The sequence below is a fragment of the Coffea eugenioides genome, chromosome 2 (genome assembly GCF_003713205.1).
Source record: "Coffea eugenioides isolate CCC68of chromosome 2, Ceug_1.0, whole genome shotgun sequence".
NCBI classification, from domain to species: domain Eukaryota; kingdom Viridiplantae; phylum Streptophyta; class Magnoliopsida; order Gentianales; family Rubiaceae; genus Coffea; species Coffea eugenioides.
In genome coordinates, this window is record NC_040036.1 from 67,213,119 (window position 1) to 67,284,788 (window position 71,670).

Sequence of the window (71,670 nt, forward strand, 5' to 3'; positions counted from 1 at the left end):
AGTTGTCCAAAAAATTAAAGAAAACGACCTTACATAGTTTATGTCATCGTTGAAGTGAACATAACATAGTTGTCACAATTTTGTTATGCTAACAACTAAAGAGATGGATGGTATTCTAGATTTGTAGTTGCCTATTTTCATGCATGGCACATAGAATACAAAGTCACAGAAAAAAGAGTCTTTAAGGATATTTCACTCTTTGGTTTCTTACATGATTTAGAAGTAAGAAATCGTTGAGGAAAAACCCTCCATAATTATCTGATTAATATATTTGTTTAACTCTAGATCAGGGCTACAAGCAGATTGAGTCAACTCGCAAATTGGCTCAACAAATGACTCAACTTCGTTGGACATTCATCGAGCTAGAGTTGGTACCAAAAAACTCAATAAGATGCTCGAGTTAAATTTGAATCCAAAAATACTAGACTCAAAGGCTCGTCGACATACTAATAATTAATATTTTATTTTATTTTAGCTCAATTTGGCACAAACTCAGTCTTAATCCAGTTGGAACGTAATTCGAATTTAAACTTGATGTCATTTTAGGTATCCAATCGAGTCCGAACTAAAATTCAAGCACCATATATTCGAGTCGACTGGGTCAAAAATTGACTCAACTGAGTCGACTCAACTCATTTAGAATCCTGCTCTACAGTCGACCAAAACCTAACTGATTTGACTTAACTCGTTTAAAACCCTCCTCTACATTTTTAAATAAAAGACCATGAATGTGAGAGAGTAATGTACATATAATCTAAGACAGGAAACAAATATTCTTAATCACTTGGCTGTATCTGATTTTTAAATGCACCTATAGTAATTTGTAGCTGGTCAAGGATCTTAATTAACTGGGATTGCTGCAGATTCTGAGTATTTTGAGGCCCGGCAGAGGCAGACCACCATTACCCCGTCCCACCACCACTTGCAGGCCACCACCAACCACTGCCGGCATTAGGAATCCAAATGGTGTAGTGTGCATTCCTTGACCTAATATTAAATGCAACTTCCCAACTCTCAAGAACCGTTTTCCTTTATTAGTCTAAACCTTGCCCTGTACTTCCTTCAAATAATTAAATTCTTGCAAGGATATGCCAAATTAAATAGTAGCAAACATTTGCCCTTTATTTGCTCCCATTAGTTTCCCCACATTAAATTTTACCCTTCACTTTTCATGAAAATCAAAACCCATTTTATAAGGTTAAAAAAAAAAACCCAATTTGTTTTCTTTTTTCTCGTAATCTAATGTCCGAATAGCTTTCGAATGCTCAAATGCAAAACTTTACGATCAATCAAAAACCAATTGACCTTTCCAAAGGCAACCCTAAACCTTACTATCAATCCAAAACCATATATCCTTAATAAGTATTTTTCAACTGCCAATTTTCAACAGATAATTCTCAAAAATCTAGGTTACACAAAATTATACCCAACTACCCCTATATATATATTGAAAAATATTATTTGCACTATCAGGATTTGTTTTATTATATAATCTAATAAATAAGAACTATATTATTAAAATAATAGTGAGAGGTCCCCACGAGATTGGTCCAGTAGTAGCAGCGGTTCTTTGGGACACAAATGATCTTGGAATCGAAACTGTTCTCCGGAACATCCTATGATTCACCCTGGAAAACGTTGTGTGGGGCCGCGGCGTTTCCCTTCGATTTGGTGTACCGACTCGGATCCAAAGAGCTTGGGTCAAGACATGTTTCGAGTTAAAAAAAAAATAGTGACAACGTGATAAAGATTTTCCCCTGTATTTTTTGCCCTAGATTTTGTCTTCCATATTTTATATTTCATAGTATTTTCTTTTACCCCAGTAATTTTTTGTTGCATAATTAACACTTAGACCATCATGATCAATAATTAACATGAGTTTCAAACTTGAAAATTCTTTCTTCAAATAGGCAATGTGGAAATCAGTTTCTGTTAACCAACACTTTTTTATGACTAGACTGCTTTACTTAGGTGCTAGATTACATGTGACCATGTCAGGTAAAGCAAAAATAGGGAAAAAAAAGTTAAAAAACAAACAGAGAGAAACAGTAGTGAAAGAGATGAACAAAAACAAAAACCAAAAAAAAGACAGACAAGACTAGATTCTTTTTCCTCCTGCTTTCTTCTGAGTAAATAATGATGTTCGAAATCCAGCCTTTCCACCACTACCATGGTGTCATCTTGCTCTTTTCCTTGGCCTTCGCCACCTCATCTTCTCCATTCTTCTCATAATTTATTGACCAGACCTGTTATTTTTTATATGGGGTTTTCAGCTTCTTTGGTACAGGAGAGCCAGTGACAGTGAAATGAGTATGAGGAGTCTCACTTTTTGTCTCCTTCTCTAGTCTCCCTTTCTAAATTCTTTATCTTTTTACTGTCTACATTCCCCAATTTTGTCTCTTGATTTAGAGGGACCCTCCTCATCCTTTTATTTTATACTTAGTACTAGGACTTCCTTTTTTTTCCTCTCCACTGTGGATTCATGGGTTTTTCTGTGCAGCAGAATGCATCTGAACTGCTCCCAGCCCAGATCAAATCTGGCCTTCTCTGGTAGATTTGAACTGTTTTCTCAAATGGGTTCTCGCTATTTTCTCTGATTAACTAAGGTATGTAACTGAATATACTTTCTTGGCTTCAGATGATGTTGTCTAGTTATGAGTTTAGACTTAAATTTTGTGTCCTGTTTTTACAATTTGTAGAAGTCATCCAAGAACTGCTTTGGATAAACAAGGGGGAGGAGAAGGGGACATTATTAAGCAGATAAGAAGTGAAGTTTCTTGTTTTGGGTGTATAAGCTATGAAGGATTTTCCTTCTTGTTTTGGGGAAAATGGGGTTCAAGTTGCAGATTTTTCATCGTCATCTTCATCAACTGCTAATAAAGCTGCTCAGAATTTAGTAACTTCTGTTTATCAATGTCGATTGCGCGGTAAATCTTGCTCAATAACTGTTACTTGGAGTAAAAATTTGATGGGTCAAGGCCTTAGTGTTGGGATTGATGATAACACGAATCAGAGTCTTTGTAAGGTTGATATCAAACCGTGGTTGTTCTCTAAGAAGAAAGGGTCGAAGAGCTTAGAAGCAAGTTCTAGTAAACTTGATGTGTATTGGGACCTTTCTTCAGCTAAATTTGGATCCGGGCCTGAGCCGTTGGAGGGCTTCTATTTGGGGATTGTTTGTGAGAGACAAATTATTTTACTGCTAGGAGACATGAGAAAAGAAGCTTTGAAGAAAACAGGTGCCACCCCTGCTTCATCTGGTTCTGTTCTGATTGCAAAGAGAGAGCACATTTTTGGTAGAAAAATGTTTGGGACTAAGGCTCAGTTTTGTGACAATGGCCCTGTACATGATCTCATGATTGAATGTGATACGACTGGCATCAGCGATCCATGCCTTGTTATCCGGGTGGATACTAAGCCATTATTGCAGGTGAAGCGACTGACTTGGAAATTTCGAGGGAATCATACCATTTTGGTTGATGGGATTGGAATTGAAGTATTTTGGGATGTTCATAACTGGCTCTTTGCTACGTCACTTGGAAATGCAGTTTTCATGTTCAAGACTTGTGCGCCACCTGAGAAGTTATGGGCTAGCCAACCTCTCTGTGATCCACAGACATTACATTGGTCATGGTCACAGAGATTCCGAGATACTCAGTCACATAATCTTGGTTTCTCTTTGATATTGTATGCTTGGAAGAATGAATAGAAGATTTTGCATTCTTGGTTTGGTTGAGTGCTAACAAGACCCTCGCTGAGCTGTGATTTTATTGACTATGAGCTTATATTATACTTGATTATATTTCTCCATTTGTTTAATAGCTTATTTAGTACATTAAGAAGTTCAAGAAAAAAATGAGAAAAGAGATAGACAACGTTCTTGTCATTCCTTGTAAATTCTTAAAATTGAAATGTCTGTCATTTGATCTTTATTTCTTTGGGAAATTTCAGTGCAAAAGTTAGCTCCCAGGATGCTTGTACAAAAACTTTTTTTGTTTGGAGCATGGTGTTGTCTCTTTTTATTGCGCCATGTATTGATGAGCTATGTCTCTCTGGCTCTTTGCAGTTTCAACTTACCTGTAATCATATTAGATATAGGTGTTAGCCATTTGTGAATTATAGTGGATCTTTTTTCTTTATGATAACCAAAAGAGACGTTTGCTTGAATTCTTTACCTGTAATGATACAGGAAGGTTGAGTTTGAAGCTTGAAAAGCTAGTTGGGTCAAGATTTGATGTATTTGCATTGTCCATGTAAAACTTGGTCCAGCAAATTATTGCTTCATTTTCTCTGAGGGACATACTGCACTACGTATATTGGAGGAGCGAAAAGATGTTTTCTAGAGTTGGTATGAATTCAACCCTCTTACTTCCACATATTTTAACAATTTAGGGCAAATGTAGCCTTAAATCCTCAGTGTCAATGTTGCTTGGAGATTTCAAGGCTTGGCAGCACATAGACCTTTTTGAAAGTCTACTATTTTGGGATTTACTGCTATTGCGACATGGCCAGTCTTAAATCCTCAGTGTCTGATTTCCTTATGCATGAATAAAGCTTACTTATATTTTTTTATGTGGGGTAACACTATTTAAAAGCTAAGAGTGTATGCTTTTGGAGAGGAAAAGCAAAGCTGACCTATGTTTATACAAGCTTATTGTTTGCAGTTCACATGATCTTATTACGAGTGCCTTTTTACTGCTTGCTTTTTCTATTTCTCTGGGAAGCATAAGAGAATCTGTAGGAAGATCAAAGCTTGGCCAGAAATTGATGCAGATGCTGCTATAGCAGTTTTTACCTTTATATTTTATTCTCTTCCTTTGCACCAATGCTAATTTTATTTAAAAAGAAAAAGCACTGAGGTGTTTGCCTGTAGTGTAATTATGGCATATATTTCTCAAAATGCATATTTTTTCCTCATTTGTCAGTACTGTAGATATTTTTTAAATCACTAGGTACTTTTATGCAATCACACCTGTGGGAGGAAGATGGAAGGATAGGTTCTTTTTGAGCTTATTTAGCTTTGGCTTTGCAGGGCTTGGAAATGGATTCAGTATTATGTACTCTATGGAATTATTTGGTTTTAGGAAGCCGAATGAGAATTAGAGACGTTATCGTGTCAAATCAAGTAACATTCTTTCAGGATCTGTAGAAGAGAATGTCTGCCTTGGGCCAATTAAGTAACACATTTTAAGGATCTGTACAAGAGAATGCCTGCCTTTGGGCAATTATATGGTTCAGTACCCTTTGTCTGTCTTGGGGCATCATATTGCTCTATGTAATTGACACATTTAGACTTACAGTATCATTCAACTTTTGACTATTTCTTCAGAGGTTTTGGCCTTTTCATTTATCTGGAAACTAAATTTGGAGTTTGTGAAAAGTGTCCTGCAAGGTGAATAATCAGAAACTGAATGAATTATCTAATTTCTGTTCCGTGCTGTTACGTGAAGAAAACGCACTTCTTGATGTGAATTTCATGTATTAACTTGTTACCTTCAAGGCAGGGCTTTTATATGTTTTAAAGAAATTGCCTCTGATCATTTCAAGAGTTACATCCATAACAAAGGGATTGTTATAATTAACTGAGTTTGCATGTTATCATGGATTATTTGGTTGATTCCTATGTATATGATTTGTTATTAGCTCCTTTTCTTCTATTCAGAATTGCATCCACGCATACCCTGAGAGCTAGTTAGGTAAGAAGCCTCCATGCCTGAATACATAAAGCAGTCTGGCTTGAGGTTAAACAGGAGAAACTGCTTAAGGCTTGAACTGTTATTCAGTTTGCTTCGTGGAAATTTAGTTCTGAAGAATCTTAATCCATGAAAAATAGAACTTATTAGTCTTCTTTCTCAAGGTATGTGTCCCTAGATTCATTTGGATTTACAAAGCTTTCTTCCTAAATGGTCAAGGAGAGGAACTACTAAAGGTTTCAGATGTTCTGTTTGTTATACTCAGTTTAGATCATTGAGAATTTTCAAAGCTGAAAATGAAATTCAGTTTATTTCTCAAAAAATTAGACCTTGTATGTGCTATAATTGTCCCTGCGAAAGTTACATTTTGTGGCTGTTTATATGTTGCATACTGTATCCTTAATTAAATTGTGTATAGAAGGGTAGACTCTGAGAGATTAATTTTAGGAGACTGCAGTGTATATTTGATGTGACAGTCTCTTTTATTAGAGTCAAATGGAGTCATACTTTGTCCTCCATATCTGGATATTCTTTTGCGTGAAGGTTTACGTGTGGATTAGTAGGAAGAAGGCATTCGTGGAAAGAATTGGCAAACTTTATTAATCTATGATCTGATAAGTTTCAGTATATGAGTACGTAAATAAGATAAGATCTTTTTGAAACGCTTTATGAAAAAGGTAATCACTGCATATCGTACTTTCCTTTAATGACAAAAAAGTGTTTTCTGTCCGGTTCTTTTGTTACAAGGTATATCTAATAGTTGCTGTTAACATTCCATTTCATTACTTTGATTCGTTTATTACATTTTGTGCCTTTGCAAAAAAGTTGATTAGACTCGTATATTGACTAGACTTCAACAGATCAAAGGTGATTGTAAAGTTCTGCAATTGTTTAAATCTAACAAAAGGGTATGATGATCATGGAGCTTGGTATAGCTTTTCTAATAGGTGAGACAACGCTCGCCAGTTAACAATCAACACCTTATTGGTCTTGCTCACATGCCACTTCTGGACTCTTAGATTTAGTAAAAGGAGGTACTTAGCTTTTGACAGGGGGAGTGTTTGGAAAGCAGTATTATATTTTTACAATTGGAGTTTATCTCTATTGATGTCAAAGTATTGATATGTTAATGTTCATTGGCATTTCATACATATAGTCATATTCATACGTACAGTGCAGTCCTGAGGAAGTTCGATGCTCCATTGATGCCTGTTGAGTCAATCGAGAACCACAACCAAGGTGAAAAACTTGGTATTTATATTCAAAATTTCCTTCATTCATGCACTCTGCCTGTCAATTCACATCTTCTCCCCAACCTTAGATATACAGACGCGTCTAGAAAGGTAAGAAGGCTGTCAGGGTTTGCATAATGTCCCATCATATCTTTTAAAAGTGCTGTGGTCGATTTTGATTTCAGTGTCGAAGCCTTGTCTTATTCATCTAGGGATATGTTTTATCCAATAAATGGACAGAATGGTGCTGTTCTAGATTACTGCTAATCTCACTTGCCTCAACTGGTAAATCATGAACTTTGCAATAATGCAGATTTTGTAAGCTCATTTGCTTCCTTCTAATACTATAGTAGCCGTCATCTTTAAGCACGTACTTTTGTCCATTGATCATTGTGCTTTCTAGGGTTATTCAATTGTTGTCCCTGTGTTGCTGCAGCAGAGAGCTTGAAGATTGTCTTGTCATTGCACTAGGATGCTTCATGCTGGTATAAAGCTTTCATCCTTCATTTTGCATTTTCTGAGTAATGTTTGTGACATTGCCTCATCTTTCAACCATCCTGAGAATTTGAGCGTGCAATTATCATTGACCCGATACGACTGTATAGCTGGATATGGGGTTGTTATCTTGCATACCATTAACATGCTAGCATTAACTATTGCAACAGAAGTTAGTCTTGAAAATTCCCTGGCATTAGCAAGGAGATAAATTGCCTGGTGAACGTGCCAAGTCGGCAAGTTCCAGCAGAATTTTGCCGGGTCAAGGGCTTTTGCGGTTGCAGGTGGAGAGAGTAATTTGCAAACCCTGATCAGGCCACGGTTGATGTTTGTCTAGATCTAGAGCAGAATGCAAATTTCAGGATTTCTTGTTTTTTCAACAAAAGCCAGGCCAAATCAACTGCACCCCATTAGTTTTACGTAGATTGGCAATAACAGACTGATTGTAGAGTGTCTGTATGCAAGCAGCATATTCAGATTACAGGACAAAATCATCAAGAAATCATGGCACATAGCTAACTTTGATACTCCAAAAACTTCTTGTGGATTCATGTAATGTTGCAAGGACTAATCACAGCACATAGCTAAGTTTTGTTCTGTGTCTGCCAGTCTTCTATTCTTTATCTGTTCATGTTGCACTTGTTGACCAACAGAAACAGAAATGAGGAAGGGTATTTGTATATCATATTACTAGGGGTCGCTTCCCACGCAAGGCGTGGGAACTTTAGACCTGTTAGCAAGGTTCCTTACCATGGAAAAGTAGTATATATTAGTAAGGTGTCACTGAGTTTAAGCAATTCCTGATTTTCACTTTTCTGTTTGATGAGCAGAGGAGAACTGGTCTGAGTTTTTTATATAATTGATTACTGCTTGAAATTGTCATTGTACTGAGAAGTAATGAAGACAAAACAAACTTGATTAAATATATAGAGAATTATGCATGGGTGAGGGAAGGGAAAATGTTGAAAGAGAAAAAGAAGCGAAAATAAGAAACAGATAATAATAGCAATGCGGAAGTTGTATACACAATCTATAAGCGCAATAAGTGTCTTACAATGAATGAGCATGAGCAATTGCTTTCACTGCATGATGTTTTAGGCTCTGATATTAAGTGTGAGCAAAAATCAATAGAATGAGTTTCCTGTCATAAAAGTAAAAGAATAACGTCCATGCTGCTATAAAAAAAAAAAAAAAAGCAATAACTGACACGCTAGTTCAGGCTTGTGTCGTGAACTATGTGTTACACATGAGCTCAAAATGCTTAGTCCATTCAAAGAGCTCCAGTTCTGATTTCCTTTCTGCAGCACCATGAATCTACCAATTACAAAATTGTCCGTGAGCAAAGCTTGTAACTACTAAAAAAAATCCAACATAAAGCATTGTCAACGAAAACAATTTTTTTATTCTATAATAAAGAGATCATGCATCTATTGTGACTAACTGTGAAATGAAAATGATGCATTTCTCAATCTTCATTACACAAGGAGGAAAGTTTTAGTCAAAGTAACAGCAGGGGAGTTGGTATGTGGAGAAGGTGAGAGTATAATAGCATAGAGGTAGTAATAGATGGGAAAACACTGAATATCCATTATGTTGATGTAATCTAAAATGGATGCAGCAGAAGAAATAAGAGTCTGTATACTTCTGATGTAGAGAAGAAAATGAAACAAGAAGATTAATACTTATGAGTTATTGTACAGCATTAATGAGATTTTATGCTCAGGTTAAATCAGTGAATAGTGGCATCCAACATTCCTAATGCTCAAATTGCAAGCATCTTGCTCATAGTGTCCTGATGCTTATCCAGAATAAAATTTTCCAATTGCCGTCTATTAAATAAGGGGAAAAAAATCAGGGAATCACTGTTAAATGAGGCAAAAAACTACCTGAATGCATCAACAGGGGAATCGCTGGCACATCTGATGTCAAAGGCTCCAGCAATGATATGGCCTCGCTCAGACCAGTACCAGCACATGATATGCCAAACATAAGAACTGGACTATGATGAACATGTGGATTATATGATTCAGAGAGCAGGGAGACGATTTGAGGAGTCTACATTTTAAGATTAGCAACTCAATTAGATGGATTGTTCAATATGTGCATTTTCATCGATCCTTGTAGAAGGTTAGAAAAAATTAAGAGCGAATACATCATATGAAAAGTTGTTTGGAGAAGTAAAGCCTTGTTGTCAAATTCTTATAGCCTAGAACATAAACCATATGCAAGTGCCAAACCTGAACGTAAGAGAAACTAACCCAGTGCCAAAACTGCAGTGTGCCTAACATTGTCACTCAATTCTGATGCAGCAAAATGCAGCAGCTGTCAAATGGCCTTGTTGTTTGCAGTTCTACTGTAAGCCAATGCAAATGCATACATTTATCCATAACGTAGTATGGGGTCTTGATTCCAAGTTATCTGCTCAATCAGTGTATCAGTTGCTTCTTCTGTTCCATAAACTGTCAAGAGCTATCCCCAATGCCAAATCGTTAGAAATGTCCAACTGACTTTTGATTTCTCTTTTTCACAAAAAGAGAGAATTCATTTAGCTTTTAATTTTAGAAATAGATTATAGACATTAAGCAGAGATGTCCGAGTAAAGGACATTCTTTAAGGTAGGTACTATGTTGAATAACTTGTAGGAGACAATTTTTAAAAAAGGAGGAAAAGTGCAAAGATAAAAATAGGTACTTTTTTACTTAACACAACAAGGCAAATACCTCAGCATTAGCGCTTGTTAGACTATCACACAGGAACTGATTTATGCCTTCCCTATAGTAGACAATGCTTGTGTTTCTCGTAGTGCTGTTGCGCTAAACTTAACCTAATTTGTAGCCCGGGTGAGCCAGTTCTGAGAGTTTAAACAAATACAAAATGTTAGATAGAAATGACTACGTTTATCATTATGCAACATATAAAATGATGAGCAAAGCAGGTGCACAGTAAGGTGCTGACGGTTCTGACAGCATGCATAATGCTATTAGCGTATATAGTTGCATTATGACAAATATTATTTCTCATCTCAACAGATTGCTTTATTGTGTTGAGAATTAGGACATGCAATGTAATATGCAAAAAACCAACAATTAGTCAAATACTTCAAAGAAATCTAGTAAACTGAGAAACTATCTTGGGAAGAGAAGAAAAGAAAATAGGGAAAATGCCTTAGTTATAATAACTATATAAGAATTGCAATGTCAACTGTATGGAAGTCTCTCCAGACAGTATTCCTTTTATTTTTCATAACCTCTCAGCATAAACATCTTCCTTGAGACTGGAAAGTTGGTCCTTCATTTTCAAAAGAAAAGCTTGGTGTTCATTCTCTACAAGGTTAAATGCTATTTGAAATCCCAATAAAGCATCATTATTGCTTTCTGTTCTTAAGAGTTTCTCAAATACAGCTGCAATGTCCTCTGGTCTATCCAAAAAACATGAGAAGCTGACATATGCTTAAATAATGGGGTGATGGCAGTTTTTGGAATACTCTAACAAGAAGACGTTGTATCTGCATTAAAGTAGTTGAGGGTCAGAATTTCTCAAATTTTGACATCTAATATATTTGGACTAATGTTCTCTAGAATTAGTAATAAGGTTAACAAGAATGAATTAGAATTATGAACAAGGTTAACAAGAATGAATTAGATAGATATAACCACGTCACACTAATATTTTCTAGAGCTGACAAAACTGTGAGAGACCTGATTACAATAGTATAGGGTTACTTAAATGTTGTCACTTCTTATAACTGCTTCCTCAATCTTATCCAATCTTTGGTATTTTATGGCTATTCTCACAGCTTATTGATGCTTTCTGTTAGTTATAAACATACAGGGAGGTCCAAAAATGAGATAATGAGAAAAAGTTTAAATCTATAGTGTAATCTAGCATTTCAGAAGTTTACATACTTATCAAGCATCCTTTCAACAATGGATTTTGATCTTGAATCTATCTTTGCTGCTTTATTTGACTCAGCAGCCTTGGTCTTGAGGTCAGGACATTCGTCTATAGCTTTAGCTGAGACACAAAAGCATATAATAGAAAAATAAGTAAGACGTGCATGCCATGGTTAAAAAGAAATGCATAGTTAAGTTATGTAGTACCAATGCCACTTTATAGTCAAAATTTAGTATTTATCTAACCATGATTTATTTGAAGGCAGAATTCAAGAATAACATCCTACCTAGAATACTTCGGACATAATATGAATCTTCTGATGACAAATTTACACAAATGATAGCTCTTAGAAATTAAGATTGAGAGCCTTAGTTATGAGTTGGTTTTCCTTTAGATCCTTGAAACTTTCAATTTTCTACCAGTCTGCCATGCTGGATCTATTTCTTTCTGATAAGGAGGTTAAAGAATGGAAATGAAACATTGGTTTCCATATTTTGTATGATACCAGTCTCTCATGAGGGACTTGTTACGTTTACCAAAAGTCATTCCCAAGGTTACCTAGATTCTGAGCAGTTCCAGAACGAGGAACAATTGGGGATCATAGAATTCTACGCAATCTAAATGCAGAAGGCTGGGCGTAAGGTTCTTTGGGGTACTTAGAAGGGACAAAGTTCAATACTCATGAAATGGTTCTCTAGATCATATCAGAAAAATCGCTTTTTATGCAATTTTCTAGATAAACTATTCAAACATCAACATTTAGATAAATAATTATGTGAAATTGTCTGATAAGACACTAAAAAAAAAGAGCATGTATTCTAGGAGCATAACTTGACTCCAACTTTCGAACTCCAAAAGTGGAATTCCAAATCGTCAATAATACTTATTAGAATTGCACTTATCGAATTCAAAGTTCATCAAGACTCGAGCAATTAATGGTAACACAGTAGTAAAACCTAGATGTGATTCCTACATTTCTTTTATTCCATTCCTATTTATTTTTAAGTCAGATTTGGTCTTCAAACTCGTTAAGAAACACTGCATCATTTTTTATATCATGGCTATCATAAAAGAAGGTAAAACAAAACTTAAACAAATAGATTTGGACTTGTCTCAACTTTTGAGACAACATAATGATTTGGAGCAAGGAAACATATTAGTTATTGATTATGTGCTTAAGTTTCTTGAGCTGTTTGTTCAACATTCAGTTGTTCCAAGTCCTCGAAAAATAATTAATACATAAAAGCTGGTCTGTAGTATGAAATTATGAAGCAGTTGCAGGAAAAGAAGTTTTTATCAACTAAAGGATGCTTTTTGAGCAAAGATGTCAAGGTAAATCAGTACTTGAGTTATGGGAGGTTGGAAATGAAGAAATTCAAGTGATAAAAAGAGCACTTAATGGACTCAGCTGAAGCTTTCCTATATTCTGAACTTGCAGAGACATAAAACATGAAACTTTCCCATGAGAGAAATTATACAAGTGCAAAAGACCATATAAAATGAAAGCTATATCCTCTAACCTCCTTGATTGGTCCAGAAAGGAGAGCTAAAGTTTCGGAATCTTCCTTGGTCTCCATCAATAGAGCTGCAAGCTTTGCCTCAGTGCGCTAACGAAGGAAAGTTCACTTCTCATCACGTGTCTATTGCACAATTTCCTTGCATAGGGCAATCTGAACATCAGATGCGGCAGGTATTTTGGCCACCGTATCAAGAATTCCACAGATAATTTTTGCAGCTTTTGCTTTGGGGATCAAGGAAAAGAAGGGCCGAAGTTGGATCAAAAGGTTCTTAAGTTCCTTTGTCTTATTTTGTAGAGAAGGATGTCCAACTTACCAGACAAAAGATGTATGAAGACGCTTACAATTTTGTCGAAAGAATTAAAGGCTAAGCTGCATCTCCACACAATCAGTGCCCAAGCCAGTGGACCCTGCAGTTATGTGAGGAGTCAAGACATAAAGAAGCAAATCTTAATGCCATTTAGATGAAAACAAGGCATCTCCAGATTGATTGCTTACCTCTGCAAAAGAGAAGCAAATCATGAAAAACTTCTCATTTCTACGAAAACAAAGAAGCATGACCAAGAATAGTGTGTTGGCGTAGTAGCAGAAGTCCTGAATGGCAAAAGAAGTACATAGTGACACAAGAGAAAGTACATTTTGTAGGAGATGAAGTCTACACTGAAACAGAAAAATTCACAGATAACATGTACCATCAGAATTCCAACTAAACATAGAGTGATTTTGTCTAATTAAGACTCTAGAACCTCTTCGACAAAACATCTAAATAACCGAGATACACAAAACAAAAAATATTCGTATAGTTAAATGGGCCAAAACAAGAAGTTGCAAAACAGGAAGAGCTTACCAAGAGATAATAATGCCATTTCTTGTATCGATAATAAATGCACCGTAGAGGAACAAATATGATAGAGAGCAAACAATATGCATAAGGGACATCTTGAGGCCCTGCGCCACAATAGAAAAGAACCACAAAAACAAATTAGCAAATGACAATCCACAAGGCCTAACTAATTATTCGAGGGATAAAGATAACTGAATTATCAAATCTCAAGAATGTAATACTCACTGGCACCCAACAGAAAGCAGAATGTTCCAAACCCAAGAACACTCAACAAATAAGTCACCTATCAACCCAAAAAGCTCCCAATCAGTGCAACCTAAAATCGACATCCCAGGTCACCAAACCATAAGCAAAGATGCTAGTAAAAGTAAATAAACAATGAATCCCGGAAACAAATATGAGCTACAAAGTTGTTCTTTTAATAGCTACTGAGACCATCTGACAAACATATGGTGGGTTTTGGTCGGTCAGTTACTTGATTACCTTGTTGATGAATCTTTCGTGCTCTTCAGCCCGTTTGGCAAAGATCTGTTTATTATGAATCATATGGTGGGTATGTTGCTCACGTGTCAGTGATTGCCCTGTATTCTCCAGATGAGGCAAATGTTTGTCTGTCCTGTATACACTTTTAGTTCATCAAACCCGCATGTGGGCATTTGCATCAAGAATTCAAAGAAAACAGCTTGTGTTAAGTGAAGCAGCGGTAGCTGGCCGGGAAAACATAAAAGCAGATATGGAGTCAAATAAAGAACAATTTCCATAACAAAAGTAGAAGGCTATCGTGAAAACACAGAGAAAAGGGGATGAAATGCAAAGAAGAGTAATGACTGACAGAACTCAGAGGGAAAACGGTCTCCAAGAATGGGTAAAAAGTTAAAAAGGCTAAATTACGTAAAAAGGCATAGTTGGATGGAAACCCATCCATATAATTAGAATCTAGAGGGCTAGAAAAGTAATAAAGAGCTATTCTATCAAATCCTCCCATCACATCTATCAAATGTTCAAAACACTCTCCAACCAATATTACGATCTCCACATTCTACTAAACCTCCGGGTAAGACTTGTAATAAGGGCAAAAAAGACATATTGTCTAAACAAATGCACCAAGCAGTTGTACCAGCTGCAAGAAAAAGAATAAGCAAGAGGTTGAAACGACAAAATTGGCCCCAGAAGAGCAGATGAAATTGTAATGATCAGGAACCACCAAACGCCTTCTTAAAAATGTAATTAAACAAGAAAAAATTAGCTGGCTGATAGAAATCAACGTCACATCTCATTAATGCTTCTTGTAAATGGTGTAAAACAGCCAATGTTCCACTGACATCGGCTAAGCCTTGCAATAAGCAACAAGCAGTTCCAATAGCAGTTCCAACAAGCAACAGGAACCTCCAAACGTCTTCTTATAAGAGAGCTGATGAAATTGCAATGAACAGGAACCCAAAACGTCTTCTACAACATTCGGCTAAGGCTGCCCAAAACGTGTTCTACAACATTCGGCTAAAGCTTGCTGCAGATGAAAAGCTAGAAGACAAAAATGCCCCTGAAGTGAGCAGATGAAATTTTAAGTACAAAAATGCCCAATGAACAGGACCCAAAACGTGTTCTTCACTTGAAAGCGGCACCACTGTAGAACATTTCTAATGCATATGCTTCTTATGTATATGTAAGGACAATTCTAATGACCTCCAAATTATTATGTTTACCATAATTCTTGATTTTTTTTCATGATTGTTAGGTCTATGACCTTAAATGATGAAAACATCATTTAATTCAATAATTCAGTTGAATTTATTTTTGATCTTTCCCAAAAGTGTAATTTTAATTTTAATTCAGATTCAGAAGTTTAATTGGAGTTTAATTCTCCATCTTTTAATTCAGAATTGGAGTTTAATTGGAGTTTTAATTCTCCATTCTTAATTTAACTCCATCTTTTGATTGGAGTTGAATTTTAATTTTAATTCAGAAATCTAATATTTCTATATCTATGAGTTGCGATTATTATGTCTACAATAATTCTTCATTTTTTTTTTGATGATTATTAGGTCTATCATCATATAATTCAATAATTTAGTTGAAGTTTATTTTTAATTTTTTCCAAAGTTTAATTTAATTTTCATTCAACAGTTTAATTGGAGTTTAATTCTTTAAAAAAATTAATATTTTTAATTGAATAATTTGGGAACATCCATTATCATTTAATTTAACTCAAGTTAATTTCAAGAGGAGATATATTTTTTTCTTCCCAATCCACACAACTATACATACAATCAATGTGGGGTCCACGGTCCACAAGCAAGAAAGCAAAAATCTCCAACGTATATAATATGTGAAACGGGAAGCAGCCTGATGGTCCTGAACCACAATGAGAAGCAGGATGTTGCAGTGGAATGTTAAAGTGGGCTCCACAGTCCTAAAGCAGTAAACCAAGAGTGCAACGTACAAAGCACAACCATCACAAAGTGCACTCCAACGTACAACATCCTCAAGCATGGACTTCACGGACAAAAATGCCCCTGAAGTGAGCAGATGAAATTTTATGGACAAAAATGCCCAATGAACAGGAATAAAAACGTCTTCTTATAAGATATAAAGATTATAAGATATATATATATATATATATATATATATATAAAGATACAAAGCTTTGCTTTTCTTCTCTCCATTTCCTCTTGCATCACCTTCTTGCTGTCTCTTTTCTATTAAACCATTAAAAAGAAGACAATAAAAAAAAAATACTGAAGAGGAAAATAATTTTCCTTGAAAGTACGGCGAGGGCATTATAGTCATTTCATACAACCAAAGGTGGCAAAGTGTACTCTGGCAAACCTAGAGGGGAGTTATTTACAGTTATCACAATTCTGAGGGTGGTTTATCCAATTATTTGTCACTCTTACTGGGAAGCACAGGCGGAAACACAGTGCCCCTTCCTGCAATCCCAAGAATTCCAAAAATCTCAGTTTGCCCCTCCAAGGACTATAAAATTGTTGTGTGGATTATGAATTTTTGTATTAAAATAGGTTTTGATTGAATACTTGCCCTAAATTTGAAAATATGGCATGCAGCAGACCTGAAATTTTTATTTACAAATATAGATTTTCACCTTAAACAACTATTTTGTTATTGAGTATGTGGGACTTCAACCTTAAGAAAAAAACATTTTTGCCACACATTGGATGTTTGGCCCCCAATTGGAAAACCTAGTCACGTTGTTCCTGGGAAGCACCCTAGTTCCCTATTCAGATCAAGCAGCCTATATGAAGCTATGGGACCTAAATTTTCCAGCTTTGTTTTGTTTGGATAGAGTATTAATCTGTTTGGATAGAGTATTAATTGAAATATTATTTGTTATAATTACAGTAGCATTTTTTTGTGATGTGATGTACGTGAGATAAAAAAATGATGAAAAAAAATATAAAAAATAAATTAAAAAATGTGTTTATAATACAAGAAAAATATTATTTAATTATTTTAGGTATCAAACACTTAAGAATTCCATCAATAGGTACTTTTGTACTTGACTCTTGCTAGACCAATTTTGTGACCAGACATCTTTATTCGCCATGTCTGCCATTAAATGGAAGCACAAGTTTTCAGGTCGTGCAATGAGTGAACCTTTCTATTTCCTTTTTTTTCTTCTTGTTACGGTGTCATCTCTAAACAAATGTAGCCAACTAAAATATTTGTTTCAAAGGGTTAATCTAATTAAGAAAGACCCTAGGTGTTACTCTTTTGAAAAAGTGAAGTTAAATCAGAAAAACATTGACAAACGAAGGACAATAATGATGATGATAATTGGGTTCAGTCTTCGTTGGTTATCCGTGATTCTATTGGATCATCTCCTTTAAATATGTTAGAGTAAGAGTAGGAGCAAGTGTACATGATGATAATTGACAAAAAAAAAATAAAATCGAAGGACAATAATGGACGTGAGTTTGTGATATTTAAATGTAAATCAAGTGTAATAGCCGGTGCGGTGCTCATTGAATAGTAACTAGAAACATCCAATTTTTATGCTTCTTGGAGAAAAATTCCCAATAAGCCAGAAAAATCCATTTTTTTATGCCTTTTCAAGAAAAATCCAATTCTTAGACCTCTTCAATTATATCTTTGGAAGAGTGCTTAGGCTTGATAAAAATGAACTCATAAATAAAGTTGATAAACTAATAAACTCCATGCAATGTAGAGCAATTTTACTTTATATATATATATATATATATAAAGAATTAATCAAAAATACAACTAACTCAAACAAAACAAGAAACTCATACAATGGTAGGAAGAAAAACTCGTATACATCGGGGGAAGTAGCAATCTTCATAATGGGATTAGGACCTCACAAATTCCAGTTCAAATCAGTTTACCCCTAAGATGTAAATAAAGTAAAGGTATGGTGTAAACGAATCTTAACATAATATAAATAAGCAGGAATTTGTGAAAGAAAATGATCATTCTGCTCTCAACTGGTCTGAACTGAACAGGAACTTGTGAGGCTCGTGATCCTTCGTCGCGACCCTCCCGAGTTGGGGTACACAGCTAAGCTGGATTAATTTATTCTTTTGAGTTCTTTCGAACTTGAACTCCGACCATTTCTGTAGTTGTACAAAATGTGGTAAGCTCAATGCCTCAATCACATGCACATGTGATGCTGATTGACAGCTCTTTTATCCTCAATCCAATGATTGCTTTGCATCTTGAGTTGCCACTGCCTAATCTCTTTTCATGACTATCCGCAATTCTAGCCATCAATTTTTAACTACAACTAGCAATTTCTCTTAATTAATTATAGAGGATGAAATAAATCTGCCCCCTCAAACTAAAAAACACGGTTTAATAAGTAGGTTTAAGCCTGTTTCATCATATTTTCAATGCAACCCTTTTTTTTTTTTCTTTTGGTTTTGACAAAAACAAAAAAAGAGACTGTTTTTAGCGCTCGCCTTAGAAGCTAGTTTAGCAATTGTTCGTGAATTAAATGATGTATCATTTTCTTTTTGGAGTATATCATTTAATTGTTACAAAAAAAGAAAGTCAGTCTTGATTTATCGATCTAACATACAAGGGGCGTGCATCCAACTGGAAATTAAGTCGAGAAAGTATATAAACGTAAAGGAGATTTTTATTTTTATTTTGTTAAATATTTGGGGAAGTTGTGAAGGGTAAAATAGAGGGGATATGCAAATGAGATAATTAATGTGAATATATGCATTTAAATGATAAATTACGTGTAAATTAGGTGCACAGTTGGGTCCATATTACAAGAATCCTATTCATAGAACACCGTTGTCCAAATGCTATGACTGAAATTTGCCATCATACACGAATCTTAAAATGATCAATTGTAAGGACATTGATTAAAGAAAAGGTTTAGACACAATAGAGCCTTAAACATGCTTTATAATACTTCCATTTTGTAATATGGCTGAAATTCTCGTCAAGATTTTGTTGGTATATGTTCCGTTTTATAATACTCCTCCGACCCACTTTGATAATTTTGGTTTTTTTCTCGTATAGTTAAAAAAAATTAGTTTATTTTGTTGGAAAAATAAAATCTAGTCTAATGTTTTTCTAAAATATCCTTACATTAATGTTAGGAGTATCACTAATCACTACACCTTTACATAAATTACAACAGTTATAATAATTGTATATTGCACCATTCAAAACATATATCAAAGCAATTATTAGTGAAAAAGTTAACTAGTATATTAAATGATGTAGACTATACTTAGTATATTAAATTTGGGTATTTTAGAGAAGTTAAAAGTCAATTATATTTTTCAATTGGAAGGTGAACTATAATTTGAGATGGATTAAAAAAGAAAACAAGACTATCAAAATGAGATGAAGCGAATAGATAAAATCTCCGCAAAGAAATTTTTTTTTTGGTACTTGTACTAGTACATTAGTACTCCTTTCATTGCATCAAAAGAACAAAGAAATCAAACAGTTGCGCAAGGGAATCAATGTACTTTTCATAATTAGGCGCATAAAAGCGCTGATTTCTCCGCAATCATTGTTGAAAACGCGCTTTCCTTCTTGCGCGTTAGACAAAATATTCTTAGCCAAGTAGATGAAAATAGATACTATTTATTTAAGAATTATGTTTGAGCCACTTTTGTCAATAAATTAGCAAAGATTTCATGAGAAGAAAAAGCAAATTGGAGGCAGCTCAATCTATGATACGATAGATTGTCTAAAACCCTCCATCTGAGTATGTGAAATTCAACTTTAATCCCATTTGGAGCATTTCTCTTTATTTTTTTTTCTTATAGTAAGGGAATGATGGGATTTAAGAAATGAAAACATGAAAGGTGGAAATTGAACTGAAGACCTTTAGTTCTTGGAGGCTGAAGGCCCTCAACCTTGTTTGTATTGTAAATTATTTGAGATATTTTTACTGTAACACTTTTTGTGATGTGATGTATGTGAGATAAAAAGGTAATTTGGAAGATAAAAAGGTGTGTTGGAAATTGTAATGATGATGTAAGCAAATAATCCTCTATCCAAACAAACCTAATTAATCTCGGCTCATCGGAGTATTTTGTCTCTCACAATAACATTTAATACAAGTTAACAACAAACAACTTTTGATTGAGGGAAAATTTGCTAGAAAGGGCATGCTACAATGCAAAATTAATCGATAAAATGCAGTTTTTACCTATTAACATTTTGTGTACTAGTATACAGCATATTGTGCACACAAAATACTATATTGTCATGGCTTACAAAAATTAATAGGTGAAAATTTTGTCATCGTCATTAATTATGCTTTGAAGCACTCATTTTCAGTAATTTTACCTTAATTATCTGTTGAATTTAAGGTAGTATTCAAGATAAAATGCTCTATAGAGATATACAAGGGATCCTCTATCACGAACCATTACACAATCCCATATCCCAATATCTTATTATTGATTCTCATTAGAAAACATTAAACCATTATTTGTTCTTTTTAGTTTTTTTTTTTTTTACATTTTCTTTAGTAAAAATCATGGTATATTTTTTCTGCACTTTTTCTTTTTTTGAATACAGAAAGTAAAAACCAAGATGCAGATAATTGTTACTTTTTTTTTTTTTAACGGCAACGATAACATTTTTATAACTTAATCTACAGGGAGGGGAGCATAAAGAGGCTGTGTATATGAGATTTTTTTTTTAATGGTAACGATAACATATCTATAACCTAATCTACAGGGAGAGGGGAGTCTAAAGAGGATGTGTATAAGGGTTTTTTTTTTTAAATGACAATGATAAAATTTCTATAATTTAATCTACAGGGAGGGGAGTTTAAAGAGATTGTGTATAAGGGGCTAGTAGAGGCCAAAGAAGCTGTGTATATGGGGGGGGGGTTTAAATACAACCTAAAGAGATTGTGCATAAGGGTTTTTTTTGAAACAACAACAACAACATTTTTATAATCTAATCCATAGGGAGGGGAGTCTAAAGAGACTGTATATAAGAAGCTAGTAGAGTCTAAAGAGACTGTGTATCAGAGTTTTTTTTTTTTTTTTTTAATGGCAACGACAATATTTCTATAACCTAATCTATAGGGAGGGGAGTATAAAGAGATTGTGTATAAGGTTTTTTTTTTTTTTAAACCTAATCTACAGGGAAGGAAGGTTAAAGAGACTGTGTATAAGGGATTGGTAAGTATAAGAACCTATAGCTATAGGTCAAAGAGGTGCTCTTGCATCTTAGGTTTTTTTTTTTTAACGGCAACAATAGCATTTCTATTATATAACCTAATCTTTTTTTTTTTTTTAAAGGCAACGATAGCATTTCTATTCTATAACCTAATCTACAGGGAGGAGAGTCTAAAGAGATTACGTATAAAGAGTTAGTAAATATAAAAATCTGACTAAATCAAAGGGATTCCTTTCTAATGGTACAATTGTTTTTTTGTGGTTAGACAATTGTTACTTGTTGGGACAGCAATTTAATGATAGCAACTATACTCTAATTTCCATATTCTGGACGGGACAAAAAGTGTTCTCTCATCTTGCTGTTTCCAGATGGGCTGCCAGGCTGTATGATGCCGAAGAAACTGTTTGGCATTCCATCAAAATTCATCAATGCTTTCTTACCCATGTGAGGCCCATCAGATTTTGGGGAATTTTGGGCCCACAATTTTCTCTCTTTGTCGAAAGTAACCCAGCACAAGACGGCACCGTTTCCCCATTTGCTTGACCGCCGTATTGGAAAACAGCATCATTTTTAATAAATAGCTTTGAACATTTTGTGAGGCTTATTAGTGTTGATAAATGTTTGTTCACATATAATCTTGGACATAATTTATTTATTAGAGATTTATGTTTGACAAAAGTTTTAAAATAATTAACTTTAACTGAATGAGTTTTTGGATAGAACTCGACCAATGGACCTATGTTAATTTTTGCTAATAGTTCAAAATAAATTTGATCAAAATGCATGAGTTGGCTTAATGTGTGGGATTCTGCTCGCATTGCTATGTTGTTGCCGACTCTATATTTCTGATGAATTTTAGAAATATAATAGACGCTATAGTTTTAAAAGTTATGGACGTATAAAACTTTCTTGATCGTTATTTATGTCGTTTGGGATATTAATTATTATAAAAGTGTCTAAATATCATGGCAAAAAAATCGGAGCAGATTTTAAATTTTCATAAAAGTGTCTAAATATCAAGGTAAAAATATCTAAAATATAAGATTGAAGAATAAAAAGATAGGACAATGATCCATTTGGAATAAAATAGCTGCTAATGAAAGCCAAACTATATGTTTAGACTTGTAATTAATCTCCTTTTTTTTTTTTTTTTTGATTTGAGGGACTTGTAGTTAATCTTGATTCTTGACTCTTGTTATCTTATCCCAAGATCAAAGTCAAAAAGAAATCACTCCTAAAAACAAGAACAAAGCATTCAAACAGTTGACTGTAAAGGGATAAACTTGTCAATAGAATCCATATAAAGAAAGCCTGCTGCTGCTGTAAACTGCACTTTTCTTGTTTCTTCAGTGTCATTTCACAGTTCAAAATCTAACAGAAAAACAGACAAAAACACCCAAACAAACACTCACATTGGTACCCAAAACAGAAATACAGAGAAAAAAAAAGCATTGCATTTTGTCAGTTTTGTACATTTCTTGTTAAATTTGAAGTGTGAGTTTGTAATTGCAACTGAAGCTGCTGCAGTATTGTTGTTCTTGTGATTGTGGATTTGTCCCACAGAAAGATTAACTAATGGGGGTCTCAAGCGATTCAGTGGCCGTTGATATTGATAATTTGGCACCTCCTGCAGGGAAGGTAACCAACTTAACATCCTGAACTGAATCATCCCTCCAACCCCTTAATTTCGTCTTGTTCTTTAATGCGCGTAAATGGGTTCTTTTCTGTTTTCTTGAATATTGACTTGTAGTTAGAGTTTTATGTTATTGCAGAATCTTGAAAAGATAATTGATGGGTTTTGGAATAATTTCTGCTTTGGTACTTTAACATTGCAGGAAGTTTGTGTAAAAACTAGCAAAGGTTTAATCTCAGTTTTCATCTGTGGGGATCAACAAAAGCCTGCTTTAGTAACGTACCCAGATGTTGCTCTCAATTGTATGTAGCATTTCTTGAATATGTTTCTATGTTGATATCATGAGTTTATCTTTCTTGCATTTTCTTTTTGGCTTCTTTTTGGGGTAAAAATGAGTTTCTTGTAAAAAGCTACAATGACATCTTGTTTTGTCCTAGATTTTGCGCTTTGATAGGTAGTGATTTTTGTAGTTTGGTAGCTGATTTTTAATTCATTGAAACGTAATGTCTGCATAAGACTAGTCTACAGCCTCATCAGCCTCTGTTCAAAAGTTGTTCCTGACCTTTTTGGATTTTTCAGTTGATTTCTCATTGCCAGTCCTGCATTTCATATTGGAAGGGAGGAACTGGGATACCCCCTTTGTGAAATTTTAATTAAAGTCATTAATCATGTAAAATTAAAGCTGCTTATTGCTTTTCCTGCATTTTAGGCCCTTACCAGTAAATGCTGATAACCGAAGCTCCAATTCCAGTATGCTCCAACCCTACAAAATAGGCGAGTGTGCTACCATTGGTGCAAATTGAATGGAATTGGAATAAGAATTTTCCCTACTACATTTTTGTAGGAGTGTGAATTTACTTGAATTTGGGATAATGACTACTTGGTTAGATATTCATAGAAAGTATATTAGTGGTGTCTATTAGTCTTTACTACCTATTCTAATTTATAATTTGTAAAAAGATGTTCTTAAATTACTTGTGGCAACTTTTTTCAGTTATGTCTTGTTTTCGGGGTCTCTTCTTTTGCCAAGAAGCTGCTTCTATGTTGCTTCACAATTTCTGCATCTACCACATAGACGCCCCCGGGCACGAGGTCAGTAACATTTCAATTTTACTCCGGAATGAAACCTCTTCTGTTCTTGCTAATTGTTGTTATGAATACGTTTATATGAGTTCCTAGTGGCACAGTTATTCATTCGCACTTCGAAATGGTTTTCAGTGTGACTAATGCATTCTTGCATTTTTTTAAGAGCTTGTGCAGTTAGGAGCAGATGCGATTTCTGTAAATGTGCCTTTGCTTAGTGTACATGACCTTGCAGACCAGGTTGCAGAGGTGGTTGATTTCTTTGGGTATGTTACCCATTGCCCGTTCTTTTAAGATGTTATAGATTTAACCTCAATGGCAGCTCATGGAGGAAAAAAGATTTCTTGTGTTGCATTACTGGATCAGTGTAAATTAATAGGAGCTGCTTGTCCACCTGCTACCACACACCAATTGTTGCATCTTAAGTAATTCTAAACCTGCAATATGCAGATTGGAGAAAGTCTTCTGCATGGGAGTGACTGCTGGTGCATACATTTTGACACTCTTTGCAGTAAGTTTGCATGCTAGCTTCTCTCTTTTGTGCAGTACAGCTTACTCTTGATGCTGAAGCATTATAACTGACAGATGAAATATGAAGAACGGGTAGCTGCTTTGATTCTTGTCTCCCCATTATGCAGAGAACCGTCATGGACTGAGTGGATATATAATAAGGTACTTAAAATTTTAACATCAAGAATATGATAGTAATGAGACAAGAGAGTTCTATGTGGTAGCAGCACTTTATAGCTGATTAAAAAATTGAACAAAAAAGGAAAAATGTAAACATTTTTTTTTGTAGGCACCAGAATAAGTCAAAACCTTTTGCACAGGTATTCAATCAATTGTGCATCTTGAGATCTAACAAGACATTGAAGATAAGAAGAAAAGTATTGAAGGAACGGCAAAATGACACTAACATGACTTCATAATCAGCACTAAGTGCATTGTGTGAAGGAATTCATTTTCTTCTCTTCATATATCATACTCTATGTAAAATTTCAGTTATCACCTTTATAGATCGTTCACTTTGGCAGTTCTAACTGCAACTAATTAGCAGATCGCCAGTATTCCGATTTGAAAGTAGCAACCTGATCTGTCATCGGATTTTCATCCCTAGAACTAGACTGAGGAGCATTTATCTTTGGATCACTTGCTGCTTAATAAATGATGCAGTGATAAACCTACTCATGCAGATTTTGTTGAACTTGTTATACTTCTACGGAATGTGTGGTCTACTAAAGGAGTGTCTTCTGCTGCGCTACTTCAGTAAGGTATCCTTGTCACCATAGTTTATTAAGTCACATGCATTGATCTCAGTCACCAGAATATCTGTACATGTTCTCCAGGAACTAAGACGTGGCATGCATGGAGCAGAGTCAGATACAATATATTATTGCCGAAGGGTAAGGAAATCTCAACTCTGACCTAGAGTTTTAATGATTTCTTTTCTAGATGATGAATAACATAATCTCTAGGTCTTTAAAAAATCAGAAAGTAAGTTACCAGATTGTAATGTGCAGCTGTTTTATATATCCATTGTATTTATCAGGGAAGAACTATGATTTTGCAGTTGGGATAGTGAAGCGTGTGGAATCATGCATTGGAGAGGAAATCTGTCATTTTGAAAATAATATTTGGTCTGTTGTGTGGGAGAAGGGTGAGGGAAGGATATATTGGCCTAAGCTAGTTTTTATGAGGGTTTATTATGACATCGGAGCTGTTCTCCAAAACTCTTGGAGGTCCTTATGTCTGCCTTCAGAATATATGCCTTTAGGATGGTAGGGAGATAAGTTGCAGCATAAAGTAAGTTTTTAAGTCTGGTAATAACCTCAAGTAGAATGTTGACAATTCGAAAGAGTGTGAATTCCTTTTCCATCAGTTATGAACATCTGATGGCCCTTTTGCTCATTGAAATGTTGAGTTGTCTGAGGCAAGAAAAGTACACCCTTCCTACATGCAACTGTGTTTTACATTGATATGCAGGTTGAGCCAGCACAGATTTATTTTGTGGATGTGTGTGCATTTCATCAGGTTATAGGTACTTGAACAACTCTATATTTGATGTAAACCACAGGACCATGTTAGTCTAGTTTAGTCAAGTGTCCAAGGGTTATGATAGGAAAACCAAGTGCAGTAGGATGCTGAAGTGCAATGATTGAGAATGTGTCTTCTTTATAGCTTGTTCTCAAGGTCTAGTATGAAACATCTCTCTGATGCAGGGATTGAACAGATTAATTGGCTGAGAGGGCTTCGGGAAATGAGGTGCAACTAACCTTGTTCTGCCAATACATGATACCAAGGCGCAAGAATAATGGATGTAACTCTTAAGCTGCTGAACAGAGATGAACTGTAACCCCAATGTCATAAAGTTTAGTCTATTCATGTGAAGGGTATTAAAAATTTTACTCGTATTAACTTCCTTGAGACATGCAAAAGAAAAGTAATTACTTTATCAATTCCTTTGATTTTGTATATTATGCTCAACCAAGTTTTAGTCAACCGCTGATCAGTAGATTTAGGTGAGCAGCTTAGCACATAAAATCTTCAAAGTGAGCAACTTAGCACATAAAATCTTCAATCTTAATCATTCTCACAAAAACACAGGGACTTGTGGGAAAGTCACAGAGAAGAATCTCAGGTTGTTCTCCAATATGTTTTCATATTGCTCAGTACTCAGTGTAATATTATACTCATATAATTCAGAAGCGTATCATCTCCGAGCCTTACTAAATTCATGAGATTGACCATGAAAAGGAAATATTATAGATTTGACTGCCATCAAGGAGTAGAAAATCAGAAAATACATGAAATATCATGCAGAATCCAGATCTAAGTCAACTGATCGCCAAACATACTATTGATGACCTGTTCTGCACTTTTCCTTATTTTTTTTAATGAGCTTATTTTACTTTCTGAATTTCATTCTGGTTTCATTCTGAAATTTGAAAAGTTCTCCTTTATCTACTATCTGCAGTTACTGGATGAAAGGCAAAGTTCAAACGTCTTGCGGTTTCTTCGAGCAATTAACGAGTAAGGCTCTCATTTTACTATTCTTTGCATCATCCAATTGAAAAAGAAAAAAAAAACCCTGAAATTTTAAACTTTCTAGAATGGCCTAACTCATGTCTCTGTCATTAGGATTCACCTTTTATTACCGCCTTTTTTGTTACCATACTGACTGTTTATCGTGGGAGAACATTTATTTTTATCATCACCTATAATGAGACTATCATGGTGTTTCATGGTTGTTTATGTATGATGATGTAAAGTGCACCATTTTGTGTCGATGGAAGCAGATGATTTCACTTAAAAGGAGATGACCTCTATTATGATAGTCAAAATTGGAGCTTATTTCCAACTCCTGTATTTATTAAGTTCTTTAGAGAGGATGATAAGCGTATTTTACAAAAGCTCTTAAATTATTCGGCTCATGGATTTAGTGTGTGGAAGTTCTATGGTGCATTTTAACTTAGTGTGACTTTCAGTACTGTATGTTGCATGTACTGTAGAAGGTTTTATTAGATGTCAAAGTTAGTCGCATATGTCAAGAGTGTTGAACTGCAAGCTAACATTTCCTTTCAAATTTTGGCTGGGATTGGCAGGAGGCATGACTTAACAGAAGGCTTACAGAAGCTGAAATGCAAGACCCTTATTTTTGTTGGTGAGAGGAGCCCATTCCATGCTGATTCTATACATATGAATACCATGATGAACAAGAACACTTGTGCCCTTGTTGAGGTAACGCGACATCATTTCCACATTCTTGAATTTTCATTGTGGTAAAATATGTTGCAGAATGGATCTTTCCATGCTTATTTGAAATGGTTGTAACTGTTTTCCAATTATCCCTGGTATGCATCAAGCAAAGCTAGGGATATGAAGAAGCCACTTGCCAGTGTTGATGCTTAACCCGAAAAATGGTAAACTTATATAATTTGGTATTTCCACCGAAAAGTCTATGAAATTGTTAATTAAGAAGGAACATGAAAGAGTAGTTGGAGGGATAAGAGCAGCTACATGGACATTATGGTTGCAAGGACGTTTGTGGGCTTCACAACAGATAAAAGTTAGAAAGAAAAGCAAACAAATAGTGGTGCATTTATTATTTCTTTCCGTGGTTGAAAGGTTAAAGATGAAAATCTTGAGAACAATATCCATGTTTGGTACCAGTGGAGTTGCACCACATAAAACCATGCAGTACATTTGAGTAGCAGATTCTGAAAAAATAGCTTATGTTGAAAAAATATCTTATGCTGCTTGAAAAAATAAATTTGAATACCCAATTTCCATGGAACCCTGATCCAATAATGAAGTTGTCAAAATCAATCTGTGTATGGAGTAGAGGGTTAAGAAGGATAGGAATTGGCATAAGTCATTTTGAGACTTGTCATGTGTTTTTTATGTTGTGATGCATGGCACAAAATTTCTACTTTAATTCCCCTATTCAGTTGTAGTTCAATTTCACATTAACTACTTGGTTCTGCATTAAGAAGTTGTCTTTATTCTCTATATATTTGTTATGATTGCTAACCATCTAGTAGTACTATTCCTTTTGTCACTATAAAGCTGAAGTCTCACTTAGAGCAATTAAGTTAACAAAAAATGCATACGCATTAAAAACATCAATCTGCACGCAAGCTCTCATGGCTGTAGTTGGTCTTGGAATTGGAAAATTTTCAGCCTGCCAATGCAGACAAGGAAGATTAACTTGTACTCCTCCTTCCTTCCTATTTGGTTTTCTTGTTCTAACTTCTCTCTCCTGTTTCTTTCTCATGAAGTTCTAATACTTTGTTATGCATTATTTAGCATATCAATTTGGACCGTAACTGATGATCTTCATGCATAGCAGGTTGAATCATGTGGATCACTCGTGACTGAGGAACTTCCTTATGCAATGGTGGTTCCCATGGAGTTCTTTTTGATGGGATTTGGTTTCTACAACAAAACTCCATTTACCTCCACAGGAAGTAGCCAAGAACTCAGCAAAAACCCTTCAAGACATTGGTGCATTGCCCCGGAGCTGCTCTCTTCCGAGAGTCTAGGTGTTAAGCTTAAACCGATCAAAACCCGACCAACTCATAAAACCTGAGGTGGAAATGTCTTTATGCCACAAAGCTCCATTGTATGTTATCATGCCAAAATGTGATTAGCTGCTCTGGAATCTTAATCATGCACATAAATTGTACATGTAAAAGGCTTTCCACTCTGATGGCATTTTCATTGCCCCAGGATTTGTTTAGGTAGGAAATTTTGGTCTGCAGTGGTTAGGTGCCCGTAATCCTTCTAAGATAGGATATTTCAGCACTCTGGGAGCTGGGGGATGTCGCTACAAATTCATTTTGTACACTAAGATGAAGCAGTATAAATTTCTATAATACTCGAAATATGATAGCTGGTTTTGCTTCCCCCCCCCCCCCTCCTCCCCTCTCCCCATTCTCTCTCTTCTGGTTAAAACTAAACATTTTCCATTAATTATTTATGGATGATATCTATCAAACATGAAATTGAGCTGACAAAGATAATTAATATCATTTGATGTCTTGTAGCTCAATTATTCGCATTGCTCGTACGTTTGGTATTCGTCATTTTCATGTTGCCGTAACATGAAATTTCTTACTTGATTTTGATTTTTCTTGCTTTTGCTGCATATAGTGATAAAAGAAAAAGCTAAAAATGCCCTTTTTTTTTTCTCTTCAGAAATTTCCTTCTCACTAATATTTCTGCTGAATTTTGAAGTCTCACAATAGCCTTGCCATTAGAATTGGATCCTTTTTTTTTTTTTTTTTTTTAAGTGCTTTCTTCAGCATTGTTTTCTCCATTTTGGCTATAAAATTAAGAATTTCTGCCAAGTGGCTGTAAGACTTGAAAATTACCAAGAAAACTGTCTGTAACAAATTTCAGCAAGCCTTGCTGAACTTTCATGAAAGCATTATGTTAGTTAACACCAAACTTAATTCGTGAAATTCTTTATCTTGAACATTATAAAACATCAAAGAAGAACATTAAAATCGTAAAATTCTACGCGACCACAATTTATATATTTACTTCTCTGACACCACTTGGACTTGAGTTTTTTTTTTTTTCAAAATGGAAGTACCAACCACATCATAGAGTAATTCATTCTCATTATTCTTTCCATCAAAACAATTTTCTTTTATTTTTCGTTTTTAATTGATTAATTTATCTTTTTGGATGTGGTAGTTTTTGCTTGGTGGTCCATTTATTTTGTTGGTGTGAAAGATGTTCGCTTGCAAACTCCAACTAAAAAGTTGATGTAGATGCTTACAACACTTCAAATAGGAAATGCTATTAATTTTCAGCTCAATCGTAGCTGCTTGGGAATGTCTCCTTCACAACCACAATAATCTGCAAAAATGGTCCCTGAGGAAAGGAAAAGTCCAAGCAAATTTAAAGGTGACAGTGAAATTTATCCTCAAGCTGTACTGTATTGGTATTTTTCAGCCTCATAAATCTTGCAATCTACTATGTCATCATCTGCCACAATAGCAATCTTCTTACTATCATGTCTGGTGTGAGAAAAGGATGGTTTGAAAAATTATTCACATGTACCTGACAAGAGTCTATATATAATGGAGTAACACGATAGAAGAAACAAAACGTTGATGGACAATTAATTTGACTACCCTCTTTGCCTAGGAAGATGATTACATGATCTTGACCACCTGGACTAGGCCCTTAAATTCATGAGTCATAACCTTCGAGAAAATTGTATCCCTTTGATGTTTGGATAATCTTGAGACTTTTTGCAAAAGCATCAACCATAAATAACTCTTTTCTTTTATTGAAAAAGAAAATCAACATGGCTGTAAGTAAAGGGGATGATAGTGGCTAAGGTACGGTTTCAAAATATAAAGATTTTACGTTCAAATTTCTCTTCTTCTTCTGAGTTCATTTCTAGTGATTGGATTTATATGTTTATTTTAATAGGAAATAAAATATTCAAACGCGGGGACTTAATTTTACCAACGACGGTGAAAAATGTGAACTCCTAACTATTTACGCGTTGGAACTTCAAGGGAGCAACTATGTCGTGATTACAAGAGTCTATTCATTGCGTATAGACTTTAGGGGCATCACAGCATAACCGTCGAGGTGAAGTTGGGGTCTAAAAGATTAAATGGAATAGTACATAGACAAAATCAATCTCTTATGAATTACAAGATACTTCCTTAATTATTAAGAATTATGGTATCCAGCATTCAAAAAGGGAAGTAGATTACTCAAGAATTTTATGCCTCTTAATTTATTGAATCAGATATTGAATAAATAATTAAGAAAATTGAAATAAACTAAAGATGTAATCCATGAAAAAAATTCTTAATAATAACTACTAGAAAAAAATTTTAAAAAAGAGAGGATGACTTAATAAGCACTCTTTACAAAGGAATTTGTTAATTTTAGTAAAGGCTTATGTGATGTTCTAGTAAGTTGTTACAAATCTCCAAAAAAAAAAAGTTCTTACAAGTCTCATAAGTGATTTTTTTACAATTTTGTTTAGCTACATTAGGTAGTACTTTTTATTATTGGGCTGCGCTGTTAGATAGTACACTTTGAGCATTTGAATGACTCTTCATTTCTTGTCAAAATAAAAAAGCTAAACCATAAAATGCTTAATGAATATGATAATTCTTTTAAAAGAAAAAAAACTTTCATGGGTATGTTGTCACCTTCCACCAGCATGGAGAAGACCAAAAGAAAAAACAGCAACAACAATAATGAAAAATAAAAAGCGTTGCAATAGCAGTCCTTCATCTTCATAAGTAAAGAATTTTCCTAGGTTCAAATACTATGGGAAGACCCAAAACATATTTACTACCCTTCAAGGAAATTTTCAAAAAATAGTCTCTTAATATATTCTTTCCTTTTTTTTCTTTTACACATAATTAGGCAATATATTCTTTAATTGAATAAAGAAAATTGTACTTACCTAATATGCATCCATTTTATTAACCTGAGGTACATGGTAATATGAAAGCTATTTATAGTCAATTCTTTTTACCAAATTATAAATAAAAGTGCAAAAATACATACCTTGTCTACAAGTAAGCAGCAAAACTTGGAGCTTTGATGATAATCTCGACCTATTTTAGAAATAAACCAAGTACAAAGTGTTGGGATCCAAGCACGGAATACACGGCTACTATTGAGATATTAAGTACACAATAATTTAAAAAGAATCAAACCATAGGTATGAAAGATAAATGACACACAAGATTTAATATGATTCGATTCCATCATTGAGATTACATTTATGGAGTGAAACTCATTTTTTATTATGAAATAGGAATACAATTTGAACTCAAAGCTAATCCTTGTATACCATTTTTTATTTTCTAAGAACTCTCTCTCACCCCATGTATAAGATTACATATTGCTCTTGTGTGCCACTTTATAGTATGCCAATTTTCACCTATTTATAAGTTACATTACTTGACCAACATTCAAATAATAACAGGAAATAACTGCTAATTCCTAAATTGGTTCATAATAGGAAATAATTCTTAATTCCTAAACTCATATAAATAGAAAATTCCTTAGTTACTACTTTAAGTAACTAAAACTAATTAGAAAACTAGTTAAACAAAAAACCTATTTAAAAGAAACTGAACCAATTTCTTAACAAATCTCTACCTTAGCGAATATTCCTTTAGCAATAATTTGCCTTTAACTACCAAATAGTATGGTATCGAACTACACATCCGAATCAATATAGTTCTGACACCCAATTGATTCAATCGGTAAATGAACATGTGTAGTTACTCCGAACTAATCTCCTGTTGACTCGCGCAAAAATGTCTCAATTCACCATTTCTCTTCGTACGATTTTTTCTTACTACCACTTACAACTCAGGATCCCATTCAATTAGCACTATTTCCAACCATTGGGGCAATCAAGTGGTAAATCATCATATTTCTTTCCATCATCAGGATTATTTCGCCATGTGTGGTTTTCAAGACTCCACCTGCAATGTAAACTCGTAGCTGTCAGAGTTTTTTAACATTTGAAAATTAGATTCCTTTGTTTTTTCATAACACATGGTACACCACATAAAGAACATAATCCAAATCTAAAAACCATTTCGGATGAAATATAAACCGTTGGAGTTGTAAGAAAGTCTCCACTGATTCACGTTTAGAGATCAACGTTGGACTCTAACTTTTTCTTGACTCTTGAATCACTTGGTTAAATTCACCGTCAAGTGTCTCCATATTTTTCGCCTTCCCATCTTTCACCATCAATGTTTCTTGTCAAACCATTGAAACAAGGATATCAACTATTGAATTGTTGAATTAGTAATAGTTACCAATCCATTTTATTTCAATAGTCAACCGGGACCCAATCATGAATCTCGCTCTGATACTACTTTGTTGGGATCCAAGCACGGAATACACACCTATTAAGATATCAAGCACACAATAATTTAATGAGAAGCAAATCACAAGTATAAAAGATAAACGTCACACAAAATTTAATGTGGTTCACCTCCATCATTGAGTCTATATCCACGGAAAGAAACTTGTTCTTTATTATGAGAGGAAAACCTATACAAGAATACAATTTGAATTCAAATCCAACTCTTGTCTACTATTTCTCATTTTTCAAGAACCCTCTCTCATTCCATATCTAAGGTTACATATCGTCCTTATGTGTCACTTTATAGCATGCCAACCCCCACCTATTTATAAGTTACATTACTTGGCCAACATCCAAATAATAACAGAAAATAACTACTAATTCCTAAACTGGTTCATAATAGAAAATAACTCTTAATTTCTAAACTCATACAAATAGAAAATTTCTTAACTACTATTTCAAATAACTAAAATCAATTAAAAAACTAGTTACTTCTATACAAAACAAGAAACTTGTTTAAAAAAAATTTAACCAATTTCCTAACACAAAGCAATCAGATTAATAAATTTTTTTGAAAATCATATTTAATTTATAATACGAGTCAAACAAAAATGTTCAACAAACGAAATTTTGTCCATTTAAAATCACAAAATTGAGAATAGCAAACCAACTCAGTGCGTGTAACAATAAAGCCATATAACTGTGCCAATACATGCCTAATTGATGAAGCCTCAAATGCAAAGCAATAAGGAAAGGGAAAAAAAAACTAAAGCAAGAAGAAAAAGAAAGAGCAATAGTTGGACATGCTTAAATAACTCTAGTAATGGCGAGAGTTATTAACTTCATTCATCAGCAGATGGCAGACAAAATTTCTAAAAATCCAAGTAGCATTTAATGATCAAACCTCAAAAAGGGGCAACATAGAGATTTCGCTGCAACTCTAAGTATTAACACCTTATACCAAACGCAATGAGAGTATTTCAAACCCATAATGAAATGACAAGAACCGGTAATGAGAGGACGATGTTCAAAATGTAATGGAAAACAAATTGCTTTTTTATTATAATATAAGGATCTATATTACACATTTTATTAAGTTCCAATCTGTTTATTGAAATTAAAATGTTTAATATCTATACTATATACACTATATATCAAAGGAGATACAGGGGTTTAGAATAAACATTTTTTGTCACTTTATATACTTTCAACTTTGTCCTTATGAAAATTCCTTATTGTTTTACTAGTTACACATGATTTGCTAAAAATCATAGTTATTAAACCTAACCTGGAGCTCTACCTACAGAGGTGATCGGTCACCGGGTTACTAGTTCAACTACGGGTTGTACAATAGCTATATTATATAATATAATAATATATTTTAAATTATAAAAATAATAAAAATTTTAAGTTGATGGTTCAATTGGCGGTTTAACTAGCAGTTTTTGTCGATCTATCGATTGAATCGTCGGGTCATTAACTAGTAAATAAATTTGATGTTTGATCGATCTAATTAGTGACCTAACCCGACCTTATAATCGGTTCATCGAGTTGATTGGTTCGATCGTTAGACCGGACCAAATTTTATAACTATGGCTAAACTAACTATTAGTAACTATTTTTTAACCATTACTATCTGAGATAAAATAACTGCCTATAAGTATTGTAACTACCAAAATAACTATCGTTTGATGGGAAAAAAGGTTAAAACACTACAGAGTACTCTAGTAATGAAAATTTTATGCAAAATTAATTTGTAAGAAAAGCATTTCTGAATTATACACACATCGCATGTGCTTTTGGCACCAGTATAGATTATAGGACAGATTCTCAAACCTAATCATGTGTAAATGGTGACTTACCTTTTTTTTCCCATGAATTTGCTAGATTTTTTTTTTTTTTAGAATTTGCTAGACTTGGTAAATACCATGAAAGGCTTCAATAATTGCACGACTTCTCACCCCCATTATGGACCCTTCAACGCAAGAAAACAAACAGTCCCTAGCGTGGAAGTTTAAGGAACACAGAATCACAAGGCGTCTTTTGTCATTTCATCAAGATTTTTTAACTGATAGCGAAGCGCGCGAGAAACGGTTAGAAAAATAAACGGTTGTGACCCACTACCGTTGCAACACTTGTCCCAAAAATAGACGGCCAAGATTTGGTTACATGGCACCATTCGAGGTTCTGTTAATCCTGTGAACGTTATCTTTCCAATATCTAGTGTTTCTGGTTCAAATTTCCCATGTCCAATTAAGCCTAGCTGGAAGCTCTGAACCAATAACTCAGTACTAGCTGAAGCACAATCCAATCTGCTCTGCAATAAATTTTCAGACTGTTTTTGTAATCTTTTGTAGCGTATATATCCACTTTTACTTGTATTGTACCCAAAAAAGGAGAAAAATGAAATATTACTAATGTGTCGATTGGATTGTCACTTTTTTCTTGACTGTATTTAGTCTATAGTTTAACTGAGAGAAAAGTGGGTGGTTAGATTTTTTTATTTATTTTTGGTGGGGTGGTTGATTTTAGTTGTGTTATTGCAAGATAATGTTGATTTCATATGTTTGATGATGAAAGAAAAGTGGGGCTGATTTGATGCTCCTGGTTACTTCTTATAGATGGTGACAGTTTGATTGAAAGTGGATGGAGTCATCAGGTGTACGACGACCCATCGATGTTTATAAGCCATCAGTAAGTCATGATGATGGAAAATCATTTGATAGGAAGCATGAGGGATTGAATGTGAAAGTACTGAGAATGCAAGGGGAGGCATCGGGGAATTCTGGAAGTACGACGGGTGTTAGGCATAAGTGGATGGCTTTTAAGGAAGAAGAGAGAAAATCAGAGATCACTGCTGTAAATGCTGATGAGGTAAGGGAGAAGGAGAATGAAGGACAAGGCAATAGAAGCAATCGGGTGCTCTCAGGAGCTAGCATAGCTGAAAGGACTGCAGAATGGGGACTGGTGGTCAGGACTGATGTGGGAGAAGGTAGCTTTCATGCAATAGGGATGAATGAAAATAATTCTTTAGGAGATGGAGAAAGAAGCAAGGGCTCATCAGATAAATTCTTGGCGGACTCAAGGAGGACGTCAGAGGAATCTGAAGCTCCTGTTCCAAGAGTATCTCAGGAGTTAAAGGATGCTTTAGCGACTTTGCAACAGACTTTTGTTGTGTCTGATGCAACTAAGCCGGACTGTCCTATAATGTATGCTAGCAGTGGCTTTTTCAGCATGACTGGGTATTCATCAAAGGAAGTTATTGGGAGGAACTGGTAAGGTTACTTTTGATTTCAGATGTATGTAACATAAAGTTCTTAGCCGTTGAAAGTCTCAAAAATAGTAGGAGCATGAGCTTTCATGCATTATGTTGATCATTAGACTGATCATAATGTAGTCCCAGAAATCTGGCAGCTAACAAACATGCCCCCTTATTTGTTACCATTTGCTGCTTAGGGGCGTACAAGTATCACTGGACAGTGTTGCAGGACTAAAATTTCCGCCAAGAACCTATTACTCTCATCTTATTTTTACTGAAGACTCGTACTAAAGGTGTTTTCAGGCAAAACAAGTTTATTCATTCCATCAACATTGAAATGTCGGTGAATAATTGTTCAATAGGTCAGGGAACATCATTAGAACTCTGCACTTATATGAACTCTTCAAATTTCTTGAATATCTTAGTACATATTGAGACACAAACTCAGACTTGGTCAGACCTACAGCATTTAGAAGCCCCCTCTTTCTAAAATACATTGCGTGTTCTTCATTTCTTGGCTAATGTTTATTTAAGTAAGAAATGATGGACCAGAGAATATTGTATAGCAGGTCAGGCACCACTATTCTCTGTGATATATTCAAATATAGCACTTAAAACCCTTAAACACCTATAATTCTAGAATACACTGGCAGCTGCATGGTTCCTGACAAGTTGAAGTCACTAATGTTGAATGTGCTTTGCACTGTGATCTCTTATAACCGTAAAACCCATATAGAATATTTCATTGTTTTTGGTGTTACATCAAATCTTGGGAGGATATTCAAGGTTATTGATGGATGTTGTTCTTTGTTTTGGTGCAGTCGCTTTCTACAGGGACCAGATACAGACCCTAAAGAGGTAGAAAAGATACGTACTGCTGTAAGAACAGGATCAAGTTATTGTGGAAGGCTCTTGAACTATAAGAAGGATGGAACCCCATTTTGGAATCTGCTAACAATCACCCCAATCAAAGATGACAGTGGGAGGGCTATAAAATTTATAGGGTAAAGATAGTCTTTTCTCTTTTCAATGTAGAGTATCCAATCTGTTTCACATTTGCAATTGAAAGTTTCCTTACTGAAGATTTTTTTTGGACCTCTAGCTTCCTAGATATGTATTAGTTGGTTTCCTTGTTAGTTTAAGTTCTATTGTGCGAGAAGTGACTAATTTTCTGATTCTTCGTAGAGAGTTTATGGTAATTTCTACTCACATTGGTCCTGTTTCTCACTGACTTCAACCATTGTAATTAGCTCCTTATAACATTTCTCAGGCATCCAGAGATTGACAATTTGTTCATTGGTATTCTTCCCATTCAAAGTTTTCAAAAGAGTTTTCCAGATTTGGTGCATTAATTTGTGATATTGCAGTGTGAACATAATGGATTTCGGAGCAATGAAGGTCACTAGATGAAAAGCCATTCCAAGAGCCATAAGTGACAAATATGTTTCCTACTGAGTTTCCTCTCCTCAAATAAAGCATATGGATGAATATCACAAGCTTAGGTTACTAAAATCTGGACAATCAAATATTAGTTTTCGTATTGGATCATCTTTTGAACAATTATGAGCTTTCGGCTCTATATATAGTAGGGATTCAACTTTAACAGATGCAATCATTTCATCATCTGCATATTTTAAATCTCTCCTTTTTTCCCTTAAATAGTAATTAATATTCTTAGTTTTCCAGACGGCGGGTTGGAAGTTTATTTTTAAAAATTGACATTGTATTCTAGAGGTCTAATAATTTGGAAAAAATAAGTAGGATATATTTTAATTAACTTCAGGTCCTATTGTCCATTCTTCTTCTCCATTTAAAAGATATTTCCCCTCAGATTTCCTACTGTGGTAAGCATGTAAGTTTTTGCTTGTATGATATTCAAGAGCCAGATTGCTAAGTCAAGTAAACTAGTACAGACCTTATCCTCTATAGAACGTTCTGAGCTAGAACAGCATTTAGTAATTTCATGCATTTCATGTCACTATACTTCATTGCATCTCCTTTCAGCTTGGAGGTTGTTGACTTTCACTGTAGAGTCCGTTTGAAATTGGTAAAATCTGAATTTGTTAGTGCATTCAATTGTGGTAACGTTTGAGCAATGCTGAGTAATTTAGGTAATTCCTGCTATGCTTCTGGTCTTATATGTTCAGTACCTTTTGGCAGAATGCAGGTTGAGGTCAGCAAATACACAGAGGGTATAGCTGACAGTGCAGTACGACCAAATGGGCTTCCCCAGTCATTAATCCGATATGATGGTGCATACGATTGCTATTTTTGTTATTCAACAACATCTCTGCATCTTAAAATCCTTTCTGTCTACATGTAACAGCTCGTCAGAAGGAAAACGCCTTAGGATCCATCACTGAGGTTGTGCAAACCATAAAACATCCACGTTCTCTCATCCGGTCAATGAGTCATGATATTACAGCCAAGGTTGAAAGTGAGAAGTTTAATATTGATTATATGCTTCCCGGACCAGCCGTAACAGAGAATGTAGCAACATCTGGTAGACAAACTCCACACCATGACTTCAGCAAAAAATCAAGAAAGTCAGCGCGCATTTCGTTAATGGGGTATACCATTTCACGTGTTCTATTTGTTATCTCTCAACCTCTACCCAGTTTTGAACGATTAAAATCCATAAGAAGGATAGTCAAGATAATTCTGGAGACCTTTTTAGGTTAGAGAAGTCCCTTATTATTTTCCTCGTTGGCACTAGAACAGTAGTAGCTAGTCTCTTTTGCTTCCCCAGGTTTGAGATAAATTAAAGGCAACAGACCTGTTATTCTTTGTTGAAATCAAGCATTTTAAACAAGGTACCAAAAAGACGTAGCAGTTTGATTTTGCTATAGAAACCCTATTTCATCTTTGATATTGAACAGTTAATTGTTCCTAGTTATGTTTCAAACGAATATGTTTCGGACCATTTTGGATAAGGTCCCTATCCAATTTTCCATGTAGTTTTTGAAAAGAAATATTTTAGAATATCATCAAAATGGTAGTAATATTTATCTATGTCATCAGCGATGTAACATTGTATCTGAAGCCATGTTGTATATGAGATCAGCAGAGCTACTGAATTCAATGATACAATGTTTAATTTCTGATATCATAAGGCCAGAAGAAATGTACTAAATTGGTATGCCTTAATAGAGTTACGTCCTGCACAAAATAAAAGAATCTGCCATATGAGTGGCATTGTGTCTTGTTTGCCTTTTTGTTTTTTGGGATAAACAAGTTTAGGCAGTAACAAAAAGCTCCTTAATTTTAGTAAACTTCATAATTAAGGATACAGTCTAAACAAATGTGCTTGATTTTCAGTAGGTTTAAGTTGAGGTCAGCGAGCTATGCAGGAAGGGAGGTACCAATCATTGAGCCTGAAATCTTGATGACAAGAGACATAGAAAGAACAGACAGTTGGGAACGAGCTGAAAGAGATAGGGATATTCGTCAAGGAATAGACCTAGCAACTACTTTGGAACGAATTGAGAAGAATTTTGTCATTACAGATCCCAGACTTCCTGATAATCCAATTGTAAGATCAATCCTGTTTTTTGAGATAAATACGGTAGGATCACTGTAGTTGAGTGCATTTCAATTGTTTTAGTACCTGAGATTGTAAGTGTTTGTGACATTACAAGATTTCAGTTTCTATCTTCAGCTGCACTACTGCCTTTTTATCGCCTTTCTTTGTGTCAGGGAAGCAAAGTACCTGTTTCAGTTTGCAGTTTAGACTGGTATTTGTGTGAAATTTCAACTAAAACTGTGTTCTCCTTTGCAGATTTTTGCATCTGATAGCTTTCTAGAATTGACTGAGTACACGCGTGAAGAAATTTTAGGACGAAATTGCAGGTATGAATTTTTACCTTGAATAATCTTTTTATTGCAATTAAAAAGACTATATAATATTGGTTTTGCTGGTGAATGTTTCTCTGTCTTTTGCACTTTATAGTAACTATAAATTGAGCTTGAAGAAGATATGTCAAAACTAAAATAAATTATTCATGGTTGCCTCACTGCTTTGCCGCTTTCAACTCAGGCCCTCTTTCCCTATCCTGTTACATTCAGAGTTTAAAGTTTTCTTGATTTACCTTGAGCTTATGTATCATGGTCTTTAAGAATATCAAAGTACTTTGTTTTCCGATGCTAATACATCATGATTGATTCTGCCAATATGGCTATTGAATCCAACTTTATTGGTAGATTTACGGAATCATTATCCTCCTCATTGTATAGGTCTTTTAAATGGTCACAAGCAAATGGTTTTCACCATTCTGATATTGGTGTCATATAACTTCACCTCAGAAATTTATGCTGTTTTCCATCTGTCCTTACTGTGTCAATATGTCTTTTTCGGTAAAGCATTTTCCTCGTAGTAGCAGCATTATCTGATTAAGTTTTTATACTTCTGCAGATTCCTTCAGGGGCCAGAGACAGATCAAGCAACTGTTTCAAGGATAAGAGATGCCATCAGAGAACAAAAGGAAATTACTGTGCAGTTGATTAACTATACTAAGAGTGGTAAACTTAACATCTTTTGTGCTAGTGGACAGAATTGGATCTAATTCTTGAATATACTCTATGATCTCACCTAATTGTTTATTCATACAAATACACTGCAGGAAAGAAATTCTGGAATTTATTTCATCTGCAACCTATGCGTGATCAAAAGGTGAGCAATGTAGCCTGTACCAAGTGGTTTGTTACATGCAGTACCTGCATCTCTGGTTTCCTATCTTAAGCATTTTTTAACAATTTTAGGGAGAACTTCAATACTTCATTGGTGTCCAACTAGATGGAAGTGATCATGTGGAACCCCTAAGAAACCGACTCTCAGAAACAACTGAACAGAAAAGTTCTAAATTGGTAATTTTCTGTTTTATGAAGTTCTCCTGGATGTTCTTTTCATGCTCCAAATTTCTTTAGGAGTGCTATTCCAAGTTCTCACTATCCCTCGTGCCTGGATTCTCTTCATGTTGCTATACATCCTTAAAAACACATCTGGTAGATGACTTTAACAAACAAGTCAGAGGTAGAGATGATTCCTGATATGTATTTGTTATTGTAAAAGGTTTCTAAAGAACAGTACTATGTAATAGCTGTGGTTCAGATTTTCATTTAAGTAGAAAAAGAATAAATAAAATGAGGAAACATGAACAGAAAACACCAAGAGGCATGTTCTATTTAACAAGATAATTCTACTGTTCTTTTTTTTTTTTTTTTTGGCAAAGCCCCAAATTGGGGTGGGGATGCCATCCTTAATTTATTTATATTGAAAAAGAGTACAGCGAAATAGAGGGAGGCCAAACCTGACCTCTGTTAAAGTAAAAGAGACAGCTAAGGATCAACAATAATACGCACATATGGAAAAATTTGGAGTTCTAAACACATAACAGATCAATCGAACGAAATCATCCACATGAGGGTGCCCCACATTTGTGGGATTGTGAGCGAGCATGGGAATTTGGTTTGACATCTTGACGTGTTTGCATTGTTTTACCTTTTTTTGAAAGCTGTTTCCTCGTTTTCTTTGAAATCACTTGGGTAAATTGCTCGTGAACTGGGTTCTGTTCTTGATCTTTGTCTTTTTCGCGTTGTGAATCATCTTCTTCTTCTTTATTTTTGTCATCATTGCATGTTGTACTTGAAAGAAGAAAAGGCTTAGTTCTACTGTTCTGAGGATAATTCTACTGTTCTTAAACAATCACAAATACCTGGATTAGTGAATGTGTGTATGTGGACTTGATTGAAATGGCAAGCTTCTTCTTGACTTGAAATATTTGATGTTTTCAATACTTCCTAGTTTGCCTAATGTTATGCCCTGTTGTTCAAATTTTTTTACTTTAGTAGCAATTAAGTCATGGCATGTCAGACAATGTTGAAAGAAAAAAGAACGGAACATATTTGCAAAATAACAATTTATATGGAAAATGCATATGAAATTGATCCGCAGAGAAGTGATAATATTGGTACAAAGGAAAACAATCTTGTATTAATGCTATGGCTCTAGAATTATTATGTGCGGTTAAGGCAGGCAATGGATCTATTCTTTTTTAATAGGAATACCATTTTTTAGCAACTTCTTAAGTGATCAGATTTTAATGTGAATCTGAAGATCCTTACTTGTTCCAGGTCAAAGCTACAGCAGAAAATGTTGATGACGCTGTAAGAGAACTTCCTGATGCCAACTTGGTAAGGTATTCCTTTGTCTTTAGATTGGATTTTGGTTGATAAACCACATAATTGAGTAAAAGAATGAAGGCATACCCTTACATATTTCTTATATGTTTAGACCACTTATTATACTGATGAAATGTATCACTTGGTTATCAAGGATGTTAAGAATTGATGATCAAAATGCACCGCAAAGAAAAGCATTAGAGTAGATTTCATTAATTATATTTCAGATAAAACTTTTGGGAATTTAAGAATTTTCTTTTGCAAACAGTTCCCAGAAGTATCTATTCTATCTAGGCTATTAATTGTGTTATCACTTACAAATCCTCATGCTGCCTCCTTTCAGAGACCAGAAGACTTATGGGCAGTGCACTCTCAACCTGTCTATCCAAGGCCTCACAAAAAGTATAGTGCTTATTGGGAAGCAATACAGAAGGTAAGGATTTTGAGAATTTATTCCAAGAAACAAGCATTGCTTCAATGAATTGAAAATGGTTAAGCAAGAGAAGTTCCAGGAACACTTTCATAAGTTTCTAGTGCCGGGTGCAACAGCATTTAGATTCTCAGTTTCTAGGCCTTTACTAAGCTTTCTTGAATCTGGAAGCAAGCATAATATCAGACCTAATCTAGGGCTCGGTGCAACAGTACTTCTTTTTGTTTTTTTTTTTTTCCCTAAATGTTTTATCAACTAGAGCTATGGAGTCATTGTCATCATAAATATTCATACATGTCAGGTTATTCTATTATTAGAGTTATACATATGTCAAAATTTACTGTTTCGAGAGCAAGAAACCCAAGACTTGTTGCATTCAAAATTTGGAACTAAAATTTCTTCAGGAGATTCTTCTGTTTACTTGCTCTTCGTACTGAAATAATAACCTGTTACATCTGAATAAAAGTGACACGATCTTATGTCAGTAATAGTAATAATACTACTCTTTCATAAGCTTTAGTGAATTGGTTCTTCCAACTTACTCTTTGTTGTCTAGAGTTCCTCTGGTTTTTTTCTTCTTTTTATTATCCGGCATCCTCAAGCATCTTATAAAAATCCTTTCCTCCATAAGGTGTGGGAAATGTGTTACTTCTTGCAAAGAGTAGAGTCCAAAGGGCCAGTAAAACAACTCCTATTTGTTTGTCATACATGATTTGGAGGCTAGATCACCATTCCAGGTCACGTATTAGTGATTCTAGAGTTGTTTGCTTTTTAAGAATAACCGTTTTTGTCCCTTTCGTCTTGTAGATCACGGCAACTGGTGAAAGAATTGGACTTCATCATTTTAAACCAATACGACCTTTGGGATGTGGAGACACTGGCAGGTTTGCATAAAAAATGCCTTCCTATAAGCAAGACTAGTCAATGGACCACTGAATTCCAATTTGTCATTGCCACACTGGTTTTATCTACTAATATTGAGTTTTTGATGTTATAGTTAGTACTACATGCCCTTTCGAAGATTTCAATTCAACAAAAGATCATTCATTTGATCACAATGACTACTATTACTATTGTTTGTAGCTGCTATACTTTTTCTTGCTTGTGCCTTGGATGATTAATATCTTGCTCAAAATCAGTAAGCATCAAGGAACTATTTTATTTTTGTTGCTGTTGTGATCAGCACATGATTATATTTCATTCAAAGTGTATGACAGATGGAAGTCAGTGAACGAACTTAAGGGCGAGTGGACTAATCTCTATGATAGAATGATCTATATCTTCACATAGAATAATCCATTGACAATCCTGGAATTTGAAAGCCTTTCGATGTCCAGGTTGTCATGTGACTTGGAGAGTTATTCTTTCTAATTTTCTGGACTTTTGGATGTAATTGCTTTGTTTCCGGTGCTTTCTTCTCAAGCGATCTTTACAAACTTTTCTGCTCAACTGGCAAGCATCATACAGTTGTCCATTCCATATTCCAAATATGAACAGCTTGAAATGATATCACACAGCTTCCTAATCATATCATCTGAACTGATATTAATGATGAATGATGCAGTGTTCATTTGGTGGAACTGAAAGGATCAGGTCAATTATATGCAATGAAGGCAATGGATAAATCTATAATGATGAACCGTAACAAGGTTAGAATGGCAAGTCACAAGCTCATACACAAATGTTACTGATTTCTTTCAATACATAGCTTGGCTTTTTCCATAATGCATAATTTAATATTGGACCTGGTTTCAGTGACTAGAAATATAACAGAGAAATATATACTGGTTTACTATCTTATTCTGGACATCAGGGAACGTGTGTCACTCAGACACCAGCAAGTTTAATAGAAAGTTATTTTCACAAAATTCATGCAAAGAGTGTCCGTCCCCATCTTTTCTTGCCATAGACATGATTAAAGATCACAGTTTGTAATTGCTGATTCTTCCATTTCAGATGCAGACATGCAGAACCACCATTTTGCATCACTAAACAAATGTAATCACTAAGTTGTCCATAAAATTGCATTGTTTGTCTTCAGTTCAGAGGACATGATAGCCTACTATCCAAAATTTTGAACTTTGAAATCCATGGAAACAGTTTTTTCCCTGCTATGGAATCAGCACCGGTACAGGGTTCCCAACTTTTGAGCCCTAAGCAGACTGATGAATATGTGCAGGTTCACAGAGCATGCATTGAAAGGGAAATCATTTCACTGCTAGATCATCCATTCCTTCTAACGCTGTACGCATCTTTTCAGGTTTGATTTTACTACTCTTCATTGCTCAAGTTTATAGATAGTTGTATAGCTAAAAGCAGGAATTACATAAACAAATAAGTTCGTTCATGAATTCTAAGCATAATTCAATCTACTTTGCCATCCCATAATTCTGTTTGGCATTTGAATTGTCACAAGTCTAGTCTCTTAGTCCTAATTGTCTAATTGTTTTAGCAAATAATTATTCATGTTTTATTTGGCCTCCAATTTTTAAGGGTGGTGGATGATTCCCATATCCACACTTTTCAGTCTTTAGCATTAGATCTGAAATACTTCTGCATGCACTTCTTTGTCTTTCAACTACTTCATTTTCCTAGCGTCAATCAGAAACTTTCTTCCACATTTTAAGATTTTATTCTGGATACTCTCTGAATACCTTAATAGACAAGAACAGCTACCCTAAGAAAGTGTTTAGCATTTTTAAGCTCATTCAACATGTCTTCCGAGCTGAAATTTGTGATGGCATAACAACCAATAAAACACTTGCATCATATATTCCCTGCCTGGTTTATTCCTAGTTACATCAGAATATTCCAGTCCTACATGAACGTTTGCATACAGCTACAAAGTGTACATTACATATATTCTCCACTTCTTTTTAAAGAATACTATGTATTTTCCATGGCTTTTTGGCTGTTAGTTCATTTTTCTTATTGTAACTGCTAAATTTATGCATAAAGCTAGTTTGACATAAATCCCATTGAATCCAACAAAATTACTAACACATCGAAACTCATAAAGTGATTTCTAAATTTTTGGGAGAAATAGTGATCCATCCCTGATTACAATTAATTTCCTTTTGGCACTTTGATGAACTGATAGAATTGCATTTGTGCTTCAAGTTATTCCTAAAATTGTTGTCTGTATTTGTCCTTCTGTTTCAGTTTGAGCTAATTTTGTATGTTTGGTCTTTTGGTTTGATGTAGGCTTCTAAACTCCATACAAGTTATTCTTTCTGTTTTTTTTTTTAAGAGATTGGTATGCTATACTGTTTGAACATAACTTAGTACAAGGTGAGAAGGACTAACATTTCTTTGTTCCCCCAGACACGCACACATGTCTGTTTAATAACTGACTTTTGTCCTGGAGGAGAGTTATTTGCGTTGCTTGACAAGCAGCCTATGAAGATATTCAGAGAGGATTCAGCAAGGTATGTTCTTTCTATACCTCCATTTATGATGGCAAAATCACATCAACAACTACTGCTATTGATACTGGTTGAGTTTCATCTCTGCTGATTTTGGGTTTGAAGAAAGTATTCACTCCCATACGGCCTATTATGGTATGGAGAATAAGGATCAGAAGATTGGTTAGCATTGAAATCTTCCTGTTCCTAATTCAGACTTTTGAGCACAAAAAATAGGCTAGTTTCAGAGACTGTGTACTAAAATGAATGGCCTTTCTAGTTTCTAAACCTGTTAGGAAAATGTGCTCCTTAACTTCAAATAAAGATTATTTAATTTATTAGGCTACATCGGATATTAATAACCACGTACGGGGTTCATCTGCATTGATTAACAACACGCATAACATAGCAGTATCGAACGCCAAAAGGTTATCAACAGGAGCTCTTGGATTGGAGCTCTTCCATTTCCATGTTGTACCTAAGCTTTGCAAGAAATGCTGGGTGCCTGGTGCCAGATTAACTTGTTTTTAGACTTCCACCAACTAGCCAAAGTCATAAAAGTGAAATTTAAGAACAGTAAGATATTAAGCTCCTTGATTCCAAATAATCCCCAGATATCCCAAAGCGGCAGCAAATAAGACAATTATACAAAGGGATATCAGACAAACATACAAGATTAATTTAGTTTTAAATAGGTGAATGGGGATAAGGTGTCTTTCCCTTGGTTGTATCTCTACTTGAAGTGATTAAAGAAAGTACCTTCCCGCTTTGTCACAAGAAATTTGAGATGAAAAATCGGCTATGTTCGTTTAACATGTAGTGTATTTGGACATGTTTTACAAGTTTCATTCAACCGGGAAAAAGTTCCGTGACTATACTTGATACCACGTACTTGGCTATGAGTTATTGACTTAAAACTTTCTTTTCTTTACCACTTGAGTATTTACTTTCAATCCATTCAGGAATTTATTTCTGTAAATTAATGGACTTTTCCTCGTCAATGTTACTGCTCCGCAGGTTCTACGCAGCAGAGGTTGTAATAGGTTTGGAATATCTCCACTGTTTAGGTAATTGTTCAAAGTTTATTAGACGCTGTTTACTTTCTTGAACAATTAACTAATTAAGTGAGTTTCCTAGTTTTCATCTAAAAATCTTCATAGCTATTTAATTTCAACTTTGTGATGAAGAATACCTGGAATGCTTAAATGAATTCTCAGGTAGAGTTTGAGGTCTGATACATCGAGTGCTTTTACCATCAACTTAACATTCAACAAATGTTGAACAAAACTGAATCTTATTATGCAATAGTTGCACTTAAAAGATGGAATCTGGGATATCATGTGGAATTACTATTGATCTAGATGACCCCTAGACAAAAGAGATACCGTCTTGCATTCCTGAGATTTTCACAACCTTAGAGTGATACACAACAATTTTAGTTTGTTTTGGACAAATTGCTCAAACAAGTCCTTTTCCACATCTTGGGGCTGCATTCAGCTTGGCACTTCCTACTGTTCATCAAATCAATTACCTTCGCTCAAGTACATTGAACATAGAAGTAGATTGGTGAACACTGAACAATTTGAAGGGCATGCCCTTTAAAAGTTTTTACGACTATCCACAATGTCTTTATGGTTCTATCAAGATTCTGTGTTACATAAAAGAAATCAGTAAGAACCTGTATTAGAATAGCGCTTGTTCTAATGAAATGATTGCTTGTTTTCTTCTTTTCTTGTATTACAGGGATCATTTATCGAGACCTAAAACCAGAAAATATACTACTCGAAAAGGATGGGCATGTTGTATTAACAGACTTTGATCTATCCTTTAAGACAACCTGTAAACCCCAAGTATGCATTTCTTCCTAATGCTATGTGTATTCCTATGAGCAGATAATCGTTTCATTCTCAAATAGTTAATCCCACTGTGCCATTAACCATGGATTTAGGAGAATACACCTACCAATATTCATAAATTTGTTTTTATGAACCAAATAACCTCATGAAACTCCATTTTCAGCTTTTCTGGAAAACATCTTGCAGAAAATGCTATGATCTCTCTCTCTCTCTCTCTCTCTCTCTCATTCATTTAGAGCTCAATAAACATGGAATGATGATTCATACATTTTCAGAGTTCAATTTTATGTATTAATGTCTAATTATTGCATAAAAAACCTTAGCACTTTATATATTTTGGGTGCTAAGGTGTCTTTATCACGATGTTAAAATGTCCTGGAGCTGATCATCACTGACCTTTGTTGCCACAAATAAACTTATTTCAGATTATAAAGCATTCGCCACCCAAGAGAAGAAGATCTAGGAGTGAACAACCACCACTATTTGTTGCAGAACCAGTTTCACAATCAAACTCTTTTGTTGGAACGGAAGAGTACATTGCACCGGTATGTTGCATCATTCGAGTTTATTAAATTGTCCTTCCTGGAGCCTGTTTATATGCTGGAGGTTCTGTTTCATATATTTACCGTTGTAGTCTTGCAAATTGCATCTTCTCCTATAGTGGAGACTATTGTTCATGAAAGAATAATTTCAATCTTCTTGTAGGAAAAAATATGCATCACCATACCATGTTATATTCTGTTTCCTAATCTTCCAGTTGTATATTTTTAAAGGATAGAAACATTTGAAATGCTGAATATGCCTGTTAGTTATCAGTCATCACTCCAACTAGTTATTAGTCAGTTATTCAATCTTCCATGCAATTATCTTACTCAATTTTCAATAACCAAGAAAACAAAGTATCATGTTGGGAATCTCACAACACTTCTAGGAAGTCTTTGTAATAAGTTGTAATTGAAGTTTTCGGAGATTTCTTCAATTTACAAAAAGGAAAAGCATTGATATTTGAGGGTTTTTTTTTTTTGGCAACAAATGGAACCATTAGGACAAAGGAGAAGGTGATCAATTGAGTTTTATTCCTATTCTCTGGAGGCGATGATTTTTCAAGATAACTGTTTATCCTGTTGGAAATTGTAATTAAACGAATTACTTTGCTCAGTTCGATCTATTGTTTGATATGTTATCAGGAAGATATTGTTAGTTGCACTGAGTCTTACTAAAGGCACAATGCTCAAGACAGAAGTTTTAAGGAACTTCATAAAAGTAAAATATAATTGTATCATTTTTGTTTGCTTTGTTTCATTGCCTCCCTTTTCATAAAAATAAAAAAATAACCACAATCACCTCATGACGTTATACAGGCGATGCAGCAATAATTCATTCTTGTTGACCTATTAAGCATATACTTACAGATGTATTGCTTTCAGGAAATCATTACTGGCGAAGGCCACAGTAGTGCTATTGATTGGTGGGCTGTTGGTAAGTATAACACAAATGTGTGATATCATGCAAATTCTTCCTTGCTTCACCAGTTCTATGTGTACCAGTTCCTGCATCATACCTCATCTTTCTTAGAAGTGGGAGGTGGGGAATGAGTTTATGATGTACAGTACCTACATTTCTAACAATCTGTTTGGTTTGAGAAATCTCATTCCCATTTCTAACAATCTGATGGGAGCTTGGTTGCCATGTGCTTTGCAATGTCTTGTTTGTCTTCTATGGCATGGTTGAGTAACTTTAGGCTGATTAATCTGCTTTATGGTTAAAATCATCTAGAATTTAGGATGTTTTGTTACGTGCAGAACTTCTGATTGTTCTTAACCTGGCATTCAGGTATATTGCTCTATGAGATGCTTTATGGCCGTACGCCTTTCAGGGGAAAGAATAGGCAGAAGACATTTGCCAACATCCTGCACAAAGACCTCACATTCCCCAGTAGTATTCCGGTATAATCATATCTTGCATATGACAAATAGTCTCCCTCCAATCAAATTTCTCGTGGTCTAATAGATTGAACATCTATTATAAATGAGCTGGATTTGATGGACTGCAGGTAAGCCTTGCAGGGCGGCAGTTGATCAATGCCTTGTTACATAGGGATCCTGCCAGCCGTTTAGGTTCAAATGGAGGTGCAAATCAGATAAAAGAACATCCTTTCTTCCGTGAAATAAATTGGCCCCTCATTCGGCACATGGTACTAGTTCTTCCTTCTTTAGCACATTATCTGGAATTGTATCAGAGGACTAAAAAAAAACATACATTATGCAGCCATGCATTTAAGCATCTTGAAATATGTATACCTGCTTTCTTGCAGAGCCCACCACCTCTAGATGCACCTCTCAAGTTAATTGGGAAGCATTCTAATGCCAAAGATGTACAGTGGGATGATGAGGGAGTGCTCACTGATTCAATGGAAGTCTTCTGAAGGTATGGAAAAGTGATAAGAGTTAAATTTGTTGCAGTTCCTGTCTATCTACTAGCTCTGATATATGCAGTCTCAACAAAAACTTCTCTCATCTAATCAACTTCATGCTGCAAACATGATTTCAGCAAAAACTGTTTTTCATGCTTACTGTGCTGTTGTCTATGGTAAATCCTATTTGCATTTGATCCATATTTACGTCTTTTTCTCCTAAATATTGTTCAGTTTAGTCTCAAGTTCATTAAACCACAGGCAATTGAAATCCATATTGTCTTCTGATCTAACAGATTGAACTTCTCAAAAATATGTTTTCCACAAAGACGGGACTATCAGCACCGATGCATGGATTTTTATATTGTGTAGAAAACAAACACCAAATCCTGGTTTTTGTGTGCCCACTTTTCACAATTTGGATAACAGATGATCCTCATGGGAATATGGATTGAGGCTGCTACCTCCATTCTCCTTCACAGCCTGATGTAATCTAATCTAATAGTGAGCATCTTACTGCAGATGGTAATAGGTGGTGTACTGTATCTACTTTTTTTTGTGTAGAAAATAAGTTCTTGGCTTAGAAAAGGCTCTAATATTAAAGGAAGAAATGTGACTTAAATCATCAGTTTGCAAGTTATCAATGCCTAAAGTTTTCGGATCAACATTCATTTGCATGATTACTTGCAACCAAAAAGTTTTCTGATTAACATTGTTGCAGTTATTAAGCATAAACTCCAGAAGATCCATCCACTGCAGCATCTATCCACTTGAGACAAGAATATTAAGTCTTCACTATTACTTTCCCTGAAACGAAAACCTCGTGGTTGTTTTTTATGCATGCCATGTGAAGACTTGGCCAAACCCTGCAATCATAAGTTAAACTGAGAGGACAAAAATCGATATCAAAAGCTGCACAGATGAACCAATAGACAGCTCCTGGAACATGCTATTATGGGAACTTCTAAGGACTCTGGGTAAAAATCCCCAAGAAATCCAACTCTGATATCTAATGAATACTATTTTGGAAGCATAACATGCAAATCAGAGCGCTTGACATGATGCACCCAACTTCCACAGTGAAAGGGAGTGGTTGAACAAGTTCTCTTTCAAACGAACCAGAAGCAGATATGCAACCTGCAATCAAAATTAGCCTCGCCAATATAACTTACAGGATCCTGATCATTAAGATAAATTGAGGAAATTCAAGGTTTTCTGATTAACTATTTGTGCTCATTTTCTAAGTCTTCCTTATTAAGCGTAAGCCAACTCTTTTAACTTGATTTTGGAAACATTCAAACAGATGATATTATTAATTAGCAAACTTGAGAAGAGTTGCTAATAATTCTCTTCGATCTCTAGATGCTCCTTAATAGGCAGGGTGGCTAGAATACAATTTGCTGAATAGATATATCAAAGCACTGTTAGCCTATTATAATAACATCACTTCAATAAAAGTGCAGCAGTGCAATCCTATAGTCTAGAGGTATCTCCTCTCTCTAGCTTGCTTTGATCCAATTGAGCACTTTCCTAGTATAGGTTAGAATAGGAGTAGGACTATAATTGATGATTGACATAAAAAAAAATCAATATCAAAAGAAGTGGCAACTTGGAATTTACTTCATATTTGAAAGTTTGAAACAAGCTTTTAGAAATAGGGAATTTTATGATAAGTCAATTCTCATTAATATGGAATTAAGATGATCCTTCTTTTCTTTAATCGTAAACATTGATTTCCATTGATAATGGAGCATTTTTAGAGTCAACCATCTTTTAAAAGTTGATCTTTGTCTATTGACCTCAATTGCGGTGCCAAGAATATTGACTTAGAATACTAAAAGAATATTCTCCGCTTCAAGTTGGTTCACAAAGGTTTTGCTATTATCAAAGGATAGAAATATTGCTAAATAAGGTAAGCCATAATGAAATTAATAATTTCTTTAAAACCCTAAATATTTTACCTCTACAAAAGTAGAGCAGTCAAAATTATTTTTTATTGTAATTGAGATGCATGCAAAATTTTGATAATATTAATTAAACTACAAAGAATTCGACTGTGGTACTAACCAACAGTCATTTTAAGTGATCACAAAATGATTATTGATAGGTATAAAGTGTTAGGTGGTTGTTTATATTAATCTTTGGTAAAAACCATCACTTATTAAATTCAAAATCTTTATGGTAATTATTAAGAAATAAATTAACAGTAAAATTGCGGAAGCATACCTGAATTCATGTTGACTAACTGGTAATTGAATCCTCAGAAATTTTGGAGTAGTCTTCTAAATCAATATGTGTTCGCTAATCCCTTGAGAGATGCCTTTTATTTCTCTCTGGTATCTTGGTATCTTACCTGACGATGGGATATCAGGGAAGATTTATTTTTGTGGTACTAAAATTACGATAATAAGAATACGTGAGATCTGGGGATCATAATCATATTTATAGATAACTTCCTGTTATCTTTTGGATTTCTATTTCAACCCATCATACAAATAGAAATTACTTTTAAGTCTCTACACATTAAAAACCCACATCCTATTAGATACATTAAACTTCAAATCATAAATGATCACTTTAATTGGATTTAATCTTATTTGACAGTTTGCAACACATAATTAATCATATATAAGTCCAACATTGGATTAAAGATCTAACCATCACCCATTTGGACTATATGTATAACCTTATAATTATGTTTTACAATTAACTGTATGAACTCAATTTTACTGTCATAATCAAAACATATCTACAACCAATTCGGTCTATCAATTACACCAATATAGGATTAAAGCGATTTTTGTTACAATTCGTAACTCGACCCCTCAATGGTCACATATGTTGATATAATTGAATGACATGAATCATGATTTGGTGCCTGTTTGGAACCTGAGTTTTTTGGGAGTTTGTCTAAAACTTTACTGTAGTGCACTGTAGAAGTTTTTGAAAAAATTTTGTAGAAGTTTTTGTAAGGTGAAAAACTTTTTTGTAGAAGTTTTTGAAATGTTACTGTAGACGTTTTTTGGATTATTTTTAGAGGTATTTTTAAAACATATTTTTGAGTATTTTATAATTTATAATTTTTATAATTTTATATTTTTAAACATTTATGCATTTATAATACATTTATAAATATTTAGAAATAAATATATTTATATTATATAAATATATAAATGTATTATATTATATATAATACGTAATATACATATATTTATAAATGTATAAATGCATAAATTATAAATGAATATTATATAAATGTATAAATTATAAATTATAAATGTATATGATGATTATGTATAAATGTATTAATATAATTAATATAAATGTATAAATGTCTTAATATTATGTATAAATGTATAATTAATATTGTTTATAATTTATAATTTTTATTGTTTAAATATTTATATGCATTTATGCATTTATAATACATTTATAAATATTTATAAATAAATATATTTATATATTTATATAAAAATATATAAATGTATTATATTATATATAATACATAATATACATATATTTATAAATGTATAAATGTATAATTAATATAAATGAATATATTATAAATGAATATTATATAAATGTATAAATTATAATTTATAAATATAGATGATGATTATGTATAACTGTATTAATATAATCAATATAAATGTATAAATATATTAATATTATGTATAAATGTATAATTAATATTGTTTATAATTTATAATTTTTATTGTTTAAATATTTATAAATATTTATGCATTTATAATACATTTATAAATAAATATATTTATATAGTTATATAAAATATATAAATGTATTATATTATATATAATACATAATATAAATATATTTACAAATGTAATAATTGTATATTATTATAAATGAATATTATATAAATATATAAATATATAAATATATAATATTATGTATAAATGTATTAATATAATTAATATAAATGTATAAATGTATTAGTATTATGTATAAATGTATAATTAATATTGTGTGTTAATATTATGTATAAATGTATTATATTATACATAATACATAATATAATTGTATATAAATATACATAAATATATATACATAAATGTGTAATATATATAATATGTATTATATATATTAAATATATAATATATAATATTTATATATATGTATAATTACATATTTATATTAATATTAATTTATATGGTATATAATATTTATATAAAAATATAAAAATATATTTTAAATAAAATAAAATATTTATAATATGTTTAAATAAATATATAAATATATAATATATATAATAAATTTTTGAGGGTGAGGGACTCAAAAATTCAAAATTTTTTTTGAGGTTACCGGCGGCACCGGAATAGGTGACCGGCGCCGAGAGAGGTGGTGGAGGCGGTGTCTGGTGTGGTGGGTTGGGTGAGGGAGGAAGAAAAGTTTTTGAGAAATTTTTTGTGTATAGATTTTTGAAGTGTGTAGGTAAAAAACTTTGAAAAGTTTTTTGGGGTTCCAGTAGCAAAAGTTGTTAAAAAACTAGTAGCTAAAAATTTTGGTAAAAAACTAGGGTGCCAAACAGGCCCTTGGATGTGTAACATGAAAATTTCATGTAGTGTACTCATAACATGTCTATTTTCAATTGGTCCATCTTAAACTTTCATGAGATCAAACCATACCAAAATCAGAGTATAAATAAATTCAAATTTTATTTATGCATAAAAATATTCTTAAACATTGATAACCAAAAATACAATATCATAAGAACATTTAAAATGACAAACTCCCACTAAAACTAAATATCATTTAATAGCATGACACCTATATGAGCAATATGTTCATGAAACATTTTGTGTGGCAATCCATTAATAAGCGGATCCCCAATCATAAAATTTGTCTCGATATACTCTATCGACAATTGTCCACTATTTACTATTTTTTTTAACAGTCAGGAACTTGATATCAATATGTTTAGATTTTGTCGAGCTCTTATTGTTATTAGAATACAGAACTGCTGACTTATTGTCACAAAATAATTTTAGTGGTCTTTCGATACCATCTACTACACGTAATCCTGTGACAAAATTTTGCTGCTAAATTCTATGATTAGATGTCTCATAATAAATTATAAATTCTGTAATCATAGTAGAAAAGGTTATAAGAGACTGTTTAGACCTCTTTAAGGATATGGTACCTCCAGTTAGCAAATAGATATAGTCTGATATTAATTTCATACTATTTTGATGTCCAATAAAATCGAAATCAGTATATCCAATGACCTCGAGTTTATCTGACTTTCGATACGTGAACATGTAGTCTTTTGTTTTCTGTAAATGCCGCAAGATCCGTTTGATTGCCTTCCAATGATCTAATCCAAAATTGCTTAAATATCTACCCAACATCCCAGTAGTATACGCAATATCCGGATACATACAAATCTAAGCATACATTAGACTCTCTACTGCTGATGCATAAGAAATTTTTTGTGTTTCCTTTTCTTCAAAAGCATTCTTAGAACATTGGTCAGAACTAAATTTGTCTCCTTTAACTACAGGGTGTCACCTGATTTGTATTTTTACATGTTATATTTTTTAAAAATCTTTTTGATATAACCCTTTTGTGATAGTTCTAAAATACTCTGAGAACGATATCGGTGTATTTGTATGTCTAATACAAAAGATGTATCACCAAAATCTTTCATCTCAAAGTTTTTAGTTAGAAATCTTTCGATCTCATGCAATAGGCTTATATCATTGGTGACAAGTAAAATATCATTAATATACAATATCAGAAAAATATACTTACTCCACAAAACCTACAGTATATACAACCATCTACTAAATTTATTACAAAATCAAATAAGATGATTAGTTGATGAAATTTGAAATACTATTGTCGAGATACTTGCTTGAATCCATAGATGAATTTTTTAAATTTGCAAATCATATTTTTTGCATCCATAGATCGTCTCATCAATGTCACCATTGAAAAATGCAGTCTCTACATCCATCTGGTGTAACTCAAAATTGAAATGTGTCACTAATGTCATGATAATTCTAAAAGAGTCATTCAAAGAGATCGGATAGAAGGTTTCTTTATAATCGATACTTTCCTTTTATGTAAAACCCTTAGCGACAAGATGAGTTTTGTATCTTTTCATATTATCTTTTGAATCTCTCTTAATTTTAAATATCTATTCACAATTAATGAATTTTGCTCCTCCTGACAATGGGACAAGATTTCAAATATCATTGTCTTTCATGAATTTAATCTTTTCATTTATGGTATCGATCCACTTTTGAGAATTTATATTTTTCATGGTTTGACGGAAGTTGATTGGATCATCTTCCATCAATCCAATGTCATCCTCGTGTTCTTGGAGAAAAATAATATAATCATCTGTCATTGCACTTCTCCATTCTTTAGTGGATCTTCTTAATGGCATTGATTCTTAAAGAGGTAGAGTTTGTTCTTCTATAACATTTTATTCTTCGATATTATCTTGATTTATTATATCACGATCAAGATCATAAATAGGATCCTGAATAAAATCAATGACATCTGTGAAAATATTAACATATTCCTCTTCAAAGACAAGATTCCTTACTATAGTTTCTTCCCCAAATTTGATATCCTCAAAGAACCGAGTATTTTTCATCTAAAAAATCGATTTAGTCGTGAGATCATAAAACTTGTAACTTCTGAATTTTTCAAAGTATCCAATAAAATCACAACCAATCATTCTTGAGTCCAGTTTCTTTTCATTTGATCTATAAGGTCTTGCCTCAATTGGACATTTCTAAATATGTAAATATTTTAAATTGAACTTTTTACCTATCCAAAACTCATAAGGAGTTTTGATAGTTACTTTAGTTGAAACTCTGTTAAAAATATATGCTGCAGTTTTAAAAGTTTCTTTTCAGAGTGACTCTGGTAAGATAGAATAATATATCATACTCCTAACTATGTTTTTAAGCATTTTATTTCGTCTTTTAACTACACCACTCATAGTGGGTGAATCCGATATAGTGTACTGTGAGACGATACCGCATTCCTCTAGATATTTAGCAAATGGCCCTGGACGTTATTTACCTGAACCGTCATATCTATCAAATATTCACCACCACGGTCAGATCTAATGTTTTTTATTCTTTTGTTGATTTGATTCTTAATTTCAGTTTTAAAAATTTTGAACACGTTTAATGACTATGTTTTTTCAGAAAAAATTATCTATGAACGTTATAAAATTTGAAAGGGCAAATTATCCATTTGGCCTTGAACTTTTTGTGTAAGTAAAATTAAGCCCCTTAACTATTTTTGACTGACTTTGAGCCCTCGAACTTTTAAAATTGGGCACCCGTGATCCTTTTGGCCAGTTTATCTAGTTTTGCAACCGGAAGGCCAATTCACACGAATGCCAGCGTGCTTTGAAGAAGGGTATTTTTGTCCGCATATTTTAAGTAAAAAGGGAACAACTCCTCCTTCTTCCCTCTATTTTCCTAACCCGCCCAAACGAGTCGAACCACACCGCATTTTCCTTACTTCTTTTCATCTTCCATTGAGGATCTTTATGGAGGGAGAAGAGCAAGAGAGAATCGGCACTGTCGGGTTCAACAACAGTTGGGTATCATGGACATTGAAGCAACAATGGAGTGGCAAATCAGGCCGAAAAATGAATACTTTGATCCGGTCCTCGCTTATGGTATGTAACTTTGTTGGAATCTTTAAATGTGAAATAGCTAGCATATTCAGTGGTCGGATGGGTTTAGGTAAAATTTTGGTGGTGGGGGTTACTAAAAGTGACGTGGTAGTGGTCCTAGATATGGGGGTATGGTGGTGGGCAGCTAATTTTATTGTTTAGTTGTTCAAAAAGTGTAGGGATTTACGAATAATCAACATTTGATTAAAAGTTGGAAACTTTTTATTGTTTAACTTGGATTTGGGTATTACATTAGGGTTACTTTTTTAAAAAGCATGTGAAGCAAAAATTGAAATTTTAATTAATTGTAGTTTTTTTGAATAGTACATTTATTTGCACTTCTTGTAGCCCAACTTGTATTGAAACGAAAAATTCATATTGATATGTAGCTCCAGAATCTAAAATATTTAGCATAAGGTTACACCACGGGGGAAGAATAAATTGGAAAAATTATGTCAGCTATGGGAATGGAGAAGTGGACTACATAGATATGTGTGATGCTGAGCGTATGTCAATCCATGAGTTGAATAAAATAGTTGAAAAAGTTGGTCATCGTAATGCAGCTATTTTGTACTATTACCTTGAACCAATTGCAGACATGGGGACTAGTTTGAGAGAATTGTCCACTGATACTCATGTTAGGACATTCTGTGACTAGGCATATAAATTCAAGGTGATGGAAGTCTATTGTCATCATCTAACAGTCCCAGAAATTGAAGAACTGAAAAATGCTGTAATAATAGAGTCACTAGATAAGAGGAAAAAAAATCTGGAGTTGTCATAGAGGAATTAAATGAGGAAGAATGCATAACTAGATATGTAGATACTCAGAAGAGTACTAGAAGGGATTCTATGGTTGGAGCAGTAGGGGGTGAAAAAAGAGGAAAAAGCAGTCATGCAGCTAGTAATGTTGGGACAACAGAGGGTGAACAGCAAGCAAACTATAGTAATGCAGCATCTAATTGTGGGGCTAATGAATCAATAGGGATAGAAAACATTGATGATGAATCTGAATCAGAAGCAGAGGAAGAAATGATAGATTTAGTGGTGCCAATGACTATGGTGGTGAAGAGGAAATGCTAGACATTTTGTTTTCGAATGCTAATGGCAGTGGTGAAACTTCACTGCAACAGCAGAGAGATGACACCACAATTGAGCAGACGCAGTGTTCAGAACAAGAGAATGTTTGTGGAAGGCAAACAGAAACTGACTTGGAAACACAACAACAAGGTGCAAGAAAGAAACAAGTTAGGAGAAGGAGAACTAGACCAACAAACCACTCTAGCCAGGGACTAGAGGATATAGATTCACTCCAACAAGATTACATCCCTGATCACCTAAGTAGTGACAATGGCTCATCAGATGATGAATTCAAAGGGAGATACAAGGACTTTGTCCTAGAGAAATTCCTCAAGGATCCCAAATTCGAGATTGGGATGAAGTTTGAGTCAAGAGCACAATTCAAATCTACTGTGACTGAGTATGGGATTAGGATAGGTAAACCTGTTTGGACCTGTAAAAATGAACCCACCAGAGTGAGGGCCAAGTGTACGGAGCAATGTAAATGGTTTGCATTTGTTTCAACAGAGAAGGCTCTGAGCACAAAGGATTTGGTAGTAAAGACTATGCATGATATCCATGAAACATGCAACCATTCATGGAAAAATAAGAATATTACTACCAAGTGGCTATCTGACAGGTATGTAGAGAGGATAAGATCAAACAACAATTTGCCAACGAGAGAGTTAAGGCAAATAGTCCACGAAGACTACCATACAGAAATATCTAAGCATGTTGCAGCTAAGGCGAAGACATTAGCTATTGAGAAGATCAAGGGGTCAGTTGAGTCACAATACAAGAAAATATGGCAATATTGTGAAGAGATTAAAATGACTCATCCTAGCAGTACAATGGAGGTTATGTTCACTCCATTTAGAGAACCTGGATGTAATCCAAGGTTCATGAGGATGTACTGTTGCCTTGGCCCACTGAAGAAAGGATTTAAAGATGGATGAGACCTATTTTGTGTTTGGATGGATGTCAAATTAAAGGTAGATATCCAGGCCAACTATTGATAGCTATTGCAGTGGACCCCAACAATGGCTATTGGCCAGTTGCATGGGTAGTTGTTGAAAAGGAGGCTACGGAGAAATGAAAATGGTTCTTAACCCTCTTGAGTGGCAATCTGGAAATACAAAATAAGGGACATTACACTTTCATGTTTGACCAGCAGAAGGTAAAAGTTTAATTCAGCCCTCCAACTTTTTTGTTTAGAAAAAATTTAAGCCCCTTAACTTTTAGTGTAGGTAAAAGTAAGCCCCTTAACTATCTTGTATAGGCAACTTTTAGCCCTCAAACTTCTATACTGTAATGACATTCCTTGGATATCTAACTTACACCTATTCTGATGGCTATGCGTAGGGACTGGATAGAGCACTTGCAGAGGTTCTACCAAATTCTGAACACAGATACTGTGCACAACACATGTATAGAAATTTCAAGAAGAAACATTCAGGATTAGGTTTAAAGGATAGATTGTGGAATATAGCAAACTGCATAACAGTTGAACATTTCAACAAAGCCATGGATGAGTTTGAAGAATATGATAAAGAAGCACATGCATGGGTGAAGAAGGGACCACATCCTCGACATTGGTGTAAAGCCCTTTTTTCCAAACATCACAGTGTAATATGCTGGTTAATAACTTGTGTGAATCATTTAATGCCCATATTTTAGAGATTACGGACCAGCCTATTATTTCTATGATGGAGGCCATTAGAGAATATTTGATGGAAATGAGCCAAAAGAGAAGGGCAACAATAAAAAAATACAAGTTAAATGGTGGATCACTCATTAGAGAAATTGTGAAAGAAAGGGTAAAACGTGCCGCACAATGGGAAATAACATGGAATTCAAGCTCAGGTTATCAGGCTAAAGGGCCACGGGAGCCCAATTTGCTGTTGACCTTGACAAAAATGAGTGCACATGCAATTTGTGGGTCTTGAGTGGCATTCCATGTTCCCATGCAATTGCTGCTCTACATAGAACTAATAAGGATCCCAACAAGATGTTGGCTAACTATTATCATAGGGAGCTATTCTTTACCATCTATGATAATGTGTTGCAGCCTATTAATGGAGACATTCAATGGGCACAGTCAAATATGCTGGAGTTGGACCCACCAGCAAGTGTTACTCAACCTGGCAGGCCAAAGAAAGCTAGAAAGAGAGATGTTACAGAAGGAAAAGATCATGGCAAAAGGTTGCGAAGGAGGGTTGTAATCCATTGTACAAAGTGTGGAGGGATTGGACATAATGCTGCGACTTGCAAGAATCCTCCTAAGTCATCTAGTGAACAACAATCTTCTCAACAACCAGCACCTACTGAACAACCATGTAATCAGCAGCAGGAGGAAGCTCCAACAAAAAGACAACGTGTGAGTTTGGATTTCATTATAACTTCCTTTTGTTTGTGACTTTTTTTTGTGATCTGAAATGCTTTCTTTAATATGTAGGTAAGCAAGAATCAGGGACAATGAAATCAGCAAAAAACTCAGCAGCAACCAACACATCAACTTCAGTCCCAGCAATCCACCTCAAGGCCACCAATTCATATGTACAAGACAAGTACATCAAAAAGGCCACTGACAGATGCAGACAAAGGTTTTATTAATCTCAACTATGCTTACTTGAGTAAAGATCCACCTTTCAATGTTGGAAACTGGCAGGGAAGAGGTGGAGGAAGAGAAAGAGGCAGGGAAAGGGGTGTAAGGATCGAAAACAACCTAAGAGGGGGGATAAATTAGGTTGATTAAGAAACTAATCAAGTTATGGGCACTTTTTACTCAATATGAATATACCCTCTTTTCTAAGTGATCACACAATGAATCAATCAATGAATGAACAATATCACTTGAGAGAAGTAGAAGAGATAAGCAATTTAAAGATCACAACATAACAATAAGTAAATGAGAAGAAGGGAATTGCAAACCAATTGATTACCAAACTCCTCTTGAATTTGAAGATCAATTCAAACAAGATTCTTCAAGTTGATGAAATACAACCAATCTTGTGTACAAAGGAAGGCTCACTTCCTCCTAACCCCAATCTCCATTTGGTCAAGTTAGAAAGTTTTACTATTCCTCAGGACAACCCTCACAGAGCTATACTATTGAAGTATTTACTCACAAATGAAAAACTTAAAATGAACTTCACACCACCAAGATTACAAATCTTCTTTGGAGAGTGTTTTTTCACTAAAACTACTCTATATCTTTTGTATCTTTAGTGTGCAAAAGTTATTTGAAGTTTTTGACCATATTCTATTTATATGAGACAAAAAAAGTGCTTCATTAATGCTTTCAACGGATAGAAAGTAGCTAAAGAGTCAACTAGCCGTTAGGAGTATCGGACGTCCGGTACTACCGTTGCTTGCGTCCGATAGCAGATAGAGAGTTTGAAAGATTCTATCGGACGTCCGGTACTTCCGATGCTTGTGTCCGATAGCAGACAAAGAGTTTGAACGATTTTATCGGACGTCTGATACTTCTGATGTTTGTGACGCCCCCACTTCTCCCAAGGGCGAACCCAAGGGTATCGACGGGACGCCTGCCCAACTCTCGCTAGGATTTGGTACAATCCATAATTCAAAAAATCGAAATATTTTAAATAACTTCAATACATAATTAAAGTACTCCAAAATATCTCACACTTACATTAAGTTAACTTTCAAGCTTAAATACAACCCAACGGAATATGTACTACAACCATCCGCTATAATACAACTTAAGATCTTCAAAAGAAAACAATCTAGTACTATTTTCGGGCACTCTTGGTCTCGAACCCTGTAAAAGAAATTCACAACGTGGAATGAGCTACACAACCCAGTGAGGTTCCAAGACACTCTAGCAGTTCCATTAAATTAAGTAAAGGGAGCATACCACATGTATGGTTCAGGGTTGCACGTTGACATAAGAACATGAGACAATTATCATTCTACGAGTCATTTGAACACATTACAGGTATAGTACATTTGCATGAAACGGTTATCATTATGTAAAATAAACACACATTGAAGGATACGGTATTCCATTGAAACTATTTCGGTCAACTGCACCTTATAACTTCCGGTCTCCATGGTACTGTCTGGCCATCGCCTTATCCCTCTAGTGATAATACTTGAGTATACCGAAACGGTGGCCCAAGATTCTAACCTACCCGACCGAGCCCAGTCCTGACTCGAGTAGGTCAGTAACCAAGGGCAGGGCCCAAGTTCAGTTTAAAGCTTACAACATACACAAGTAATCAAATAACTTGGCGAACGGTAAAAATTTATTTTTTTCGTAGGTCGAGTGAGATAAAGTACATACTCGCCTTAAAATGGTGGACAATTTCATATGAGCAATTACTAGCAACAATTAGCACATAAATACGTAAGTAATATTTGATAATTTCATGTGAACATGTAATTTACGGTAATCAAGTAATCAAGTAAGCAGGTAGTCAAATAGATTAGAAAACGGTAAGTAAACATGGTTAACGGTTAACGGTAGTAATTACGGTTAATTGGTAGATATATGTCATTTTAATAGGCCGCCATTGGCCGTTTCTCACTTTTACCACTTAAGAGTCGAGGAGATTCACTCCAACCGACTTATGCAGTCATAGCATAATTAATCATTTAAACACATCACATAAATATGCAATTCAAGTATTTCATGTCGAGTAATTCAAGTATACATTATTTAAATATGCATGAGTGTGGTAAATACTTAACATGTAGCACTTAACACTTAATGATCATGGATTAAGCATGATAGACTTCTTCAAATTACGTACTCTTATATGGAACACCCACCTATTCCAAACAAGTGAGTACGTGCTCGAACAAGTGTTTAGGCGTCTACTTCGAGTTCCTCTTGAAAATCCCCTTGAGCGCCTGAGCAAATAACCATTAACTATTATACACTATCACTTAGAATTCCCTACTTATCGAGAAGATTGTACTAATGTTCATTCTAAGGAAAATTCATAAATTGAGCCTTAGTCATTCATAATCGAGACTCGAAAGTGGCGTTCACAAACACAAGAGAAATCTGATTTTCGCCTTTGAAATCAAGTGTAAAACGGTCTAGTAATATCGGAGAAAAATGGAGAGTTTGAAACCCTCAATTTCCTTTAAGTTCGAAAATTTCAGATTCGACAAGCAAACTTTGAAAAATCAGATCTCACTCTCTAGGAGTCCAAAATTGGAAAACTTGATACCCTTGGAAACTACATCCAAAGTACTAAAAGTTTTTAGAAAACACTTTTCCATGATTCCAAATGGATGGCATTCAAAATGGCTCAAAGTTACTGCTTTAGAATACCAAGACAGTTTCAAGGTTGGTTTTTGGGCAACTTTGGAAATTCGGCAAAATTCACTCAATTTGAACTAGCCTTTGAAATTTGGAACTCTATTAGAGTTGCAATCAAAGTTTAAAATGGAACAAGCGGAATGAGAATTGAATTTTTGAGCACCAAGATATGGTAGCTCAAAGTTACCCAAATTTCTTTGTTAAACAAAGATTTTTCCAAAATCAAGTCAGGAACTTTGGAAGTTTAGTTGAGAAATGAAACGGCCTCGGAATAACACCAAAATTAGCAGTGTAACACTACCATATAAGGGTTGTTCCTCTACCAAATTTCATAGAGAAATAAGCACAGAAAGTGGGTTAACAAAGAGTACAATCTGACAATTAATCCACATTTGGTAAGGTAATAGGGAAAATTAATTATAAAATGAATGATAAAATTGCAGCCTATCAATTCCCCCTGCACCTAAACCATGCTTGTTCTCAAATATGAGAACAGCAAATAAACACCAATATTTGACAATGTTTATTGCTCCATCTACCATATTGGCAAGACACCGTGAGAATACATATCAAGCCTCAATAGTCAAGATCCAAGGAACATCACATCGATTGACTTTTAAACCGCGGACTCCTCCAATTTAAGGCAAACTAATCTAAGAAAAAAGAATGGTCGCTCAACATTTATCAGCAAATGGTCCAACTATTAATCAAAATCTCAACATTAAATCCACAAATAGGCAAGCTGATTTTAATCATATATTGACACAACCTTCACTTTTTTATCACGCTTTTCTATTTTCTTCTTTTTTTTCAATAGTAATAAAAGACTTAGTCTCCAGCCATTAGAGTCTTTTGACGCGAACTCCAACATTTGCCAGATGGAGGAGTCCGGTTACTCAGCACCTATTGCTACGCAACCGCGTACTCATAGCAATTACTACTTTTTGACGTGAGAATCGATACTTTTGGTGAAAATTCCCGGTTACTCAGTAGTAACAACAAGAGGAGTACAGTCAACTTTTATTCATAGCCAGATAACACAATAATTCAAAATAACACAACAAAAAAAATAAAAACAGCAGGAGCTAGCCTCATTTCTTCAAACATGGAGAACTAAAGTTAATAATTAGACCAATTCATGTGAAAATGCCAACAATCATTCCTTATGTCTAGAAAAGTTAATAAAAAATTCTAAGAGTCAAACAATTACCAATATTTACCAAAGAGATATTTTTGGATTCAACCACATTAATTTGATACACTTTCATTACTAAAATTTGGCAATAACAGAATTAGAGTCAACAATCCAACAACAAACCTTGGCAGTCATAGGAGAGCTGCTCAGTAAAAAAAAAGAAAAAAAAAGAAAAATAGACAAGTAACAAACTAAAAATAAAGGAAAAATATCTGAAAACTAAAAATTAGAAATACTAGCACCACAGCTGATCCCCCTCAACACCTAAATGGCACATTGCCCTCAATGTAATAAATAAACAGCAAAAGCAAGAAGAAGGGCAACGAAACTTTCCTGAAATCACGGGGATCATGTCGAGATCACAGCGGTAGGTTAGGCGGAAAAAGAGATGGAAAGCCCTTGTGGTGCATAAATGCTGCCAGATTCTGCGCCATGTTAGCCACGTTGGCATCAATGTTGGTCATCCGAGCCTCCAAATTTTGAACTTGCATCCGGAGTTGGTGCCAATCATCAGCCCCTAGGGACGTAGGAGGCGGAGCAGAGGTAGACGAGCCCGGATCAGCGCCAGTAGTGGAGGTACGGGCAAAAGAGGATCGAGAGGGGACTCAAGTCGATCCCGGGGGAGTAATCTCCCACCCGCTGTCACCCTCTCCAGCTACACCCATTTTTTCTAAGCAAAGGATGTCTGAGGGCTCTATTTGACAAGTTACATGCAAATCATAGTTAGAAAGATAAAGCAAACGCAGATTAACAGCCAAATGGGTAATGTATGACCCAAGAATCAAGGGACATTTCTTTTTAGTTAGAACAGACTTGAATTGAGAAGCGAGCCGACACCCCAAATTAACCTTAATGTTTTGTGCATGAACCAAATAAAAAAGAATTCCGATTTTGACAAAATGCCTGAGCTATCTCGCCAACCCGAGAAACTATAGGTCAAGAAACGTTGGATGTAGCGAGACGCCGGGTCTTTCAGATAGGAACTCTTGGACTGACGAGGGTCGTAAGTACCACCGTCTACGGACATATCCTCCTAAATATATCCATAACGGGAGAAGAAGGGCTCTACATATTCATAAGCACTCTCGGCATACTCACGAGAGTCGGCGGAGACCCTATCAATGAAACCAAAGGCCAGGTTGAAATCAGTGATTGAGTGATAGAACTCCTGACCCATTAACCGAAAACGGATGACGTTGGGGGTAGAGACTGTATAACCGGTGGGAAAGTCGAATTCGAATGTGGCATAAAACTCCCTAACCAACTCAACAAATGTTGGGCAGTCAACAATATTAGCATAGGGATGCCACCCAATGGCTATGGTCAAGCGGTCGAAATCAACCCTAATATTCAGAATACCCATAGTGGCGGCATCCAGAAATCGGCAAGGTGTAATCCGCCGTTCACAACAAACAGCATATCGTTGCTTGTCGACGGCCCTGATGAAGGTCATGTTACCCCCAAGATGCGAAGGATCTGAAATATGGACCCTCTTTCGCCAACCAAAGCGAGCCCTCTTCCCGGAGGAAGAAGGGTCGTGCGAGAGATCAGAGACGGGAATAGTGGGTTGAGGAGGGATAGGCTGAGACTGAGAGGCTTTAGACCTACAGTAGGATTTTGGCCTCACCATGATCTCCAATTATCACTCCAATCAACAAGAAACCAAAGCTTCCAACAAATATAGAAACCAGTACTCCATATGAGGTAATGACAACCCAAAGCAACAAGCACTCAAGCAACAAAGCAAATTCCCAATAAACATCCCAAACAAATCCACATGTAATCGATAGGCAGGTTACCCCGACAATGCAAGTAAATTGAACCAATCTCAACAAGCAAATCACTGTCAGAGATGTCTCCCAATAATCAATAGATAATTACAAGACTTGTCCACCCCAAAATCTCAACAAATTGCTCCAATTAGATAGTCAATTACACAACTCAACCAACCGAAATTAGCAAATGACCCATGAAATCGGCAATTCCAGCAATAGTAGTTCAAAATTTGGACAACAACTTAATCACAAGGTTTTTAGCTTTCAATCAGGTAGCCAACCAAATACAATCAACAAATGTAGTCAAAATACCCCAACCAATACCACTGGTGCACCTCACAGTTAAAGAAGCAACTTCAAACGGCCAACAATACAAACTACTGAAGAACCCAGACAGCACCAGAAATTGGAAAATGATTTACAAATACCTCCACCGTAGAAAATTGCCAAACGATATCTCGGGTAGAGAATGATGGCGGCGAAGAGAAGGAGATAGAGGCACGGGCTAGAGAAAGGGGCAGCGCCGCGCATCGGTCGAGGAGGCAGTCGACAGCATTCAGCATACGGTTGCAGTGGCGACGGTTGTGCCACGTTGGGCAGTGGCGGCGTCGCTCCGGACGCGAGCGATCGTTGAGACGAGCTAAGGGGGATGGCAACGGCCGCGGGTGGCCACGGCGGGTCACGCGCATGACACGAGCGAGGAGAGAGAGAGACGACCGAGAGAAGGAGATTGGGCCGCAGCGGCTTGCGTCGGTCACGAGGGTGCCAAACAGGCCCTTGGATGTGTAACATGAAAATTTCATGTAGTGTACTCATAACATGTCTATTTTCAATTGGTCCATCTTAAACTTTCATGAGATCAAACCATACCAAAATCAGAGTATAAATAAATTCAAATTTTATTTATGCATAAAAATATTCTTAAACATTGATAACCAAAAATACAATATCATAAGAACATTTAAAATGACAAACTCCCACTAAAACTAAATATCATTTAATAACATGACACCTATATGAGCAATATGTTCATGAAACATTTTGTGTGGCAATCCATTAATAAGCGGATCCCCAATCATAAAATTTGTCTCGATATACTCTATCGACAATTGTCCACTCTTTACTATTTTTTTTAACAGTCAGGAACTTGATATCAATATGTTTAGATTTTGTCGAGCTCTTATTGTTATTAGAATACAGAACTGCTGACTTATTGTCACAAAATAATTTTAGTGGTCTTTCGATACCATCTACTACACGTAATCCTGTGACAAAATTTTGCTGCTAAATTCTATGATTAGATGTCTCATAATAAATTATAAATTCTGTAATCATAGTAGAAAAGGTTATAAGAGACTGTTTAGACCTCTTTAAGGATATGGTACCTCCAGTTAGCAAATAGATATAGTCTGATATTAATTTCATACTATTTTGATGTCCAATAAAATCGAAATCAGTATATCCAATGACCTCGAGTTTATCTGACTTTCGATACGTGAACATGTAGTCTTTTGTTTTCTGTAAATGCCGCAAGATCCGTTTGATTGCCTTCCAATGATCTAATCCAAAATTGCTTAAATATCTACCCAACATCCCAGTAGTATACGCAATATCCGGATACATACAAATCTAAGCATACATTAGACTCTCTACTGCTGATGCATAAGAAATTTTTTGTGTTTCCTTTTCTTCAAAAGCATTCTTAGAACATTGGTCAGAACTAAATTTGTCTCCTTTAACTACAGGGTGTCACCTGATTTGTATTTTTACATGTTATATTTTTTAAAAATCTTTTTGATATAACCCTTTTGTGATAGTTCTAAAATACTCTGAGAACGATATCGGTGTATTTGTATGTCTAATACAAAAGATGTATCACCAAAATCTTTCATCTCAAAGTTTTTAGTTAGAAATCTTTCGATCTCATGCAATAGGCTTATATCATTGGTGACAAGTAAAATATCATTAATATACAATATCAGAAAAATATACTTACTCCACAAAACCTACAGTATATACAACCATCTACTAAATTTATTACAAAATCAAATAAGATGATTAGTTGATGAAATTCGAAATACTATTGTCGAGATACTTGCTTGAATCCATAGATGAATTTTTTAAATTTGCAAATCATATTTTTTGCATCCATAGATCGTCTCATCAATGTCACCATTGAAAAATGCAGTCTCTACATCCATCTGGTGTAACTCAAAATTGAAATGTGTCACTAATGTCATGATAATTCTAAAAGAGTCATTCAAAGAGATCGGATAGAAGGTTTCTTTATAATCGATACTTTCCTTTTATGTAAAACCCTTAGCGACAAGATGAGTTTTGTATCTTTTCATATTATCTTTTGAATCTCTCTTAATTTTAAATATCTATTCACAATTAATGAATTTTGCTCCTCCTGACAATGGGACAAGATTTCAAATATCATTGTCTTTCATGAATTTAATCTTTTCATTTATGGTATCGATCCACTTTTGAGAATTTATATTTTTCATGGTTTGACGGAAGTTGATTGGATCATCTTCCATCAATCCAATGTCATCCTCGTGTTCTTGGAGAAAAATAATATAATCATCTGTCATTGCACTTCTCCATTCTTTAGTGGATCTTCTTAATGGCATTGATTCTTAAAGAGGTAGAGTTTGTTCTTCTATAACATTTTATTCTTCGATATTATCTTGATTTATTATATCACGATCAAGATCATAAATAGGATCCTGAATAAAATCAATGACATCTGTGAAAATATTAACATATTCCTCTTCAAAGACAAGATTCCTTACTATAGTTTCTTCCCCAAATTTGATATCCTCAAAGAACCGAGTATTTTTCATCTAAAAAATCGATTTAGTCGTGAGATCATAAAACTTGTAACTTCTGAATTTTTCAAAGTATCCAATAAAATCACAACCAATCATTCTTGAGTCCAGTTTCTTTTCATTTGATCTATAAGGTCTTGCCTCAATTGGACATTTCTAAATATGTAAATATTTTAAATTGAACTTTTTACCTATCCAAAACTCATAAGGAGTTTTGATAGTTACTTTAGTTGAAACTCTGTTAAAAATATATGCTGCAGTTTTAAAAGTTTCTTTTCAGAGTGACTCTGGTAAGATAGAATAATATATCATACTCCTAACTATGTTTTTAAGCATTTTATTTCGTCTTTTAACTACACCACTCATAGTGGGTGAATCCGATATAGTGTACTGTGAGACGATACCGCATTCCTCTAGATATTTAGCAAATGGCCCTGGACGTTATTTACCTGAACCGTCATATCTATCAAATATTCACCACCACGGTCAGATCTAATGTTTTTTATTCTTTTGTTGATTTGATTCTTAATTTCAGTTTTAAAAATTTTGAACACGTTTAATGACTATGTTTTTTCAGAAAAAATTATCTTTGAACGTTATAAAATTTGAAAGGGCAAATTATCCATTTGGCCTTGAACTTTTTGTGTAAGTAAAATTAAGCCCCTTAACTATTTTTGACTGACTTTGAGCCCTCGAACTTTTAAAATTGGGCACCCGTGATCCTTTTGGCCAGTTTATCTAGTTTTGCAACCGGAAGGCCAATTCACACGAATGCCAGTGTGCTTTGAAGAAGGGTATTTTTGTCCGCATATTTTAAGTAAAAAGGGAACAACTCCTCCTTCTTCCCTCTATTTTCCTAACCCGCCCAAACGAGTCGAACCACACCGCATTTTTCTTACTT

At 34.6% G+C, this 71,670-nt stretch overlaps 4 protein-coding genes and 2 long non-coding RNA genes across 16 annotated transcripts; 4 read left to right on the top strand and 2 right to left on the bottom strand.

Moving 5' to 3' along the window:
• Positions 1-2,130: 2,130 nt before the first annotated feature.
• Positions 2,131-3,935, top strand: LOC113761802. Of its 2 annotated transcripts, none has more exons than XM_027304939.1 (2): positions 2,131-2,606; positions 2,700-3,935. In XM_027304939.1, exon 2 carries the CDS (start codon positions 2,798-2,800, stop codon positions 3,704-3,706), a length of 909 nt encoding a protein of 302 aa, XP_027160740.1. In that variant the 5' UTR covers positions 2,131-2,606; positions 2,700-2,797; the 3' UTR covers positions 3,707-3,935. The 2 variants fall into 2 exon arrangements, with proteins under 2 accessions (XP_027160740.1, XP_027160741.1); XM_027304940.1 differs by having other exon boundaries at positions 2,703-3,935.
• A 4,458-nt stretch (positions 3,936-8,393) lies between these two features.
• LOC113764098 lies at positions 8,394-13,369 on the bottom strand. 6 transcript variants are annotated; one of them, XR_003467469.1, is made up of 8 exons: positions 13,327-13,369; positions 13,145-13,238; positions 12,832-12,966; positions 11,323-11,431; positions 10,138-10,268; positions 9,655-9,886; positions 9,304-9,472; positions 8,394-8,731 (listed from the first exon to the last, which is right to left on the bottom strand). It is a non-coding gene; the product is annotated as an uncharacterized LOC113764098 (long non-coding RNA). The 6 variants fall into 6 exon arrangements; XR_003467468.1 differs by having other exon boundaries at positions 12,832-12,981; XR_003467467.1 differs by having other exon boundaries at positions 12,832-13,052.
• A 369-nt stretch (positions 13,370-13,738) lies between these two features.
• Positions 13,739-14,212, bottom strand: LOC113764099. 2 transcript variants are annotated; one of them, XR_003467472.1, is made up of 3 exons: positions 14,156-14,212; positions 13,898-13,988; positions 13,739-13,776 (listed from the first exon to the last, which is right to left on the bottom strand). It is a non-coding gene; the product is annotated as an uncharacterized LOC113764099 (long non-coding RNA). The 2 variants fall into 2 exon arrangements; XR_003467473.1 differs by having other exon boundaries at positions 13,742-13,776; positions 13,898-13,955; positions 14,156-14,210.
• Positions 14,213-22,646: 8,434 nt separating this feature from the next.
• Positions 22,647-29,420, top strand: LOC113762440 (protein NDL1-like). Its single transcript, XM_027305895.1, has 11 exons — positions 22,647-22,951; positions 23,149-23,248; positions 23,941-24,038; positions 24,207-24,295; positions 24,480-24,540; positions 24,615-24,701; positions 25,223-25,300; positions 25,376-25,432; positions 27,004-27,059; positions 27,632-27,767; positions 28,879-29,420. Exons 1-11 carry the CDS (start codon positions 22,889-22,891, stop codon positions 29,116-29,118), a joined length of 1,065 nt encoding a protein of 354 aa, XP_027161696.1. The 5' UTR covers positions 22,647-22,888; the 3' UTR covers positions 29,119-29,420.
• A 6,230-nt stretch (positions 29,421-35,650) lies between these two features.
• Positions 35,651-51,615, top strand: LOC113762118 (phototropin-2). 4 transcript variants are annotated; one of them, XM_027305401.1, is made up of 23 exons: positions 35,651-36,680; positions 37,486-37,668; positions 38,825-38,916; positions 38,991-39,234; positions 39,983-40,196; positions 40,443-40,513; positions 41,076-41,182; positions 41,284-41,333; positions 41,423-41,527; positions 42,794-42,853; positions 43,185-43,274; positions 44,079-44,155; positions 44,836-44,929; positions 45,451-45,531; positions 46,596-46,699; positions 47,693-47,742; positions 48,419-48,525; positions 48,957-49,076; positions 49,959-50,010; positions 50,365-50,477; positions 50,585-50,725; positions 50,846-50,958; positions 51,241-51,615. In XM_027305401.1, the coding sequence occupies exons 1-22, from the start codon at positions 36,052-36,054 to the stop codon at positions 50,954-50,956; spliced, it is 2,895 nt and encodes a 964-aa protein (XP_027161202.1). In that variant the 5' UTR covers positions 35,651-36,051; the 3' UTR covers positions 50,957-50,958; positions 51,241-51,615. The 4 variants fall into 4 exon arrangements, with proteins under 4 accessions (XP_027161202.1, XP_027161203.1, XP_027161204.1 ...); XM_027305402.1 differs by having other exon boundaries at positions 39,986-40,196; XM_027305403.1 differs by having other exon boundaries at positions 35,652-36,680; positions 44,836-44,920.
• An 8,071-nt stretch (positions 51,616-59,686) lies between these two features.
• LOC113760078 lies at positions 59,687-62,380 on the top strand. Its single transcript, XM_027302652.1, has 6 exons — positions 59,687-60,557; positions 60,662-60,732; positions 61,032-61,235; positions 61,738-62,005; positions 62,125-62,272; positions 62,338-62,380. Exons 1-6 carry the CDS (start codon positions 59,687-59,689, stop codon positions 62,378-62,380), a joined length of 1,605 nt encoding a protein of 534 aa, XP_027158453.1.
• The last annotated feature ends 9,290 nt before the right edge of the window (positions 62,381-71,670 follow it).

Excerpts from the sequence above, each read along its gene's own strand:
- LOC113761802 (XM_027304939.1), top strand. The coding sequence starts at position 2,798 with ATGAAGGATTTTCCTTCTTGTTTTGGGGAAAATGGGGTTCAAGTTGCA.
- LOC113762440 (XM_027305895.1), top strand. The coding sequence starts at position 22,889 with ATGGGGGTCTCAAGCGATTCAGTGGCCGTTGATATTGATAATTTGGCA. Across the intron at positions 23,249-23,940 it reads CCCAGATGTTGCTCTCAATT|TTATGTCTTGTTTTCGGGGT; the intron begins GTATGTAGCATT and ends AACTTTTTTCAG. Across the intron at positions 24,296-24,479 it reads GAGGTGGTTGATTTCTTTGG|ATTGGAGAAAGTCTTCTGCA; the intron begins GTATGTTACCCA and ends TGCAATATGCAG.
- LOC113762118 (XM_027305401.1), top strand. The coding sequence starts at position 36,052 with ATGGAGTCATCAGGTGTACGACGACCCATCGATGTTTATAAGCCATCA. Across the intron at positions 42,854-43,184 it reads AACTTCCTGATGCCAACTTG|AGACCAGAAGACTTATGGGC; the intron begins GTAAGGTATTCC and ends GCCTCCTTTCAG. Across the intron at positions 50,478-50,584 it reads CATTCCCCAGTAGTATTCCG|GTAAGCCTTGCAGGGCGGCA; the intron begins GTATAATCATAT and ends GATGGACTGCAG.
- LOC113760078 (XM_027302652.1), top strand. The coding sequence starts at position 59,687 with ATGCTAGACATTTTGTTTTCGAATGCTAATGGCAGTGGTGAAACTTCA. Across the intron at positions 62,006-62,124 it reads AGCACCTACTGAACAACCAT|GTAAGCAAGAATCAGGGACA; the intron begins GTAATCAGCAGC and ends TTTAATATGTAG. Across the intron at positions 62,273-62,337 it reads ACTGACAGATGCAGACAAAG|GGAAGAGGTGGAGGAAGAGA; the intron begins GTTTTATTAATC and ends GGAAACTGGCAG.